This window comes from Coregonus clupeaformis, unplaced genomic scaffold (genome assembly GCF_020615455.1).
Source record: "Coregonus clupeaformis isolate EN_2021a unplaced genomic scaffold, ASM2061545v1 scaf0063, whole genome shotgun sequence".
Lineage (NCBI taxonomy): Eukaryota > Metazoa > Chordata > Actinopteri > Salmoniformes > Salmonidae > Coregonus > Coregonus clupeaformis.
Genome location: NW_025533518.1, coordinates 902,758 through 974,846, shown reverse-complemented (window position 1 = coordinate 974,846; position 72,089 = coordinate 902,758). Strand labels below are relative to the sequence as shown.

General features: G+C 47.3%; 3 protein-coding genes across 4 annotated transcripts in view; 2 read left to right on the top strand and 1 right to left on the bottom strand.

Moving 5' to 3' along the window:
- Positions 1-23,548: 23,548 nt before the first annotated feature.
- On the top strand, positions 23,549-26,748 carry LOC121539802. Its single transcript, XM_045212906.1, has 2 exons — positions 23,549-23,962; positions 26,190-26,748. Exons 1-2 carry the CDS (start codon positions 23,549-23,551, stop codon positions 26,586-26,588), a joined length of 813 nt encoding a protein of 270 aa, XP_045068841.1. The 3' UTR covers positions 26,589-26,748.
- A 4,048-nt stretch (positions 26,749-30,796) lies between these two features.
- Positions 30,797-47,108, top strand: LOC123483283 (piggyBac transposable element-derived protein 4-like). Its single transcript, XM_045212905.1, has 4 exons — positions 30,797-31,079; positions 31,288-31,380; positions 31,573-32,444; positions 47,103-47,108. Exons 1-4 carry the CDS (start codon positions 30,797-30,799, stop codon positions 47,106-47,108), a joined length of 1,254 nt encoding a protein of 417 aa, XP_045068840.1.
- Positions 47,109-58,412: 11,304 nt separating this feature from the next.
- The window catches only part of LOC121580081 (large neutral amino acids transporter small subunit 4), a 67,409-nt gene continuing 53,732 nt past the window's right edge, over positions 58,413-72,089 (bottom strand). For both annotated transcript variants that reach the window (XM_045212912.1, XM_045212913.1), the window contains 5 exons: positions 66,752-66,884; positions 64,024-64,156; positions 61,090-61,163; positions 60,024-60,147; positions 58,413-58,627 (listed from right to left, as the gene is read on the bottom strand). In XM_045212912.1, the coding sequence (XP_045068847.1) occupies positions 58,466-58,627; positions 60,024-60,147; positions 61,090-61,163; positions 64,024-64,156; positions 66,752-66,884 (626 nt within the window). In that variant the 3' untranslated portion in view covers positions 58,413-58,465. The remainder of the gene's footprint in view (positions 58,628-60,023; positions 60,148-61,089; positions 61,164-64,023; positions 64,157-66,751; positions 66,885-72,089) is intronic.

The window sequence follows — 72,089 nt, the reverse complement described above, 5'->3', positions numbered from 1 at the left end:
AACCCTAAATGCGTGTTTATTTCTTCCTACCTATCACCCCATGTTTCGAGTGCTTCGGCCTTAACCATCGTCCACAAACACCGCGTTCGCCTTTTGTTTTGTCTTCACGGAAGCACTACTTTCGCGGCGTGTTCGAATCCAGGATGCCTACCATGTAGTAGTTCTTTCTCTGTCGTGGATTATTGTTCATTTACTATCTTTAATAATGCGACCCTTTTCTGGAATTCTCCCTGGAGCTCAAACTTACTACTATCGACTATGTGGAATTTATCAGTAGCTGGTCTTCAACTCCTTGTTCTTAATTACCCACCACCGTTTTCCCGACACACTACCGTGTTACTCAAGCCTATGTTGTACTGAGGGTCCAAACGTTCTTTAACTGAAGGCTGGGTCCTTGCTGTCCATATTTTCCCTCTTTCCACCACCTAGTTGTCAACATCCCTCTTTGTCTGTCGAGCCTCTTGCAACAGTGCTGATATACTCCGCTGTCTGCTGTCTCTTCAGTCTCTCAGCCTGTGTTGCGTTACCCAATATCGCGTGTCGATCCTCGCTCTCGTCTGAAATCTCTTATTCATCCCCCCTCTCAAATGAATTGGTTACAGTGATATTTCACCATAGCGTCCCCTAGCCCACACAGTACACTGTACCCTAGCAGCACTTGGTGTTGAGGTTCTCTTCGCAATTTAACACAGTGTTGGTTTCCTGCCATTGCGACATTTGCCTGTGATGTCAACTATCTTTTTCGGCTATCTTCACCCCGTAAGTCAGTGAAAAATTACTTGTCCCCTCCCTTGCCTGCAGAGTCAAAGGTCGTGAACTCAGTGGAATTCTCTCTATCCCGGGCATCCCACATGTTCCCGGCCAGTGTCCTTCTCTTCACCAAACTAGGGTGTGATAAAGCGTCAACGCTCCCATGCGAAGTCTATAGCTCCAAGAGCTTGTGGGATCTGGGCAGCCTGAGGAAGGTTTCGGGCACCCCTCTGATCAGAGCAGAGGCGAGATCACACTCGCGACCCTTATGTTTGCACTCACGTTGTGCCTCAGTCAGTAGCGCATCAAGCATGACTAGTGTTAGTGTGTACCTCTCTCACTTGATTTTTTCGGAATCCTTGGGATGGATAGCAGGCACTCATCAAACCTTCTTGATCACATGTCCCCCTTCCCAGCCACTGTGTGGAATGTGGCAGCAACGTCGAGTCCACGAATGTTAATTATCCCTCTATCCACAGAGATTGTATAAAGTCCCTGATCTCTGTGTGGGTTTACTTCTTTAATCCTACAAACTCGTTCAATGAGGGCTGATGCGCACCGTCTCGAATTAGTTATACCCAGTGTCGGGGCTCTGGTGCCTATGCAGAACTCCACCTTCGACACAAACAGTTTTCCCCTAGATTTATGCCGAAGCAGAGTGCCCATGACTCACATGCGTCCCCGATCACTAGAGTGAGCACTGGCGTAAAGGGGTTTCGGATATTCAAGAGCGTCATCTGTCTCAGACCATTTTTGACGGAGTGCGATGTAGCGTCGATCCTTCAACTTAAAGCTGCGCACTGAGATCGGGTTCTCAGTCAGCCGCCCAGTCCTCCTTCTCGTTATGGGGCTTGGCGTGACAAATCGATATATCTTCTCAGCGGTGTTTTGCACAACTTGCATGGTCAAACTTAACCCTCCGGAACCTGCAAACAGAAGACTTGTCCCCCTCCTTACATGGGCACCAAATGCGCCTTCGACTACGTTCCCAATCACCAACTGGGTCTGGAAAGGGTCTCCATAGTAATCATCCCGGCGTGCGTGCACATTCGCTCAATGTGGTTGTAGTTGTCCACTCAAACAAACGCTGTTGCTCCTGCCCTGTTTTTCCAGTTTGTTTGATGCATGTACCGGCGGTATAGCGTACTTCGTTGTTTTTCTGCACTACAATGTGAGGAGGGCTATCCACGAGCCTCATGAGCAGATCGATGTACGGTGGGGTGGTAGCGACTCCATAATCTCTGGTCTCCATGGCAAAGGCCTCTACACACACTAACCAATTACCAGCAATTGGTTTACTATGATATGAGGAAGGGTGTATAGTAAGTTGTTATTTGGCAGAAAGATTTACAACAGAGATTTGTGAGAGACCCTTTAAGTTATCGGTGTCAACTTATATTTCATCAAAACCCTACATGTGGGCAGCGGGCCAATAACTGTTTAATGGCATCATTGTGAACCTTAGCCACATCCTGATCGAGGCCAACGGTCTACCCATGTGTGTTTGGATGCGGTTCAGAAGCTGCGTTACTCCTTCATTTGCTCATCAGGTCCGCCATGTTCTGTATCCTCTTTTCTCCCTCATGCCAGTGTACCAGATGGCTTCCTTGCTCCTCTGTGAATCCATTTGCTTAAAAAGTCCAGATGCCCTTCACCTCAAATGCACTTTATATCCAAAATGTTCCTTCTATTGACACAAGAAGACATTGTTCCCCTCATTTTAATGCACATCAGCTATGAGGGAGTGTCATACATTGAGTTCATGTGCAGCATCGGGTATTGTTTTTGTATGATTGTCAGTCTCACTCAGTGTTATTCTCCGCCCATGTTTCCATGTCCCGATCATGTTGCTCCCAGGCTCGGGCAACACTCATGGAATATAGGGTCTGCGGCCATGGCTCCTCTTTGAGTGTTTAGGGTTTGGGGTTCGATCCGTCTGAAGGCTCCATGTCTGATCCATGGTCTATGAGGCTCGAATCTTCCATCTTAATGAGAAAAGAGGTGATGGCATCTCTCCCCACACCCACCTCACCCGGCCTGGTTCTCTTACTGGGTTTGTTCTTTGGCGTTCTCACCCTCACCCTATTATTCTAGTCCCTCCCGCAAGCTAACTCCAAAACTTCACAGCGACCTTTGTAACCGGCGAAACAACCCCCATCGGCAAAAAAGCCCTCTTTCGCTCATCTACTCACTCATCTTCGACTAAAACCTTCTCGGCTGTGGCTGAATTAATATTCAGTGTCTGAGGATTTGCAATCGTGCTGCGGCGTACTTAGTATTTTTCCGTGTCATCTAATTCCAACACTAATTGCCATAGTGAACAGTAAACATTGTAAATGAACTACAAAGTTTACTCATGTCAAGAGGGTCATATCCTCGCCTTGTCTCCTCACTTATTTTTATCCATATATCTCCTCCCCACACTAATTTAATCTCCATTACCCACAAACACCTCCCTATTCACATGAACGCTGGCCCCACATCTCTATCCACTTTCTGAAATTATTCAGTTTACAAAGTTTTGTGCTGGGGAGACAATCTGATCTTCACACTGCAGGTGAACCGTTGTCTCCCCAGTAGGGTTCCATCTAAATATAGGCTACCCTTCTCGCTCTAGGTACTAAATCACTTGCAAGGATAAAGAATGGGTCGCGATGTCCTCAGCGGCGCTTCCCCTTGTTCAGTCGTGTTCTGCAAAAAAAACCAGTGTGCGTTTTGATTCATACATGCGCATACTAGTGACTATACTATACTTGGCGAGTGTCCAGGGGCTCTTCGGACAGTCTCTTTTGTCCACATCTTCTGCAAAAAGGTCCATCCGCACGCAATGCACGGCTGCTCAAACATTTAATCTATATACAGTTCCTCGTTCGGATGTTATGTTTATGTAGCCGTAGGTATACCCGATTGAAAAAAATTCATTGTGTCACATCACATGTGTGCTGCATGTCACCCCCACGTAAGGCTGTGTTCTCACACAATGTCAAGAAGGACTGTCGGTAGTCAAAGTGTTACTGGCACGTCCCACACAGCAGTCTCAATACCTATTTCTTACTGCAATCTACACCAATTGCGTGTTAAGCCGGTCATTGCCTTCAGTTTACACAGTGGAACATATGTTGAGTGCAGTTTATCTTTCCTGGGGCCAGACTTTTTCACCCTGGTGACAGAGTAAGGATCTGAGCCAACACGCCAGGATGGTTTTCCATGCTGAAGTACTCATCTCGACCTTCAGGCCTTGATCTGAAGGATAGCGCCCAGGAGTGGTCTGTGCCCAGACCGAAACTCTTGATATCTCGGCGAGACTCCAGGGGCAGAGTGTCACGCTGTTAATCCCGAGGGCTGGTGCCTAGACCACCCACATGAGTTCTGAGTGCTGAAAGGATATCTTCAGAGGCCATCAGGGTTCAGAATAGTGTACTAACTCAGAACTAATATCTTGATCCTGTCAGTATTCCTACTATAGATTTCCATGAAAACAAATATGGTTACCTCTACAAAGATACCATAACAACCTAAAAAATTTCCACAACCCTACATCGAAAATCATGTCTACTACTCAGACCAATATATCTATCATGTTCCATCACCTCTACACAACAATATCAGCAGTCTCACCCAGCCCCTACCAAATCTAGTTTAATGCAATTGCCTCATACTTCAACATCTTAGCCAAACTCCTTTCCCCAGCATCTGCGATCTCTCGCCATGGCACCAGGCAAGGGTTCTTGCTTTTTTAGGTGTATCAATCGTAGTGACAGAAAATTATTTCAATCCGGGACTCTGAGAGACGACTAGATTATAACAAGGGGAATTGAACAGGCAGCCTCGCATAAAATAAAAATATTCACTTTTCGATCAAAGGCCGAGCATAAGAGGCGTCATACTGAACCAGCGCAGCTCGGTGTCACCGGAGTCCTCGTCTATAGTATTCAATTATACTTGCAGACTTTGGCCAGAACACCTATCTCCAAAGCTAAGCCTAGGGCTGATCCGGATCAGGATATCTCTAATATGAGCAGACTACGGGGGTTACAATCCTCGGCGGTGAATTCAAGTGAGGACGCAAGTTCCGATTGACCCGGGCGGCTCGACCTAAATCCCACCCTCGGCGTCCAACAGCCGTCAGTCTCCCTCTTTGATGTTCCACTTTTTGTCCCTCCTTATTCCTTTTTTCATCTCGGTTTTCACAATTAACTTTGAGCCCATATGTTTACCCCATGCCAGGTTTAGTTTGTGCTCTGTTTACACACCTCTGTGATTGGTTTAATTATTATACTGTTTTATCTTACTTATCTCACCAATCCGTGTTCTAAATGTCTTTATTTCTTTACAATATCACATATACAATATTTACATTCATGATGGGGTGCTTGACCGGATGTGTTATGATGAGGAACACTGTTTGCGTACACACTATCAAACAACTAATGACACCGGACCAACGCTTACTACTAAATCTACCTCTCATCGCCTTTTAGTCCATCTGCCTATGCTCAGCATTTCGTTGCGCAAGGCTGATTGGACCCTTACGTAACCCGTGACCACGGCGAGTTGTGCTATCTGGGTTATATAGGGGGCAAATCTGAACAACCTAGCCCTTAATCTGTTCCCTCCCTCTCCTGATCCCTCCTCTCCTCCTCTTGGGGGATGTGTGTGTCAACTCATGCCTATCCTCATAAATCCTTTCTCTTCCATCTTACCTGTACAACGCATTACGTCGCCAAGGGGAGCTCTCTGATAGCCAGGAGGGCTGTCATAAACATCTCCCTGCACTGAATTACTCCCCGCAATCCCTATCCCCTTTGTCTCCGTGAAAATCGTCCGTTTCACGATATGAGTCAGCCTGCCCACCTCAACCCAGCGTCAGCGTCGCCGGCTGTGGTTTCCAGCGTGACCAGACTATCTCGCGATGTAGTCCCATTTGTGGTTGCGTGCTACACTCCTATTGTTCAACCCTTGTCAAAAGTTGTCTGGTGGGCGCCATCGCGTCACTCGGGCACTATCACCACACAGGTGAAGTGGAAATACTCGTTCCTGTGATCCCTATCCTGTGAAATTGTCCCTGATACAAATGAATTGGTGCCCGCCACCGGAAACAATGTCACCATTCTTGAAAAGCGGGTGCGAGCACTAGAGATTCTCATCTGGGTTGCTGTCGAAGAGGAATCCCACCACCTGAAAACACTAAACTCTACTTGTCCCTGCGAACACCTTCGGTCACGTTTTCGTGGCTCAATACTTATCTACCTGTTCAATAGGATCACTACAATCGGACAGGGCCTTCCAGGTTTCAACACTACCCTTCGGTACAATCGCGAACTACATCTGAATTGCCAACCACTGCTGTTTCTAACAAGTTTCGAGTTTTTGGTACACTTAAAAATAAACAAATTCTAACCCAGTTACCTCTTTCTCTACCTCTATCGACTTTACCCCATCCTACTTAGTCCTGTTCGCATCTCTACTTTCAACGTTCTCCTACCTCCCGTCGTGTGCCCAGCTCAATCGAACCTGTGTGCAACTGAAGCGTGTCAGGATTGTCTACACTTACTCCGGTTATCTCTCGCGTGCTAGTTTTCCCACTATCTTTTCACACTCAATCAGTTGTCGGAACTTGATTGCAGCACATGGGGTTTGCTGGGCACTTCCTGTGATCTCTGATTATGCATCACCTTGTAGGGGTTCCATTCTTTCCATCCTAGTCGGAGAGGGCTATCGCAGTATCTCCATCCCGTATCCAAATGTCGGCTGTACCATGTCCCAAAAAACTCCTCATGTTCATCTTCTTCATACCACCTCTTCTTATCAATTTTTCATCGAGGTCTCCTATCCAATCTCGACAGTCCTCTCTGCTCCCAATTCTGAACTGGACATTTGTTTATCTATTCTCTTTTCGTTAACTCATGCCATCTTAGTTCCCTTCTCTTCTGTTCCATAATCTACCTAGCATCTCGACCTGGCACAGGGGACCTAAGCGCAAGAACTCCACTCTGGCTTGTACTATTTTCTTGGTTCAGCTTGTAATCTGTACACATCCCTCCGTATCCACTGACTCACTCTACTTTCCGAGGAACCAGGCTTGGCTGCGGTGCTCAGCCCTCTCGCCCACGAGCAAGGGCGTGCTCTCTCTTTCCAGCGAGGCTCTCCCACGGGGCGAGGCTCGCTACAGCAGACAAGCTTTTGGACATACAGCAGATACCATTTTCACCCTCATACAAATACAACCCCCCGGTGTTTCTGGTTGTTGTCTCACTTTCATTCCCTCTCCCGCATCTTGCTATATTCCTTTTCTCGCCTCTATTCTTCGGTATCCCTCTCTGCTGTGCTTAACTATAACGGGCAATTATTTGCGTTACGCTGAACATATATAATTATATTTATTTTATTAAGCAAAGAACAACCCATTTCCCTAGGGCCCAAAAGGACATGGTGTACCCGGATCTTCTGGCGCGAGAGCCGTGAGCTCAAGTAACGTGAATCAAGCGTCACTGGAAAACATTTGAACAGTGTATTGCTTAATCCTATTATACTGGTCCTACTAATATCGGCCTGTGGTTCGCTAACTGTGTTTCCTTCCACCATTAGTTGAGTGAAGTGAGCGACTCAGAACCTTCCTAACATGGTCGTCTTGAGGAGGACAGCTGGTGGATGAGACCTTTTGAAGGACAAGCCCACTAGCGACACATCCAAGAATACCTTTTGGGAAATGACACCCCGATAGCTGGTCCTGCATCGACCTCGGACACTGAATATCCCCATTATCACTGGCGATCCATCCGAGGCATCGCCGGGCCGTGGGCCGGGCAATGGTGGATGACCATATCGTTTGGGGAAACAAAGTCTATTCTGCTACACACAGCCTTGTAACAAAGCTCTACGTCTGACAACCATTCACATCCCTTTTTTTTGCTGCTGCTGTAGTACTCTTCATATTTCTGCTGCTGCTGCTGCTGCTGTACTCCAAATCCGTTGTATTCAGTAGAGTCAAACCTTCGGTCATGAGCATCTACCATGCTAAGATGCTTTATGCTAAATTTGATAATGTAAACCCCAGCGCCTGCCAGCTCCTAAGGGATGCTGATAATCTCAAGTACATCAAAAGTGTAACAAAATTCCATTGGGATGATCGTCAGTTGAAAAAAAATCTGTTACCAATTGTGTTTTTATTTAGTGATCATCATGTGGTTTTACTATTGTAGTGTGTACTGTTATGGTGTGGGAGCGTGTCACAAAGGAATAAAGATGTATGGTAATTCCTTTTATCGTTTCTTTATTTGTTCATCTTTCTTCAATCCTTTATTATACTTACCCTTTACAAATGTATTGCCATCACCAAAATCAGCGTACAATGGGGTAGAGCCACTTGGAGATGGAGATACAAGATACAGTGGAACTTACTAACGTAGGCTGATTTCTATCTTTCTTGGTCTCCACTAAACCTCTCACAAAAGCCATCTGTTCATATTCAGCTGGCCCATAATCTTCACGGTCTTGATTGTGCTAATTATAACCTGCAGGCTCGTACCACCTGTCCTCCCTGCGAGCCTTCCCACTTTCCACTATGTTCTTTTCACCCGTTCTGAAAACCCTTTACTCTCACGATAAGCGTTGATGTTCCCAGCGTCAAATCCTGGTTGGCCAGCAGCAGCACTGTTTCTCATTACATCAGTGACCTGGTGATAACCACGTTGGCAACCAGAGTCATCATTGACTATACTCTGGGGGTGTAAGGGACGTGTTACACTCCCCGTCCTCCTGTTTAATAGCCTGTATCACCTCTTCCTCGGGTCTCCTCCTACTCACAATTCACTCTTCTTCCATCCTCCCCTCCCTTGTTCACAACATCTTTAACCTAATCACTCATCTGTTGCGCCTCTATCCTCTCGGTTGAGGACTCACTTCTCCCTGTTTCAGGGACTACCGTTCCGTGTTAATCATCAACTTTAGGTTGTTCTGTCGCAATGCCTGCTGATGGTGCAATTTGGGTTTCGTATCGGACTCGGAGCTCAGTCTGTTGGCAACTATTGTGCAGTCTTTGACAAAGTGGACAGGCCCGGGTAGGTAGTTCTTAGCTACTCGTGTTTGTTGCTCCCGTAAGACCTTCCGCTATCTTTTTTTTTCTCGGTGGATCGGCATACTACTTATAAATAGAGTCAGGTAGAGGCAGGGTTCTCTTTGCTAGACTGCTGGCAGCATTGCTAGTACAGAGTTGTCAGTCAGCTGCAAATGTCAATGCAGAATAACCTCTCTGCCTAGATGGATCCCGACAGGTTGATACGTTGGGATCTTGGGGCGGGCGTCCAGCTTATTTCCAGGGGGATAGCCTCTTCACTGTTGAGCCTACACCTGATCTGGGCATCTTAAGATCTCCGACGCCCCCAATTTCCGCTCCAAGGGCACCAGCTTCTTAGAATGATGTGCGAATTCAGATGTCTTGTGCACTAGCCTGGGGTGGTGTGAGACTCTTGTCAGGAGCACTCATAGACCCTTGCGTGTGGATGAACAGCGGTTCTTATCCTTCATCTCGTACTCTTCAGCTGAGTTCATTAGACTTGGATGGGTGGGCATATCAACTCCTCCAGTGTTAGCGTGTCCTTAGCACCCACTCATCTCCTCACCTTTACAGTATCTGTTCCTGTGTCGTACTTCAAATCCTGCTATACAGGGATATTTTATAGGTTATTTATTGGTGTGTCATGATTATTCATCTCCACCCTCTTCGATAGCTCACCTCTGTTTAAAATACTCCATTCGTTACGTTTTCATTTTATTTCCTCTTTTACACCACCCTGTGAGCTCAGCGTATCACTGAGGCTTTATTGGTGACATGGAGAAATCCTCGGCGGGTGGTAGACACTTACCCGTGCATGCAGCCTTGGCATCGATGCGTGTTCTTCGCCAACAGACAGGCCAGCGGGTGTGTTCACTGTCCAGTTCATGTAGGTCCACTTGGAAGGAGCCACCTTGTCCATGTCCTCTGATCCCCTTTCCTAAACTCGTTGACTGGCCCTCTACATTGAAAATGCCTTCTCTACACTTCCATGTCTAAAGGAGTTCTCTGTGCTGTTCATTTTTCCCGTAATGGCAGATGAACCATGTCTTTTTTTTTTCAACCTGTATACCCGTTGAAGTCCATGTGCCAGATCATTCGCACCTTGCCCCCTACCCACCTTGTCCACTTAGATACTCCCTTTCCGTGAGTGCGGATCCGTATTTTGGCCCTAAAAAATTTTGGGCAGTGTCTGGCGGCCCTCTTCACACTTTACCAAGCCTCTCCTTTGTAGCCCTGTTCCGAGACACACTGAAAACTTTTCCCCAATGCGGGCATGTTGCTCTCCTTGTCCATATCGCTGCTGTGTATCTAATCTGCTGTTCGTCCTGGTGAAATCCTTTTTTGTCTGGGTCCATCATTCCCTGCCCCCTTGTCTTGAAAATGCCCAGCTCTTCCGTGACCGTGTTGAACTGAAGGTACGTCCACTCCTCATATCTCCTTATGTCCCTGTTACAAGAGCGGAGCCTGATCTCTTTCAAATTTACCCCACGCTTTCATGCGAGAAGACTATGAAGACTTGTCCTATAACCCAGCACTCAACATCCTCTCAGTGCTCCACGTTCATCGCCTCTTCTACAATCCACGTTCACTCCCACGCTCCTCCATGGTCAGTTCCTTGGGGTTCTTAGACATCCTCGGCGCGCCAGATTTTACTACCTCAAACTCCGGTCTCAACTGTTACACGTTTCTGATCCCTTCGTCCTCGGCGGCAGCTGGTGGTGCAGTGTATTGAAGCGAGATATCACGTTCCAGTACACTTTGCAGTAATGCTGCTAAATTATCGGCACTTTTGTCCACATTCCTTCTTGAACCCCATCAACTTGTGTTGTGGTCAAGGTCGCGGTTCCTCGTTCCCCCTTTTGTCATAGCGCTCTCACACTGATTTCATGCTCCCTCAACTTCTTCTCCAGCAGTGATTCGTCCCGATTTCCGCGGCCCGGCGTCTCCGCTCCGCAGAGCCACTTTCACCCTTCGCCTCGAACATGTGCAGCTTGACCATTGTCCTCACCCAACATCCTGTCAGTATCTAACATGTCCAACATTGCTTCCGTTCTCAGGTCCTCCTCATCCTCCTCTTCCAGACACTGTTTTTTGCTGCCAGCCTCGCACACCACTCCATCTCTGTTCGCCTCGTTATGCTCATGTCCTTGGTTGACTATATCTCTGTGCCTATCTCTCTAGCAATATATATATTCTCCTACTACTCTGTCCTTGTAACGCTACAGAGCAGGTGAATCTTCGACCAAGGTGAATACCACACCCTTTTCAAAGGCCCTGCTAGGAACTTGTCCTTAAATGGACTTTTTCCTGTTACTCCGATGCCAGCTCTCTTTTCCTGACCCTCCAACCCCTCTTTCTGAACCAATACTCTCTAACAGGGGTCTTGGGTTCCTCTTCTACCTCTCCATTTGCCAACCCGCTGCTGATGTGAGGGGGGCTTATCCCTTCCATACGCGCGCAAGACCCTGTTTCTGACAGAGTGGGAACCTCGTTGCGTCGCTCTGATCAGCACCCAAGCCTCCATAAGAGGCCCGTAAGTCCCCACCTTCCGCTTCGCTTCCCTCTGACTCTCTATCTACAACACTCGTAGTTACCCTGTCTCTGAACAGTGTCACATCTTCATTCTTGCTCTGTACAGCAGATGCCTCTCACTCCTCCTTGCCCGTATGTTTAACTTTTGGAGCCCGGCGACATTCATCAGCTCGTAGCCCTTCTCGCGCGCCCCAAATCCTCTTTTTTCTTAATTTTATTTTTCCATGCCGTAGGCTCTACACACAAAGTGTTTGGCGTACCACTCGGGCTCCAGTTGAGATAGCATGATGTTCATATTCTCCACCATCAGACTAACCCGTTGCCATTTATAGCCTACCCTGATCTCAAACGCTTCTGTAACACCCCACGTTCCTCGGACTTTGAACATTCCTCCCGGACCCAAGTAATGTCTCCCTACCCAGTCTAGTGAGGGTGTGTCTTCTGTCTTGTGCGTTCCTTCATATTCCTTGGGTTCTGCATCCTTGCTAGGCTGGCGCTCTCTGATTTCCCTCTTCCTTCCTGCAGATATCTTGTGCCTCAGTTCCTTTGTACACAACTGAGTTCATATCGTGTTGTGTGTATCGCTCAAGTCAGTGCAGCTTTGTCCTATATTTCCTACCATAGCCCTCACCTACCAATCCTTTCTTTCTTCTGCTTGTTCTCCTTGCCATTTGGCGAGCCCCACATTTTCTCTCCTACCTCCATCCTTTTTCTCACATCCAGTGACTTCTTGAGTTGGATATTTCACGTTTCGTTCATCATTTTCTACATTTACCCTCAACTCTTCTTCCTCTTTCTGCACATGAGCTACCTGCGTGTGGAGGGCGTGATCTTACACACCCCAATCCTTACTTATAGTATTTATGTACATATCACCCTCATTTGTACTCCTAACACGATAACATACCACACACTCACCTTATAATTAATCATTGGGGAATCTTTATTGGTTCTACACATCACACAGGTTTTATTTAATAACAAGGACCTATATCAACACACAACTGGTCAGATATATGTTTGTCAAGAAAAACAAAAGTATGATTGTCTATGACACCGTCACTGTCAGTGTACACTCCCTTATTAGATCCGCTGTCTTCGTTAGTCGATGTTCCGACCATCTTCCTTTTCTCTTTGATCACGCCATTTGGTGTTGTTTAACCATACTCTGCATCCTTTACACCCATTATCCACTAACCCAGTCTTGATCTCATCTTAGGTCCATTGCTTTGTGGTTGCTAGGGACTCTGGAGTACCTCTGAGCTGTCGTCATCTTTCAATGCCCTTATGGTCTTCTTTGGTTCCCACAAACTGTGGTTAGCACTAGTTCGATTGATCTTCGCGGTCGTGATGTTCTGTGAGTTTTATTGTTCTCCATGCGTTATGCTTCTCCTGGGATTCGGTTGGGGAGTGGTGGTCCCGGCTGAGTAATCACTTCTTGACATGAATAACATGGATTTGTTAGCATCGGTCGGAGGCTCCATCCCGGCAGTAATACAATCAAATTTTCACATAGTCCTTGTATTCACTTCTCCAGCTTCCTCGATAGTATCAATGTCCTCTTGGATTATCTTTCTGTTCAGCATCATCTCGCCGGGGGTGTATCTGGTGTTGGGAGACATCCCGGCATACAACTTCTTACATGTTCAGTTCCACCAGTCGTTTGTTGTGAGTCCTGAGATGATCCTCCTGGGTGGGTTGATTGGTGCGTTCGATGAAGATGACATTATTGGTTTACAATCATTCATGACAGTTTCCTCTACAACCACAATTACTCCCCCTCCAATGTGTTCCCACCCCAAGTTCCAGTGTACATCCACGTATTCATTATTCTTGTCTATCTTCACACTGGTTCCTTGTTACTGACTATATCTGACGCATCCCATTCATCCAGCGCATTCATCGGCCGGGTTTGGGTGTCACAGTCGGTCTGACGTCTGACTAACTTTGTCTGATATGTAGGCCGAGATCGGATATCACATCTCTTCTCTTCTAGTTTGTATTTAACTACACTCATCACTCCCCATAGAGTTACCATTGTAGGTTCCAGTTGTGACGTTGGTTTTGTTGTGTTTACGTTCTAGCGTGTATATAAAGCTCAACAGCTCCTGCACGGCAGCATTCTGGCACTGTGTCCCGCTCTGTAAATGCATCACAACTCCCTTCAACTTGTCTATAGCACCACCCCTATGACAATTACTTTCCTATCACATTTTGCTGTGCATCATAACTTGTGTTGAGAGAGTTTTTTCTAACATATAACATACCTCCCTTGTGGTACAATGGGAAACCCTATCGCTCTATTCTTGCTCCCACTCCAGTCTTTCTATAAAACATAAAGCCTCCAAGGTAGTGAACACCTGCAGGCCTGCCACCTGTCCTCCTGCAAAAGCCTGTACACTTTCCAACCTTACTGATGAAGTCCAGGATGGACTGTCTTTCTCTGTGATAGGGCAAGTTATATAGGCAGGTTTGATGTCCTCTTTGTGAATGTCAATTTAGAATATACATGTTGAATACACACCCTTTATATACCCCACTTTTGACCATGTGTAGTGAGTGGAGATTTGGTATATCTATCCCTATGTAGTGTACTGTTGAGTATTGCATTGACATGTAAAGAATGAATTGAAATAATAAACTGCTCACAGTCACACCTCTGTGTAGACATCATTTTATTTTCACATATTGTCCACATTACAAGGACCCCGATCACACAGCACTCATATGCCTGAGAGCTGCGCTTCCCCTCAGTCAGCCAATATCAGGTCGTCATTGTAGTTGTTTCTGATCTCAACATGTTAGCTCTGTGCCCAGGGTATCCGCCTCGAACGTGAACGTTCTCTATGAGGGTGAGGTCGATGGGAGTGAGCTCTATGGCTACTGTGTCTGCCAGTGACCATGTTGGTACCAGTACACTCAGAGTGCTTGTTACCCATCCTGTGCACCGGTCTCAATCTGAATCCTCTCTCTGCGCCTCCAGTTGTTGGCTCTCCACGGGACCACCTCGGTCCCTTGCGGAGACATCGCGTCCTGTTGGGACAGTGGAACCCATGTCTGTGTCACCCGGGGGTGAAGAGTTGAAGAATATTCTCCCTGACGCCCAGTCGATCCTTGACCGATAGTCTCTTCATGGTCGACGCTAGACCCGCTGGGATCTGTGCCTGTACTTTTCCATGGCGTAGGTGTAACAGCGTCTGTCCGATCTACCAACAGTTTCTGCATCAGCGCTTTTCGTAGAGAGTATACATAAGGTTCGATGGTGTAGCGACATTCTCCGTGTTCAGCCATAACCTGTTTGTTTGGGATGGCTAGGAACCTATCGAATGTGACATCCCTTGAGTTTGTCACTCAGGTGACATTGATTCCATCTCTTTGAGGTATACGTGTACAGCCATGACTTGCAACTGTGGGTAGTCTACCATAAACCTAGGTCGAGATGTATAAAATGGTAAGTAACAGCATCTATGGGACCTCTAGACTTTGTCCACCTTCCACTTTGTCTCTCACACCATGCGGTAAGGTCTGGATGTATTACACAGAGGTTGGAGGACCTACATAACGAGTATAACAGGATCACATACAGTATTTACACAGTTGCATGTCCAGCTCTCTGAAGGCCAGAGCAGACACACAGAATGGAACTGACTCAGAGGTTCAAAATGGCCAACTACCTAATGAGACATAAAGATGTCTATGATAAGGTAGTGGCTAGCTACCTACAAGACCACAAAGGTCTTGGCCTAGATGGTAAACTGACAGACAGCATTGCCATGATGAAAAGGGAAGCTGAGGCCTGATATGAAACACCCGAGAGCTGATCCATATGATGGAGGCCTACCTGAACAATAATGTAGCCTGGGATGTTCTGGTCCACATACTCAAAAGCACAACCCTGACTTCAAAGTTTCGGATCTCGAGGCTCACGGCCTTGAGAAACTTGTGAAGTATGATATGCGTTGGAACCGGAGATAAAGACATTGTTTGAAGACACAATGTGGAACCTCAGTGATGCTACTGTGAAACGAAAGTGAAACTGTTGCTGACATGGGAAATCATCAAGGGGTATGAGCGTATTCTCTACGGACGTAGTGAGAGGCTAGACGTTTGTGACCTAGCAGACATGATTGTGTCCCATCACCATAAACGCACATTGGTTTGTGATGAGTCTGATCTTCACCTATCTCGAGGAAATTGACCTAGTTGTGGAACTAACCTCAGCTGCGGACAGATCAACACCACAGTGATCCCCGGGTGACTACACTGATTTTAATGGAGCTGCCGCGACACACGCACACTGTTTAAAACCATGGACAACACTGAAGGCTATTTGCTTGCAATGCGGTTCCAATGTACTGTCACGATGTATGTGCTACCTTTGTATATTAAAATGAAATAATTCTTTATATACTAATAGTGTGTGGCAGTGGTCATTGTCAAAGCGGACATAAAGAAACAACTGTCAGTGCAGGTGTGGGGTTGGCTAAACTACTAACAATCGGTGATTTAAAAAGAAATATTATTATATGTCTAGGGCATGATATTTGGATTCAAGTAAGCTACACAAAGCAGTGGGCTCTCAGCTCTTCACAATAGTTGACACAATGGTTGACTACTACGACTACTACAGTACTACGTCTTGGTGGAGTAACAACAAAGACGGGTGGCTCAAAATCAGCTTGATCGGGGCTCCATTGTTAATTGTTTTTGGGCTGGTGTTGATCACCTACTGGACCCGTAGCATACGGTCCCGTATTTATAAACCATGTTCGAGTCCACATTCACCTTCCTTACCCTGTATACGTTCCCCACACTTGTTCGTTTGGCGAGCGATACAGGTATGATGTGACAAACATGCAGGAGGACGTACATGTCATCTGCGCTACAGATTTGTCTGTGATCGGAGCTGTGGAAAGGGGTAAGGAAATCTTACGTTCGCGACATATATAAAAGCAGCAACTGTGACCAGTGGTGCGGTTACGGTTGTCTCACTCCCCACTCTGTGTGTCACTCTACAGAACCTGAAACGATCGTGTGACACCGGGGACCCGTGGTTAGGAAGACAGCCTTCGGCCTAACCCTTCTACACCCTGGGACTTTTCTTCTTCTTCTTCTTCTTCTTCTTCTTCTTCTTCTCACCAAGACAACTGTCGGATGTACATACAATACACTATACTACAACATATATCTGTAATCATCATGTCCTTGCTGTGTCTATATGTGTGAGACAAAATAAATGATGGAATACCTCACTACACATAATGTCTGTGGATGTTTATTAGCCGATGATGCATTGAGTAACCACAAACATTATACAAGTATGCAATTGGCAAAAGGTGCTGATATTTCAGCAGAGGTTGGGTACATCCAAGATCATGGCTCTTGTATCCAAACAGGGGTACCTCTACTAGACCATTCATCCAGACATGGGGTGTATATATATATGAAGGATTAACGCTTTACCACATATACATTCACAGTCACCCATATGAAGGAGTAACCCCTTTACCACATATACATTCACGGTCACAAACAACATCAGCCTGTATAATGGAGTATCGTAATACATTGGAGCGGTTCAAGGATGACATAGCAGAGAGGCATGTAGTGATCAGAGGTACCGTTGAACAAGTCCTCATGCGATTCCCGGATGGTGGGGATACACTCAGGTCATATGACAGTAAGACCAATAGGGTCACTGACGATGTACAAGTTAATCGACCACTGCCTCAAGACCGAGGAACGGGCATTTGGATTCCTCGAGGTTATACGTGAGAGAGATCCCTACCTATATGATGACCTGTTTATGTACGGACCAAGGGGAAAAGTCGGTGAGTGCAAACAACTGTACTGTGAAGTCAAGGCCTGGATATGTTGATCATGACTCCGCTCTTAACTTAAGGTACTCTATGTGTCTGTGTGTCTGTTTCAGTCAGGACGGATCCTCCCGAATATAACCTCACAACCCAGGTGCGACGCGCGCTCGTGGTAGAGTCAACGATTTACTGTCTATGCCTGCGATGTGTTCCTACATCCAGAGGATCACTCATATAATGCCCGCCCAATAGAAGTACTGATTGATCATGGTCAACTGCTTCCTGAAGAAGAATCAGAGTTCCGTGTAAACCACGAAGAGATCGAATGGCATTGATTAATACACTGGAACAACTGTTCAGGGGCAATACACCCCTTTCCCTACGGTCCCTGAGGCCAATAGAGTTTCATCTCCTTGGTAGTGTTTTCGTTTAACATGGCATGTGTTTGATATGCCAACAATGTCTATGGAAGATGTCTTTGTGTTATGTAGTTGCCTGACTAGTAGAGCTGAGTCCTTTACCAAACCAACCAACATCTGTGTACTACAAACGAAATAAACACCTGTGAGTGGAAAGAGTGAAACACCTGTGTCTCCTTGTTCATTTCAAGGCCAGAGGGTTACATAAGCATGGGTATGTGTGCACCTACTACACCATTCAGACCATTCAGAGAAGATGTTATTGCATGTGCACGTATACCTTAGCGAGTATAGTATATCCTATACATATTGTCATATGTATGTTATCGTATGTTGTCCTCATTACTGTCCACATTAGGGCACATGTGGTGCACATTGACAAGGGCCCGTGATGTTCCAGACCTTATCAAATGACAAGCTTTATAAGTAAGAGACTAGAGTAAGAGACTAGATGTATTTCAGTCAGATAGGTATGATAGACTTTATTGTATACAGCACAACACACTTTGTACAGACAGACCACAAACACCTCACATCCTCCGCTGTCCATATAGAACAGCATGTAAAAACATCATCATCACGGCCTCAAGGTTCCATTTCATTAGAGCGTCACAGTCAAAGCGGACTATGCCACCGCCGTCGTGTACAGAGAACCCATACTTGGGTCCGGGTCTAGGCCTCTCCAGGTTCCACAATTCCCAGACATATTTCATGGTCTTAGCCATTAATCCGCAATTCAACTCTGTCCAGTACCTAGACCGGGTCTTTGTTGGGATCTTTGTGAAATGAGCCAGCTTCATACCCATAGTGTGATAGTCACACTCCCGAGGAGATCCTGCTCCCCACAGTAGCATCTTCACCTCTTTGCACCAAGACGAAAATGACTGGTAGTTGGTCACCACTCCGGTCAGCAATCTCTTCATCCCTAGTCAATAGGAATGATGTTATAATCGGTCCCACATAGAATCATGAAAACCAGCTTTTCCGTTCGGTATGTCTCGGCTCTGAGTACATCTCCTTTCACGCGCATGTAAAAGTGGGGCCCTGATCGGTTCAACCTCAAGAAACGTCCGTAACTGCCCCTCGGTATCATCCCGTTCATGTCACGCTTACTCAACCGCTTGAGGCAATTCCATTACATGTGTCTGTTCTTCATCAGGACCACCCTTATATTCTGCGTCTTTGTCTAGGTAGAGGTCGGGGACTTGTTGTCCCTCGACACAGGAGATCGTCCTCTTCTTGCCGGTAGACGGGGGTTATCGATTCGGATCTCGATAGCGGACCCTCGTCAGATGTGGGGCACAGGGTTTCGAAGATATAACAGGCTGTTTCGTCACAGAGACGGCCATTGTTTACAGCCAGGGCCAAACCGTGCAATCTGTTCCGGCGGTTGACTCCAAAGAACCTATACAGAAAGGTGCAGTAGAGAGATCCCTGATCCGCCTAGGTAAAGGTACCTAGCTAGTTTCTCTTTAAAGTTGACATTGCCGTGATCATCCAGAATGACCTCCAAAGTGTCGTGTTGTTTTCGAGGCCCCGGAGCAGGTATTCTTCCTCGGCTGAGATGTCGGAAAGCACTCGGAACCTATCCTCGCTCCAAGCCAGCTCCCCAAACGCCATGTTTCTTTGGGTGCTGTGTTCGGGAATGGCAAACAGCAGCTCTCCAAAGGTTGACATGTGCATGTCTCGATCCTCGTGGTAGCTCTTGTTGTCTAGCCTCATGGTAATGCCCTCGCGGCCGCAAGCCGTCAGCACGGCCACCACATCTGAATCTCCGGTGCACACGGTCACACTACCCTTCAGAATGTTTGCCAACTCCACGAGCAGCGTGTCGGCCTCTGTGGTGGTACACCGTAAACACGCGTCCCGCAATACAGACACTTGTATAGTCTCGGGGTCCGCGAAGGTCGCCACAAAGACGCCCTCGAGTCCCTCGGGTCTGTCTATCGAGCCGTCTGCTGGGATCCACGGCGGAGAGTTGACACTCTGCGGGATTCAGACCTTCGAAACGGTCGAGCATGTTTGCAAATACCATGTCGTCCTGGCACTCCCGGTACTCCAGGTACTTCTGGTGGAAAGACACCAGGTTATCGACCAGGTTCCCTTTGGGAGCTCGCCCTCGGAGGAGTCTCCCCTTTGGCACCGGTCACTAGAAACAAGTCGTTTTTCCATACCATGTCGGCCAACAGCTTCATCATGGTGTATTCTATGGCGCACAGATTACGCTTACAGAACTCTATGTGAGGTACAGGGGTTCGGTTGAGTCTGAGCTCCCTCACGGATGGTTTCTGGGCCCCGGAGCCGTCCTTCTTACGAGCACTACACACAGGCTGGCTGCAGTCTCAGAGATGTAGCAAAGTGCCAGAGTTCTGGCCATGTTCACTATGGACGCCTGAGAATCACCCTCGATGTAGTCACTTTCCTTCACTTTGTGGATTACCATGAGATGGTCTATCAGAGTCCAATCCTGTCGCTTGCAGGGTCTGTCGATCAATTCGAACGGTGCCAGGTGAGGGTTTGCGAGCATTGCGTGGATAGCCTTGTGTTTCAACCCCATTTCGGTTCAAAGCGTTATCCGATCGAGTCAACAGCCAAATGGAGTAGGTCTGTAGTCTGTGCACACGGACAGTCTAACCTGGCCCACATTTAAGCCCAGTGCACACCTTGGTTGGATGTGGTTATGCACCCTTTGACAAATGCTCTAGGCTAGGGGCCCGGGTTGGTCAAATGAGCCCTAGTTGGACGTTAGTCCTGGTTCGGTAAGTGTTTTCCTTGGTGCTTGGTTGCTGCTGTGGTGTTGTGGCGTAGGGAGAGTCCTGCTAAAGGACTATACAAAGAGAACATGTAAAATGTACACCGCATGTACGTTTTTTATTCCTCTTAGCCGTGATCTTCCTTGTCGTGATCCTGGTCGATGTCAACACGAGAGACATCATCCGAAACCCAGGTCAATGGCCCATCTACAGTCTTCCTGTTTTTAATTTTTTCCTGGTTGAACATTATGTTCCTATAACACAGGTCTTTAGGGTCTACCCAGGATACCCGTCTACTTGCCGAGGAGGCCAGCTGAGTTTCGACTCTCATGTTCACACACATAGGGGCTAGACAATTAAGCACCTGGGTGCAGAAACAGTTGAGCCACGGGAACTTGCTGCGTATACTTTTAGATATCGTGGGCCTTAAACAACTCCGTATGGTAACCTGGTTGGTCCCCGGTCTGATTATCACAAGGTATGCGGCTGACCGCTCTGCCATGCTCGGGTACGTGAGCGAGAACATCACCCAGGTCAGCCACAGCTGAGTGTTGTACTCGCCACAGGGTAGTCTGGTCGATAATGTCGTTGTTCCTGGTCTTGAGCTCCAGCAGCGCTATGTTGTCATTTACTGTGTCGTGGGCAACAAGGTCCACCTCGGTGTAGGAGCCCCATGTGTCACGGATGGCCTTGCAGCCTCGCGTACAGCCGTTGTGGTACGTGTAGGATCCGGGTTCACCGAACATATCGGGCGTGGGCAAACCGGCAACCTTGAGGCTCTGCGCAAATGGGAGTCAGGCACAGGGCCTCGAGCTGTGTGAGAATGAGGCGAGACACGGGCCCCACGTCACTTATCTTCTTCTTTCCGTTGAACACGTCCTTGCACTGTGCGTCTACCGCAACGCCTATACCGGTGGACATACGGCTCCTGTCCCACAGGCGTCTGCAGGCATCTGGGGTCAGGGCTTTAGACCTCACCAGTTGCAGCAGGTCTTCCGTGAACTTGGTGCCCTTGGACTCGGGAGCATTCAGGTTTCTTACATACTCAGGCACCCACTGGAGCGAGCTCTCCGGGTTGGCGTTCAGGTCCTTTACAACCCTGGTGAACAGATCCATGCTTATCATGTTGTGACCGGATGGCCGCTTCCTGCAGTACACCATGGAGTGTATGGTTTTGGTGATACCCTGAACCTTGTACCAACGGTGGTCGCCTGTAGACTTCGCACATCGTTCACCTCCTGAGCCTAAGAACTCGATCACGGGGTCTTGGAGCTTCATTGTATTAAATGTTCAAGGATTGCTAGGCTGATACTATAACCGGATCCCATTGATAAACAAAACCACAGAAAAGAGGACCGTTCGGGTACTCCCAATCTTGCAACGTGAGTAAATAAGGAAGGACAAAGAGAACCCGGGTAACCTAGGAACCCAGGGAGGAGGCCAGCGATTCCCTAAAACAGATATGAATCGCAAGAAACCAAGCCTTGGAGGCTTCGAGACATTGATATCCAAGAGCAAAGATCTGTTTAACAGCAGAATGTCAGCGATACCTAACGGCCCCATGCTGAGCAAGGTCCGTTTCAGGGCAAGCTGGGAGGTGCCATTGCAGTCATCACCTCTCTCATCGTGGGATTTCTCACCATTCCCAACAACGTTCTCTACTTCATTGACAACAGGCACGTTACCAGGACCACGGGCCGGCTGGACTCAGCCGCAACGCAGTCGCCTCCTTCAGAAGGCAGACCCGAATACCAGCACGCTTACATCCACGCAGGGATAGCCCTCATCACGCTCGGTTGCCTGGCCATGGTGGTGAGCATAGTGCTCAGCTACTTCGCAGCCAAGAGCAAAAGGAAACTGGACGACTCCGAGGGCTCCTACGGGGGTCCGGAGTCTACCAATAGCACCAGGACCGTGCTGACGTGCCTGATCATGATGAACATTGAGCTGTTCATGGCTGTGATCGCAGGCTGCATGGAGTTGCTGTACCGACCTCTGATCAGCAACCAGCAGAGGTTGCATAACATGGAGTGCGCTATCGCCGTGTTCAATATCATAATCTACCTCATGTACGTGGTGACCATGGTGCTGACATCTACCATCCTAAAGGGGAAGCACGAAAGGATCCCGGTTGATTGTCAGAGAGACATCCCGGATGTGGTGACCATACCCTCCTCAGCTCGAGACTACATGAGCAGCAGAAACGTCCAACCCTTACAATTCGCAGTCCAGCTTCATGTAAGGACCTCCATCCATCGTCTCTGTAATTTCCACCTCTGTCTGAGCTGAGAACCGAGGGGATGGTAGCGCTAGACCTTACCCAGACCGTTTGGTATGGCTATAGTAGTGATATTTTCATGGAACCCAGAGTATGTTGAGTGTTGTGCACGGTGTTGTACGTTGTGTTTACAGCCCCAGTCCCCGGTGTAAAGATCTGCATCGCCCGAAACACAAAGCTGTCTACAAGACCCGGAGCTTCAGAAGGAATGCAAAACAATCTTGACACTGTCACTCATGGATAGACCCTAGGTCTCCTTACAATGTAAAATCAGTTGTGTAGCTTAACACATGTTGTCCCTATTGTGCCTTTGTTACTTGGTTGTTGGCGATGAACATTACGTGTCCCACTAGTGGACTACCCTCCCGTGTGCATTTCAACCTGAAATATATATGTGATTTTTGTGGTGTAAATGTGAGTAAATGACAGTGAATAAATGACAAGGAACAAATCGTCTTAGCCTCTGGTGTATCCTTTATTGACACAGGTTCATCACTTCAACATAACAATACTATGCATAGGAACATTGACAACATTCACAGGTGTAGGTAGGGATGATATGAAAGCGTACATGAGCTGGGTACATATTACCGACTCACGCCACTTCTTTATTCCAACCGGACAAGCGTGGCAGATAGGATAGTGGTAGACTGTGTAAAGACCTTCACTATAGGGCTATGCATGCAGTGTGTACGGACATATATATTTACATGCGAATGGCACACATTAATACATCTCACACCACACTACATTACCCATATACACACACACACACACACACACACACACACACACACACACACACACACACACACACACACACACACACACACACACACACACACACACACACACACACACACACACACCCACCCACGGATCCCATAGACGCTACAGTATAATAATCATAGAACCGAGTCATTAGGTTTCGAACAGCATACATGATGTCTCACGAGGCCAATATCGATACACACAGACCTAAACCCAGACCGATTACCAAGAAACGGTGCTTGGGGCACAACGATCACAACCTCTCTACCGAGACAGCCCAATCCTCCATGACATCCCAATGCAATGCCCTGTGTGACGTGCAAAACGAGTGCTCAAATCACGAAAGTCCTCCACGACGCAGACGCCGAAGCGGACGTTACCAGGTACCGGGCGAGGATGAAGTGGAGACAACCGTGAGTGAGAAGAACAACAAGAAGCAACAAGACCAACACCGCAGTGTACATTTCAGCAAGCCCATAGCCCAGGTACCGGGCGAGGATGAAGTGGAGACAACCGTGAATGAGAAGAACAACAAGAAGCAACAAGACCAACACCGCAGTGTACATTTCAGCAAGCCCATAGCCCAGGTACAGTTCGTGTCCATGTCGGAAGACTCCAGGGAGGCACGCTCATCATATTGGTGGCGGGTTGCAGTCAATACCAAACTGCTCCAAAGGAGGATACGTGAGTTAGAGCCGTCAATATCTAGATGTCTAGACGAAAATCACCGGGACCGCATGAGGAACTATATACGGGTTAGGCTCGAGAGCGATTGTCACTGAGCGCTCCTCTGGGGAAACCTTATCTGGGCACAGCAAACTCTGCCCAGTTGATCACTGTGACAACAACTCGCTCTGCGCTCTCATCAAACCCACCTCTGATAACCCAAGCAGGCCTTCCTATACACTCCTACATCGCCACCAGTAATCTACACCAGGATCACCCACCGAATCGACTAACGCAATGGCCTCGTGGTACAACTGTCTCCTGTTGAAGAACAGGACCCTGACAGATCACGAGAAGGAAACCCTGGACCGTGTCAATGTGAAATCCCTCAGCCGTGATGGAATCAATGCAATGATAGGACCCAAGGACAGTCCCTTCACAAGACCCATGTACCTAGAGTTGACACACTACCACCATCTCGACTCTCTGTTAGCCATGCTTGCGAGCTACGTCGACCCGTCAGTGAAAAGCTTGTCTGACTACCCCGTGAGACACGTGCAATTTGCAGCACCGCAACAACTCCTAGTCCAACCTTCACAAGACTCAAAGTAAATAAGATGACAGGGGCAACAGTCATCGTTGGAAACAACCAACACCACAAGATTTCCTGGACCCTGGATCTAGCACCAGCTGAGGCCGATCACTAATACCAACCCCAGTTCCATACCCTCCTCAGCTCGAGACTACATGAGCAGCAGAACCGTCAACCCTTACAATTCGCAGTCCAGCTTCATGTAAGGACCTCCATCCATCGTCTCTGTAATCTCCACCTCTGTCTGAGCTGAGAACCGAGGGGATTGGTAGCGCTAGACCTTACCCAGACCGTTTGGTATGGCTATAGTAGTGATATTTTCATGGAACCCAGAGTATGTTGAGCGTTGTGCACGGTGTTGTACGTTGTGTTTACAGCCCCAGTCCCCGGTGTAAAGATGTGCATCGCCCGAAACACAAAGCTGTCTACAAGACCCGGAGCTTCAGAAGGAATGCAAAACAATCTTGACACTGTCCCTCATGGATAGACCCTAGGTCTCCTTACAATGTAAAATCAGTTGTGTAGCTTAACACATGTTGTCCCTATTGTGCCTTTGTTACTTGGTTGTTGGCGATGAACATTACGTGTCCCACTAGTGGACTACCCTCCCGTGTGCATTTCAACCTGAAATATATATGTGATTTTTTGTGGTGTAAATGTGAGTAAATGACAGTGAATAAATGACAAGGAACAAATCGTCTTAGCCTCTGGTGTATCCTTTATTGACACAGGTTCATCACATCAACATAACAATACTATGCATAGGAACATAGACAACATTCACAGGTGTAGGTAGGGATGATATGAAAGCGTACATGAGCTGGGTACATATTACCGACTCACGCCACTTCTTTATTCCAACCGGACAAGCGTGGCAGATAGAATAGTGGTAGACTGTGTAAAGACCTTCACTATAGGGCTATGCGTGCAGTGTGTACGGACATATATATTTACATGCGAATGGCACACATTAATACATCTCACACCACACTACATTACCCATATACACACACACACACACACACACGGATCCCATAGACGCTACAGTATAATAATCATAGAACCGAGTCATTAGGTTTCGAACAGCATACATGATGTCTCACGAGGCGAATATCGATACACACAGACCTAAACCCAGACCGATTACCAAGAAACGGTACTTGGGGCTGCACGATCACAACCTCTCTACTGAGACAGCCCAATCCTCCATGACATCCCAATGCAATGCCCTGTGTGACGTGCTAAGCGGTGCTCAAATCACGAAACTCGTCCACGACGCAGACGCAGACGCAGAGGCGGAAGCAGACGCAGACGCAGAGGCGGAAGCAGACGCAGACGCAGACGTTACCCGGTACCGGGCGAGGATCACGTGGAGACAACCGTGAATGAGAAGAACAACAAGAAGCAACAAGACCAACACCGCAGTGTACATTTCAGCAAGCCCATAGCCCAGGTACCGGGCGAGGGATGAAGTGGAGACAACCGTGAATGAGAAGAACAACAAGAAGCAACAAGACCAACACCGCAGTGTACATTTCAGCAAGCCCATAGCCCAGGTACCGGGCGAGGATGAAGTGGAGACAACCGTGAATGAGAAGAACAACAAGAAGCAACAAGACCAACACCGCAGTGTACATTTCAGCAAGCCCATAGCCCAGGTACCGGGCGAGGATGAAGTGGAGACAACCGTGAATGAGAAGAACAACAAGAAGCAACAAGACCAACATCGCAGGGTACAGTTCAGCAACCCCATAGCCCAGGTACAGTTCGTGTCCATGTCGGAAGACTCCAGGGAGGCACGCTCATCATATTGGACGCGGGTTGCAGTTCATGCCAAACAGTTCCAAATGAGGTTACTTCAGGTAGAGCCGTCAATATGTAGATGTCTAGACGAAAATCACCGGGACCGCATGAGGAACTATATACGGGTTAGGCTCGAGAGCGATTGTCACTGAGCGCTCCTCTTGGGAAACCTTATCTGGGCACAGCAAACTCTGCCCAGTCGATCACTGTGACATCAACTCGCTCTGCGCTCTCATCAAACCCACCTCGGATAACCCAAGCAGGCCTCCTATACACTCCTACATCGCCACCAGTAATCTACACCAGGATCACCCACCGAATCGACTACCGCAATGGCCTCGTGGTACAACTGTCTCCCTGTTGAAGAACAGGACCCTGACAGATCACGAGAAGGAAACCCTGGACCGTGTCAATGTGGAATCCCTCAGCCATGACGGAGCACCAGCTGAGGCCGATCACTAATACCAACCCCAGTTCCCCGTACAGCATGTTGTATGTCAATGACACCGAATAAACGTAAACAACTAAACATGTCATTGAACACGTCTGTGTCTCTCATTTCATTGGTTATGTTTATTTATCCTTTAGATCTGTCTCTCCGTTATTGCTATCATATCCGAACTAGCATATTCATTACACTTGTATCAGATCATTGCAGCCGCTATTGCCTATGCATGAATAGGTAAGGACACTATAGGAACGCTATGGGGAGACGATGAGAATGCACACACAAGCACACTTAGATAAACGTGCTCACGATCATTGCAAGGCTCAGTGAAGCCTAATCTAGGTTCCATTCAACTGTCCAAGGACAGCGTGTTAGAAAAGCTATTAGTTAAGCATCGTTGCAGCCGCTATTGCCTATGCCTGAATAGGTAAAGACACTGTAGGAACGCTAGGGGGAGACAATGAGAATGCGCACACACACAAGCACACCTAGGTAAATGTGCTCATGATCATTGCAAGGCTCAGTGAAGCCTAATCTAGGTTCCACTCAACTGTCCAAGGACAGCGTGTTAGAAAAGCTATTAGTTATTAGAAAAGCACAGTCCACAAGCCGGTGAAGCCCCTCTGGCGGTTATGCGTTGTGTTTGCATGTGTTTTCGTTCACCCTGTATGTTGTATGACCACTAGATGTCGGCATTGTACCGCTGTAAAATGATAGGTCTTTGATAACCCTCCCGTTGTCCTGTCCGGGTCAAAAAGACCCAGGCTACGTGTTAGAGTGAGTGGCTGTGTAACCCCTAGCGTTGCCCTGTCTTGTCCGGGGTCAGACAGACCCAGGCTACGTGTCAGTGCCTATGTGTTAGAGGAGTGGCTGTATATCCCGTGCCGCTGTCCTGTCCTGTCCTGTCCTGTCCTGTCCTGTCCTGTCCTTTCTTGTCCGAGGTCAAAACGACCCAGCCTACGTGTCAGTGCCTATGTGTTAGAGCGTGTGGCTGTATATCTCCTCCCGCTGTCCTGTCCGGGTCAAACAAAAATAAATAAAAAAATAAAAATAAAAAGACCCAGGCTACGTGTCAGAGTGTTAGAGCGAGTGTGTGCTGTGCTGTGAACGGGACCCTTGCAAATGAAATTAAATCAACTTTTTATTGGTCACATTGTAGGTACAGACATTACAGTGAAATTTTTAACTTGGTAAAAGAATCTGGTGATTTCCTTGTAATATTGTAGGTGTGTGTGTGTGTGTCACTAGTCGAGGACAATGCTGGAAACCCAAGATAACCATTTCCTCGACAAGTGAATATATGTCATCTGCTCTTCGGCTTGCTGACAATTGAACATCTCCGCACGTGTTTCATTCTGACAGTCTGTCAACTTGTAGACTTGCGGTACAACATTTTGGGTTTTCGTGAAATCACAAGGTATGCCTAGGCTCGCAGGGATCCCCATCATGGCGTGTTGTTTGGGGCCAACAGAAAAGCCTTGAAATATCCAGGCGACTGTCTTCATCAGAAGTGTCTGTTCCTCATCTGAGAGATCTGTCATGTGGACACCGCTACACACGGATGAGATGTCGCATGGCATTTGCCGATATTTTGTCCGATAATATGTCAACAAATGGTCTCGGACGTGGCTGTGACGAACGTCCATGTCCCACATGTCGTAGTACAAAGCACAAGTACAAGACTCGCTGTCGTCGAACCCGGTCAACGTTGCAGCACAGGGACACCATCCCACAGCTTGACGGTGTATCTTCTGCACATGGTGGTCCCGGTGTGTCACCATGATGTGTGACACTGCACCGTGGTAAAACCACAAGAGCAGAGCCTGTCCTACGACCAGAACGAGCCACAGCTCATACCTCAACAGACTATATTTGGGTTCGACAAATAGTCTCACCTCCAGTTTGTTGTTGGGCATGACCGAGAGGCTTTTCACCGTGTAGCCGAGAAGTATGGGTATGTTGTTCACTACTCGATTGAACGCAGAATAGATGTCGTTGAAGTTGATGGTGCTCAGATTCAGTCGAGTCGACCCTCCGACGATGCCCAGACCGATCACGGTGGCGACGACGGTGGTGGTGGTGGTGGTGGTGGTGGTATTGTCGGTAGTAGTAGTTACGTGACTGGAGTCCGACGTGTGTATGTCAAACACTGCAGTGATGCAGCAAGAATCCCCCTTGACGTTTTCTGTGTTCTGGAAAGTCGACATAGCTTCGATGGATGGATGTTGTTTGTCTGTGAGACACGAACCTGTTATATTGTGGATTCAATGACCACTCCCATAAAAATAATAAATTATATTATATTCATTTATTTATTTATTTTCGGGGGTTAATGTTAGAGCCTAGGTGTTAGCGCGAGTGGCTCGCTGTATATCTCCTCCCGCTGTCCTGTCCTGTCCTGTCCGGGTCAAAAGGACCCAGGCTACGTGTTAGAGCCTATGTGTTTGAGCTAGTGGCTGTATATCCCCTCCCGCTGTCCTGACCGGGTCAAAAAGACCCAGGCTACGTGTCAGTGCCTAAGGTGTTAGAGCTAGTGGCTGTATAACCCCTCCCGCTGTCCTGACCGGGTCAAAAAGACCCAGGCTACGTGTCAGTGCCTAAGGTGTTAGAGCTAGTGGCTGTATAACCCCTAGCGTTGTCCTGTCCTGTCCTGTCCTGTCCGGGTCAAAAGGACCCAGGCTACGTGTTAGAGCCTAGGTGTTAGAGCGAGTGGCTGTATATCTCCTCCTGCTGTCCTGACCGGGTCAAAAAGACCCAGGCTACGTGTTAGAGCCTATGTGTTTGAGCTAGTGGCTGTATATCCCCTCCCGCTGTCCTGACCGGGTCAAAACGACCCAGGCTACATGTCAGAGTGTTAGAGCGAGTTGCTGTATAACCCCTAGCGTTGTCCTGTCCTGTCCTGTCCTGTCCTGTCTGGGTCAAAACGACCCAGGCTACACGTTAGAGGCATAAGCTCTGAGCCAGAGGTACTAGGTAAGCCGTAAACAAACACCAAAACCAACACCAACACCAATAACTACTACTACTACTACTACTACTACTACTACTACTACTACTACTACTACTACTACTACTACTACCACTACTACTACTACTACTACCACCACTACTACTACCACTACTACTACTACTACTACTACTACCACTACTACCCTACTACTACTACTACTACTACTACTACCACTACTACTACTACCACTACTACTACCACTACTACTACTACTACTACTACTACTACTACTACTACTACTGCCACTACTACTACTACTACTACTAATATTGCCTCCGTGGCATGTCCGGACACGTGCCGAAGAGAGAGGTCTTGGGGACTTCCCCAGCCTGGGTGCCGAAGCTATTATGAGTGCTGTGCGATTCACGGCCAAACAGGTCCTAGAACAGATATTTTCCAATGACTCTGACTGCGATGAGGAAGCGGGACGAGGAAGCGTCCGAAGAAGAAGACGGGGAGGAATACAACCCAGAGGACGAGGAGACCACAGAGGACGACGACGACGACGACTACGACGCCGCAGCCGCCGACGCCGCCGATGACGAGGACGATGTCCAAGTAGAAGAAGGTCAAGGCGTAGAAGACGAACGAGACGATGACGACGACTGACGACGACGACGACCAACAAGAAGAAGAAGAACAACAAGGGGAAGAACAAGGGGAAGGTGAAAGTGAGCGAGGAGAGCGAGGAGACCTCCGCCGCTTCCGCAGCCGCAGCAGCCGCCGCCGCCGCAGCATCAGCCCCAGAACACAACACGATATCCCTCGAGTGGAAAGAGAGACATTCGTGTCGAGAAACGGCCAAATCCAATGGTGCTCGGTGCCCTGTGACAACAATCGGGCGTCGGAGGGACGCGGCAGCGGCAAATAGTAACAGGCCGGTTGCTGAGGTGCCGGAGGACATGAGGCCCGGGCCTACTAGGCAGGCCGTAGGCCAAGCCCGCGACATCCTCTCCACGTTTCGCTTGTTTTTCACACCCGAGATAGAAGACATCATCCTGGAGATGACCAATCTGGAGGGCGTTCGAAAATACGGAGCCCGAGGCGACGGCGACGACGGCGACGACGACCACCGCCGCCACTACGCCGACGACCACGAAAACCACGAAAACCACGAAGACCGTGACCGCGGCGCGGCGCGGCGGCCGCTGGAAAGCGATGGACTCCACAGACCTGAGAGCCTACGTAGGGCTGCTCATCCTAGCCGGCGTGTACAGGTCCCGAGGCGAAGCGGCCTCTAGTCTCTGGGACGCCGAGAGCGGAAGGACCATTTTCCGCGCAACCATGCCGCTCAAAGTCTTTCACGCTTACTCGAGACTCCTTCGCCCGACGACCGTCAGACCAGAGCCGAGAGACGCGCAGCAGGCGGCGGTGACAAACTTGCGGCCGTGAGAGAGGGTCTGGGACAAGTGGGTCGAGAGGCTGCCGCTCCTCTACAACCCCGGGCCCGACGTGACGGTGGACGAGCAACTGGTCCCTTTCAGAGGTGTGCCGGGGCCAACAACACCGTACAAGAGCACAACAACAACACTGAACACAACACTGAACACAACACAACACAACACAACACGCTAAAGCTAATCTCTTGTCTTTCCTCTCCTCTCTCTCTCTCTCTCTCTCTCTCTCTCTCTCTCTCTCTCTCTCTCGCTCTCGCTCTCTCGCTCTCTCTCTCCTCCAGGCCGATGTCCTTTCCGCCAGTATATCCCAAGCAAGCCGGCCAAATACGGCATCAAGACATGGGTGGCCTGCGACTCCAAATCCAGCTACGCCTGGAAGATGCAGGTCTACACCGGCAAGGCCACATGCGGAGGCCCCGAGAAGAACCAGGGGATGAGGGTCGTGCTCGATTTGACGCAGGGACTCAGGGGTCACAACGTCACCTGCGACAATTTCTTCACCTCATACGAGCTCGCGCGCCAGCTCCTGACCAGGAACGTCACCGTGGTCGGCACAGTCAGAAAGAACAAGCCAGAGCTCCCGCAGGCGCTGCTCGCCTCAAAGGACAGGCTCCTCTTCTCCTCCAAGTTCGCCTTCACGTCCACCACCGCTCTAGTGTCCTACCTGGCAAAGAAAAACAAGAACGTCTTACTCCTGAGCACGCTGCACACCGAGGCTCACGTTAGCCGTCGCCAGGACAAGAAGCCGGCCATCGTCCTAGACTACAACAGCAACAAGGGAGGTGTGGACAACCTAGACAAGGTGATTGGAACCTACAGCTGCAGGAGGATGACCGCGCGCTGGCCCCTGGTCATCTTCCACAACATCCTTGACGTGTCCTCTTACAACGCTTTTGTCATATGGCGAGAGCTCAACCCCACTTGGATGCCTGGCAAGCGAAACAAGAGGAGGGTGTTCCTCGAGCAGCTGGGAAAGGCACTAGTGACTCCGTTCATACAAAGAAGGGCCCGTCTCCCTCGCACCGAAGCCTCTGCGGCGCTCGTCAAAGCTGTTCAGAGGGCTACGTATCGTGATCAGCCCCCGGCGGATCACGCCCCGCAGCACCGGACCACGCAGCACCACCGGCCCAAGCACCCAACCCCGCACAACCCAGTAAGAGGAAGAGGTGTCAGGTCTGCCCCACAAAGAAGGACTGTAAAACACACACGGTGTGCACCAGGTGTAACAAATACATCTGCAAAGGCTGCTCGCACCCATACTGTCCCACATGTTCCAACTGGGCCTTTAGTGAGAGGGGGACAGTTCGACCCGGAGGGCACGGCGTGTGTACAGAATACCAGGACAACGGGAGGGTTAATGAGGGGAATAAGTATTTGACCCCCTCTCAATCAGAAAGATTTCTGGCTCCCAGGTGTCTTTTATACAGGTAACGAGCTGAGATTAGGAGCACACTCTTAAAGGGAGCGCTCCTAATCTCAGTTTGTTACCTGTATAAAAGACACCTGTCCACAGAAGCAATCAATCAGATTCCAAACTCTCCACAAGGGCCAAGACCAAAGAGCTCTCCAAGGATGTCAGGGACAAGATTGTAGACCTACACAAGGCTGGAATGGGCTACAAGACCATCGCCAAGCAGCTTGGTGAGAAGGTGACAACAGTTGGTGCGATTATTCGCAAATGGAAGAAACACAAAAGAACTGTCAATCTCCATCGGCCTGGGGCTCCATGCAAGATTTACATTTTACATTTACGTCATTTAGCAGACGCTCTTATCCAGAGCGACTTACAAATTGGTGCATTCACCTTATAGCCAGTGGGATAACCACTTTACAATATGTATTTTTTTTATTTTTTGGGGGGGGTGGGGTAAGGGGGGGTAGAAGGATTACTTTATCCTATCCCAGGTATTCCTTAAAGAGGTGGGGTTTCAAGTGTCTCCGGAAGGTGGTGAGTGACTCCGCTGTCCTGGCGTCGTGAGGGAGCTTGTTCCACCATTGGGGTGCCAGAGCAGCGAACAGTTTTGACTGGGCTGAGCGGGAACTGTGCTTCCGCTGAGGTAGGGGGGCCAGCAGGCCAGAGGTGGATGAACGCAATGCCCTCGTTTGGGTGTAGGGACTGATCAGAGCCTGAAGGTACGGAGGTGCCGTTCCCCTCACAGCTCCGTAGGCAAGCACCGTGGTCTTGTAGCAGATGCGAGTGTGCGAGTGTGCGGAGGAGCGGGGTGACATGAGAGAACTTGGGAAGGTTGAACACCAGACGGGCTGCGGCATTCTGGATGAGTTGTAGGGGTTTAATGGCACAGGCAGGGAGCCCAGCCAACAGCGAGTTGCAGTAATCCAGACGGGAGATGACAAGTGCCTGGTTAGGACCTGTGCCGCTTCCTGTGTAAGGCAGGGTCGTACTCTCCGAATTTTGTAGAGCATGAACTTACAGGATCGGGTCACCACCTTGATGTTAGCGGAGAACGACAGGGTGTTGTCCAGGGTCACGCCAAGGCTCTTCGCACTCTGGGAGGAGGACACAACGGAGTTGTCAACCGTGATGGCGAGATCATGGAACGGGCAGTCCTTCCCCGGGAGGAAGAGCAGCTCCGTCTTGCCGAGGTTCAGCTTGAGGTGGTGATCCGTCATCTACACTGATATGTCTGCCAGACATGCAGAGATGCGATTCGCCACCTGGTTATCAGAAGGGGGAAAGGAGAAGATTAGTTGTGTGTCATCTGCGTAGCAATGATAGGAGAGGCCATGTGAGGATATGACAGAGCCAAGTGACTTGTTGTATAGCGAGAATAGGAGAGGGCCTAGAACTGAGCCCTGGGGGACACCAGTGGTGAGAGCACGTGGTGCGGAGACAGACCCTCGCTACGCCACTTGGTAGGAGCGACCGGTCAGGTAGGACGCAATCCAAGAGTGAGCCGCGCCGGAGATGCCCAACTCGGAGAGGGTGGAGAGGAGGATCTGATGGTTCACAGTATCAAAGGCAGCAGACAGGACTGGAAGGACAAGAGCAGAGGAGATAGAGTTAGCTTTAGCAGTGCGGAGAGCCTCCGTGACACAGAGAAGAGCAGTCTCAGTTGAATGACCAGTCTTGAAACCTGACTGGTTTGGATCAAGAAGGTAATTCTGAGAGAGATAGCAAGAGAGTTGGCTAAAGACGGCACGCTCAATAGTTTTGGAGAGAAAAGAAAGAAGGGATACTGGTCTGTAGTTGTTGACATCAGAGGGATCGAGTGTTGGTTTTTTGAGAAGGGGTGCAACTCTCGCTCTCTTGAAGACGGAAGGGACATAGCCAGCGGTCAAGGATGAGTTGATGAGCGAGGTGAGGTAAGGGAGAAGGTCACCGGAGATGGTCTGGAGAAGAGAGGAGGGGATAGGGTCAAGCGGGCAGGTTGTTGGGCGGCCGGCCATCACAAGTCGCAAGATTTCATCTGGAGAGAGAGGGGAGAAAGAAGTCAAAGCATAGGGTAGGGCAGTGTGAGCAGGACCAGCAGTGTCATTTGACTTAACAAACGAGGATCGGATGTCGTCAACCTTCTTTTCAAAATGGTTGACGAAGTCATCCACAGAGAGGGAGGGGGAGGGGGGGGAGGATTCAGCAGGGAGGAGAAGGTGGCAAAGAGCTTCCTAGGGTTAGAGGCAGATGCTTGGAATTTAGAGTGGTAGAAAGTGGCCTTAGCAGCAGAAACAGATGAAGAAAATGTAGAGACGAGGGAGTGAAAAGATGCCAGGTCCGCAGGGAGTCTAGTTTTCCTCCATTTCCGCTCGGCTGCCCGGAGCCCTGTTCTGTGAGCTCGCAATGAGTCGTCAAGCCACGGAGCTGGAGGGGAGGACCGAGCAGGCCGGGAGGATAGGGGACATAGAGTGTCAAAGGATGCAGAAAGGGAGGAGAGGAGGGTTGAGGAGGCAGAAACGTGGAGAATTGACGTGACTTCCGTCTCGCTTCCGCATTGTCTCCGTACTGCTGTGCTGTTTGTTGCTACTTGGCTACCTGCCAAACTATTCACGTTTTACTTTTAATAAACGTTTAATCAATCTTTGTGTTCAACAAATTTACCAACTTTTTAGTTTTGTCCTCACTCATCTTTTTTCGTTAAACTTTTTCACCCCGGACGTTTATCCCGAGACAGAAGAGTCATTTTCCTGTGCGTTTTAGCTGCCAACTTTACGTTATTTTCCTTTTTTCCATCGCAACTTTTTTCCCTTATTCAACTTTTTCACTCCGGACGCTTTATCTGGACATGGTTCATCAACATCTTCAACAGCCGAAGCTAAGTAGTAACATTAACATGATGTCTTCTAATTGCAGTCGCTGTACTCATAATATACAGGAGAACGATCGCCTTACGGGCAAAATAGCTGTGCTACAAGCCCAGCTTCAGACGCAATCGTTAGGCAAGGGTAATCTCAGTGTAGGAAAGGAAGAAACAGCGTCTGTGCCACCAGTAAGTACAGACAGTAACGTTAGTATAAATCCCCCCGCACAGTCCCCGCAGCCGGACAACTTTCTCATGGCTTCTGGAGGGAAATACTGTTGGAATGCTCAACCGGTGTCGCTCATTCAGCCGACAGAAACCTTCAACCGGTTTTCCCCATTATGTAGCGAGTCGGAGTCTGAGTCTGAGTCTTCTCTAGTCTCTACTCCTCCCGTTACGGGGTCTGAGACGCCGAAGGCTCCCACCATTAGCTCTGACAAATTGAAAACCCTAGTCATTGGCGACTCCATTACCCGCAGTATTAGACTTAAAACGAATCACCCAGCGATCATACACTGTTTACCAGGGGGCAGGGCTACCGACGTTAAGGCTAATCTAAAGATGGTGCTGGCTAAAGCTAAAACTGGCGAGTGTAGAGAGTATAGAGATATTGTTATCCACGCCGGCACCAACGATGTTAGGATGAAACAGTCAGAGGTCACCAAGTGCAACATAGCTTCAGCTTGTAAATCAGCTAGAAAGATGTGTCGGCATCGAGTAATTGTCTCTGGCCCCCTCCCAGTTAGGGGAAGTGACGAGCTCTACAGCAGAGTCTCAGCACTTAATCGCTGGTTGAAAACTGTTTTCTGCCCCTCCCAAAAGATAACATTTGTGGATAATTGGCCCTCTTTCTGGGACTCACCCACAAACAGGACCAAGCCTGACCTGCTGAGGAGTGACGGACTCCATCCTAGCTGGAGGGGTGCTCTCCTCTTATCTACCAACATAGATAGGGCTCTAACTCCTCTAGCCCCACAGTGAAATAGGGTGCAGGCCAGGCAGCAGGCTGTTAGCCAACCTGCCAGCTTAGTGGAGTCTGCCAATAGCACAGTCAGTGTAGTCAGCTCAGCCATACCCATTGAGACTGTGTCTGTGCCTCGACCTAGGTTGGGCAAAACTAAACATGGCGGTGTTCACCCCTAGCAATCTTATTAGGATAAAGACCTCCTCCATTCCTGCCATTATTGAAAGAGATCGTGATACCTCACATCTCAAAATAGGGTTACTTAATGTTAGATCCCTCACTTCAAAGGCAGTCATAGTCAATGAACTAATCACTGATCATAATCTCGATGTGATTGGCCTGACTGAAACATGGCTTAAGCCTGATGAATTTGCTGTGTTAAATGAGGCCTCACCTCCTGGTTACACTAGTGACCATATTCCCCGTGCATCCCGCAAAGGCGGAGGTGTTGCTAACATTTACGATAGCAAATTTCAATTCTACAAAAAAAAAATGGCGTTTTCATCTTTTGAGCTTCTAGTCATGAAATCTATGCAGCCTACTCAATCACTTTTTATAGCTACTGTTTACAGGCCTCCTGGGCCATATACAGCGTTCCTCTCTGAGTTTCCTGAATTCCTATCAGACCTTGTAGTCATAGCAGATCATATTCTAATTTTTGGTGATTTTAATATTCACATGGAGAAGTCCACAGACCCACTCCAAAAGTCTTTCGGAGCCATTATCGACTCAGTGGGTTTTGTCCAACATGTCTCTGGACCTACTCACTGCCACAGTCATACTCTGGACCTAGTTTTGTCCCATGGAATAAATGTTGTAGATCTTAATGTTTTTCCACAAAATCCTGGACTATCGGACCACCATTTTATTACATTTGCAATCGCAACAAATAATCTGCTCAGACCCCAACCAAGGAGCATCAAAAGTCGTGCTATAAATTCTCAAACAACACAAAAATTCATTGATGCCCTTCCAGACTCCTTCTGCCTACCCAAGGACGTCAGAGGACAAAAATCAGTTAACCACTTAACTGAGGAACTCAATTTAACCTTGCGCAATACCCCTAGATGCAGTTGCACCCTAAAAACGAAAAACATTTGTCATAAGAAACTAGCTCCCTGGTATACAGAAAATACCCGAGCTTTGAAGCAAGCTTCCAGGAAATTGGAACGGAAATGGCGCCACACCAAACTGGAAGTCTTCCGACTAGCTTGGAAAGACAGTACCGTGCAGTACCGAAGAGCCCTCACTGCTGCTCGATCATCCTACTTTTCCAACTTAATTGAGGAAAATAAGAACAATCCAAAATTTCTTTTTGATACTGTTGCAAAGCTAACTAAAAAGCAGCATTCCCCAAGAGAGGATGGCTTTCACTTCAGCAGTGATAAATTCATGAACTTCTTTGAGGAAAAGATCATGACCATTAGAAAGCAAATTACGGACTCCTCTTTGAATCTGTGTATTCCTCCAGGGCTTAGCTGTCCTGGATCTGCACAGCTCTGCGAGGGCCTGGGATCGGGAGAGACACTTAAGTGTTTTAGTACTATATCTCTTGACACAATGATGAAAATAATCATGGCCTCTAAACCTTCAAGCTGCATACTGGATCCTATTCCTACTAAACTGCTGAAGGAGCTGCTTCCTGTGCTTGGCCCTCCTATGTTGAACATAATAAACAGCTCTCTATCCACCGGATGTGTACCAAACTCACTAAAAGTGGCAGTGATAAAGCCTCTCTTGAAAAAGCCAAACCTTGACCCGGAAAAATATAAAAAACTATCGGCCTATATCGAATCTTCCATTCCTCTCAAAAATTTTAGAAAAAGCTGTTGCGCAGCAACTCACTGCCTTTCTGAAGACAAACAATGTATACGAAATGCTTCAGTCTGGTTTTAGACCCCATCATAGCACTGAGACTGCACTTGTGAAGGTGGTAAATGACCTTTTAATGGCGTCAGACCGAGGCTCTGCATCTGTCCTCGTGCTACTAGACCTTAGTGCTGCCTTTGACACCATCGATCACCACATTCTTTTGGAGAGACTGGAAACCCAAATTGGTCTACACGGACAAGTTCTGGCCTGGTTTAGATCCTACCTGTCGGAAAGATATCAGTTTGTCTCTGTGAATGGTCTGTCCTCCGACAAATCAACTGTACATTTCAGTGTTCCTCAAGGTTCCGTTTTAGGACCACTATTGTTTTCACTATATATTTTACCTCTTGGGGATGTTATTCGAAAACATAATGTTAACTTTCACTGCTATGCGGATGACACACAGCTGTACATTTCAATGAAACATGGTGAAGCCCCAAAATTGCCCTCGCTAGAAGCCTGTGTTTCAGACATAAGGAAGTGGATGGCTGAAAACGTTTTACTTTTAAACTCGGACAAAACAGAGATGCTTGTTCTAGGTCCCAAGAAACAAAGAGATCTTCTGTTAAATCTGACAATTCATCTAGATGGTTGTAAAGTCGTCTCAAATAAAACTGTGAAGGACCTCGGTGTTACTCTTGACCCTGATCTCTCCTTTTGACGAACATATCAAGACTGTTTCAAGGACAGCTTTTTTCCATCTACGTAACATTGCAAAAATCAGAAATTTTCTGTCCAAAATGATGCAGAAAAATTAATCCATGCATTTGTTACTTCTAGGTTAGACTACTGCAATGCTCTATTTTCCGGCTACCCGGATAAAGCACTAAATAAACTTCAGTTAGTGCTAAATACGGCTGCTAGAATCCTGACTAGAACCAAGAAATTTGATCATATTACTCCAGTGCTAGCTTCCCTACACTGGCTTCCTGTTAAGGCAAGGGCTGATTTCAAGGTTTTACTGTTAACCTATAAAGCGTTACATGGGCTTGCTCCTACCTATCTTTCCGAGTTGGTCCTGCCGTACATACCAATACGCACGCTACGGTCACAAGACGCAGGCCTCCTAATTGTCCCTAGAATTTCTAAGCAAACAGCGGGAGGCAGGGCTTTCTCCTATAGATCTCCATTTTTATGGAACAGTCTGCCTACCCATGTGAGAGACGCAGACTCGGTCTCAACCTTTAAGTCTTTACTGAAGACTTATCTCTTCAGTAGGTCATATGATTGAGTGTAGTCTGGCCCAGGAGTGTGAAGGTGAACGGAAAGGCTGGAGCAACGAACAGCCCTTGCTGTCTCTGCCGGGCCGGTTCCCCTCTCCACTGGGGTTCTCTGCCTCTAACCCTGTTGCAGGGGCTGAGTCACTGGCTTGCTGGTGCTCTTTCATGCCGTCCCTGGGAGGGGTGCGTCACTTGAGTGGGTTGAGTTACTGACGTGATCTTCCTGTCTGGCTGGCGCCCCCCTTGGTTTGTGCTGTGGTGAGACCTCTGTGGGCTATACTCGGCCTTGTCTCAGGATTGTAAGTTGGTGGTTGGGGATATCCCTCTAGTGGTGCGGGGGCTGTGCTTTGGCGGAGTGGGTGGGGTTATATCCTTCCTGTTTGGCCCTGTCCGGGGTTTCTTCGGATGGGGCCACAGTGTCTCCGGACCGCTCCTGTCTCAGCCTCCAGTATTTATGCTGCAGTAGTTTATGTGTCGGGGGGCTGGGGTTAGTTGGTTATACCTGGAGTACTTCTCCTGTCTTATCCAGTGTCCTGTGTGAATTTAAGTATGCTCTCTCTAATTCTCTCTGCGTCTCTCTTTCTCTCTGAGAACCTGAGCCCTAGGACCATACGTCAGGACTACCGGGCATGATGACACCTTGCTGTCCCCAGTCCGCCTGGCCTTGCTGCTATTCCAGTTTCAACTGTTCTGCCTGCGGCTACGAAACCCCCTACCTGTCCCAGACCTGCTGTTTTCAACTCTTTAATGATCGGCTATGAAAAGCCAACTGAGAGACCTGAGCCCTAGGACCATACGTCGGGACTACCGGCCGTGGTGACTCCTTGCTGTCCCCAGTCCGCCTGGCCTTGCTGCTATTCCAGTTTCAACTGTTCTGCCTGCGGTTATGGAACCCCTACCTGTCCCAGACCTGCTGTTTTCAACTCTTAATGATCGGCTATGAAAAGCCAACTGAGATTTATTCCTGATTATTATTTGACCATGCTTGTCACTTATGAACATTTTTGAACATCTTGGCATGGTTCTGTTATAATCTCCACCCGGCACAGCCAGAAGAGGACTGGCCACCCCTCATAGCCTGGTTCCTCTCTAGGTTTCTTCCTAGGCTTTCGCCTTTCTAGGGAGTTTTTCCTAGCCACCGTGCTTCTACACCTGCATTACTAGCTGTTTGGGGTTTTAGGCTGGGTTTCTGTACAGCACTTCGAGATATTAGCTGATGTAAGAAGGGCTATATAAAATAAAATTGAAATTGATTGAATCAGGAGATTGGAGGGAGAAGGTTTGAGCAGAGGGAAGAGATGATAGGATGGAAGAGGAGAGAGTAGCGGGAGAGAGAGCGAAGGTTGTGACGGCGCATTACCATCTGAGTAGGGGCAGAGTGAGTAGTGTTGGAGGAGAGCGAGAGAGAAAAGGATACAAAGTAGTGGTCGGAGACATGGAGGGGAGTTGCAGTGAGATTAGTAGAAGAACAGCATCTAGTAAAGATGAGGTCAAGCGTATTGCCTGCCTTGTGAGTAGGGGGGGGCGGTGAGAGGGTGAGGTCAAAAGAGGAGAGGAGTGGAAAGAAGGAGGCAGAGAGAAATGAGTCAAAGGTAGACGTAGGGAGGTTGAAGTCACCCAGAACTGTGAGGGGTGAGCCATCCTCAGGAAAGGAACTTATCAAGGCGTCAAGCTCATTGATGAACTCTCCAAGGGAACCTGGAGGGCGATAAATGACAAGGATGTTGAGCTTGAATGGGCTAGTGACTGTGACAGTATGGAATTCAAATGAGGAGATAGACAGATGGGTCAGGGGAAAAAGAGAGAATGTCCACTTGGGAGAGATGAGGATTCCTGTGCCACCACCCCGCTGACCAGATGCTCTCAGGGTATGCGAGAACACATGGTCAGACGAGGAGAGAGCAGTAGGAGTAGCAGTGTTTTCAGTGGTAATCCATGTTTCCGTCAGCGCCAAGAAGTCGAGGGACTGCAGGGTAGCATAGGCTGAGATTAACTCTGCCTTGTTGGCCGCAGAACGGCAGTTCCAGAGGCTGCCGGAGACCTGGAACTCCACGTGGGTCGTGCGTGCAGGGACCACCAGGTTAGAGAGGCAGCAGCCACGCGGTGTGAGGCGTTTGTATAGCCTGTGCGGAGAGGAGAGAACAGGAATAGACAGAGGCATAGTTGACAGGCTACAGAAAATGGCTACAATAATGCAAAGAAGATCGTACGATCTCACCTCGCGGAGTTGCAATGATCATGAGAACGGTGAGGAATCAGCCCAGAACTACATGGGAGGATCTTGTCAATGATCTCAAGGCAGCTGGGACCATAGTCACCAAGAAAACAATTAGTAACACATTACGCCGTAAAGGACTGAAATCCTGCAGCGCCCGCAAGGTCCCCCTGCTCAAGAAAGCACATATACAGGGCCGTCTGAAGTTTGCCAATGAACATCTGAATGATTCAGAGGAGAACAGGGTGAAAGTGTTGTGGTCAGATGAGACCAAAATCGAGCTCTTTGGCATCAACTCAACTCGCCGTGTTTGGAGGAGGAGGAATGCTGCCTATGACCCCAAGATCACCATCCCCACCGTCAAACATGGAGGTGGAAACATTATGCTTTGGGGTGTTTTTCTGCTAAGGGGACAGGACAACTTCACCGCATCAAAGGGACGATGGACGGGGCCATGTACCGTCAAATCTTGGGTGAGAACCTCCTTCCCTCAGCCAGGGCATTGAAAATGGGTCGTGGATGGGTATTCCAGCATGGCAATGACCCAACACACACGGCCAAGGCAACAAAATAGTGGCTCAAGAAGAAGCACATTAAGGTCCTGGAGTGGCCTAGCCAGTATCCAGACCTTAATCCCATAGAAAATCTGTGGAGGGAGCTGAAGGTTCGAGTTGCCAAACGTCAGCCTCGAAACCTTAATGACGTGGAGAAGATCTGCAAAGAGGAGTGGGACAAAATCCCTCCTGAGACGTATGCAAACCTGGTGGTCAACTACAAGAAACGTCTGACCTCTGTGATTGCCAACAAGGGTTTTGCCACCATGTACTAAGTCATGTTTTGCAGAGGGGTCAAATACTTATTTCCCTCATTAAAATACAAATAAATTTATAACATTTTTGACATACATTTTTCTGGATATTTTTGTTGTTATTCTGTCTCTCACTGTTCAAATAAACCTACCATTAAAATTATAGACTGATCATGTCTTTGTCAGTGGGCAAACGTACAAAATCAGCAGGGGTTCAAATACTATTTTCCCTCACTGTATATACCTTTTACCATATCATATCATATATACCATATCATATATACCTTATACCATATCACACATACCTCATACCATATCATATAGCCCTTATACCATATCATATACAGTGGGGGAAAAAATTATTTAGTCAGCCACCAATTGTGCAAGTTCTCCCACTTAAAAAGATGAGAGAGGCCTGTAATTTTCATCATAGGTACACATCAACTATGACAGACAAAATGAGAAAAAAAATCCAGATAATCACATTGTAAGATTTTTTATGAATTTATTTGCAAATTATGGTGGAAAATAAGTTTTTGGTCAATAACAAAAGTTTCTCAATACTTTGTTATATATCCTTTGTTGGCAATGACACAGGTCAAACGTTTTCTGTAAGTCTTCACAAGGTTTTCACACACTGTTGCTGGTATTTTGGCCCATTGCTCCATGCAGATCTCCTCTAGAGCAGTGATGTTTTGGGGCTGTCGCTGGGCAACACGGACTTTCAACTCCCTCCAAAGATTTTCTATGGGGTTGAGATCTGGAGACTGGCTAGGCCACTCCAGGACCTTGAAATGCTTCTTACGAAGCCACTCCTTCGTTGTGTTTGGGATCATTGTCATGCTGAAAGACCCAGCCACGTTTCATCTTCAATGCCCTTGCTGATGGAAGGAGGTTTTCACTCAAAATCTCACGATACATGGCCCCATTCATTCTTTCCTTTACACGGATCAGTCGTCCTGGTCCCTTTGCAGAAAAACAGCCCCAAAGCATGATGTTTCCACCCCCATGCTTCACAGTAGGTATGGTGTTCTTTGGATGCAACTCAGCATTCTTTGTCCTCCAAACACGACGAGTTGAGTTTTTACCAAAAAGTTCTATTTTGGTTTCATCTGACCATATGACATTCTCCCAATCCTCTTCTGGATCATCCAAATGCACTCTAGCAAACTTCAGACGGGCCTGGACATGTACTGGCTTAAGCAGGGGGACACGTCTGCACTGCAGGATTTGAGTCCCTGGCGGCGTAGTGTGTTACTGATGGTAGGCTTTGTTACTTTGGTCCCAGCTCTCTGCAGGTCATTCACTAGGTCCCCCCGTGTGGTTCTGGGATTTTTGCTCACCGTTCTTGTGATCATTTTGACCCCACGGGGTGAGATCTTGTGGAGCCCCAGATCGAGGCAGATTATCAGTGGTCTTGTATGTCTTCCATTTCCTAATAATTGCTCCCACAGTTGATTTCTTCAAACCAAGCTGCTTACCTATTGCAGATTCAGTCTTCCCAGCCTGGTGCAGGTCTACAATTTTGTTTCTGGTGTCCTTTGACAGCTCTTTGGTCTTGGCAATAGTGGAGTTTGGAGTGTGACTGTTTGAGGTTGTGGACAGGTGTCTTTTATACTGATAACAAGTTCAAACAGGTGCCATTAATACAGGTAACGAGTGGAGGACAGAGGAGCCTCTTAAAGAAGAAGTTACAGGTCTGTGAGAGCCAGAAATCTTGCTTGTTTGTAGGTGACCAAATACTTATTTTCCACCATAATTTGCAAATAAATTCATTAAAAATCCTACAATGTGATTTTCTGGAATTTTTTTTCTCAATTTGTCTGTCATAGTTGACATGTACCTATGATGAAAATGACAGGCCTCTCTCATCTTTTTAAGTGGGAGAACTTGCACAATTGGTGGCTGACTAAATACTTTTTTTCCCCACTGTATACCTTATACCATATCATATATACCTTATACCATATCATATAGCCCTTATACCATATCATATATACCTTATACCATATCATATAGCCCTTATACCATATCATATATACCTTATACCATATCATATATACCTTATACCATATCATATATACCTTATACCATATCATATAGCCCTTATACCATATCATATATACCTTATACCATATCATATATACCTTATACCATATCATATATACCTTATACCATATCATATAGCCCTTATACCATATCATATATACCTTATACCATATCATATAGCCCTTATACCATATCATATATACCTTATACCATATCATATATACCTTATACCATATCATATATACCTTATACCATATCATATAGCCCTTATACCATATCATATATACCTTATACCATATCATATAGCCCTTATACCATATCATATCTACCTTATACCATATCATATATACCTTATACCATATCATATAGCCCTTATACCATATCATATATACCTTATACCATATCATATATACCTTATACCATATCATATATACCTTATACCATATCATATAGCCCTTATACCATATCATATAGCCCTTATACCATATCATATATACATTATACCATATCATATATCATATATACCTTATACCATATCATATAGCCCTTATACCATATCATATATACCTTATACCATATCATATAGCCCTTATACCATATCATATATACCTTATACCATATCATATAGCCCTTATACCATATCATATAGCCCTTATACCATATCATATATACCTTATACCATATCATATAGCCCTTATACCATATCATATATACCTTATACCATATCATATAGCCCTTATACCATATCATATATACCTTATACCATATCATATAGCCCTTATACCATATCATATATACCTTATACCATATCATATATACCTTATACCATATCATATATACCTTATACCATATCATATAGCCCTTATACCATATCATATATACCTTATACCATATCATATAGCCCTTATACCATATCATATATACCTTATACCATATCATATATACCTTATACCATATCATATATACCATATACCATATAATATATACCTTATACCATATCATATAGCCCTTATACCATATCATATATACCTTATACCATATCATATATAACTTATACCATATCATATATACCTTATACCATATCATATAGCCCTTATACCATATCATATATACCTTATACCATATCATATAGCCCTTATACCATATCATATATACCTTATACCATATCATATAGCCCTTATACCATATCATATAGCCCTTATACCACATCATATATACCTTATACCATATCATATAGCCCTTATACCATATCATATATACCTTATACCATATCATATAGCCCTTATACCATATCATATCTACCTTATACCATATCATATATACCTTATACCATATCATATAGCCCTTATACCATATCATATATACCTTATACCATATCATATATACCTTATACCATATCATATATACCTTATACCATATCATATAGCCCTTATACCATATCATATAGCCCTTATACCATATCATATATACATTATACCATATCATATATCATATATACCTTATACCATATCATATAGCCCTTATACCATATCATATATACCTTATACCATATCATATATCATATATACCTTATACCATATCATATAGCCCTTATGCCATATCATATATACCTTATACCATATCATATAGCCCTTATACCATATCATATAGCCCTTATACCATATCATATAGCCCTTATACCATATCATATAGCCCTTATACCATATCATATCTACCTTATACCATATCATATAGCCCTTATACCATATCATATATCATATATACCTTATACCATATCATATATACCTTATACCATATCATATATACCTTATACCATATCATATAGCCCTTATACCATATCATATCATATATACCTTATACCATATCATACATCATATATACCTTATACCATATCATATAGCCCTTATACCATATCATATCTACCTTATACCATATCATATATCATATATACCTTATACCATATCATATATACCTTATACCATATCATATCTACCTTATACCATATCATATAGCCCTTATACCATATCATATCTACCTTATAACATATCATATAGCCCTTATACCATATCATATATACCTTATACCATATCATATATACCTTATACCATATCATATATCATATATACCATATCATATAGCCCTTATACCATATCATATATCATATATACCATATCATATCTACCTTATACCATACCATATAGCCCTTATACCATATCATATAATTGTTATACCATATCATATAGCCCTTATACCATATCATATAATTGTTATACCATATCATATATACCTTATACCATATCATATCTACCTTATACCATATCATATATACCTTATACCATATCATATCTACCTTATACCATATCATATATACCTTATACCATATCATATAGCCCTTATACCATATCATATAATTGTTATACCATATTGAAGCAATAAGGCACCTTAGGGGTTAGATGGTAGATGGCCAATACACCACGAACCCCAGAGGTGTCTTATTGCTTTTATAAACCTTTTGCCAGTAAGGCGAGGAACTACACATCAGTAAATACATTCCGCCAGAGAAAGTAGTCCGGACTAAAGTCTCGTTGCTATGCAACAACCCCAGAGCTTCTAGAGTGACTAACACTTGCCAATTATCTATTAATGTTGATCTGAATGTTGCCATTTATTGTGCATGAATGAAAAAATGGTCCCATGTTATCGTTTGTTGTTGGCTTGCCCATGTTGTTGTTTTAGCTGGGGGAGGAGCTGCTGTGTTGTTTTAGCTGGGGGAGGAGCTGCTGTGTTGTTGTTTTAGCTGGGGGAGGAGCTGCTGTGTTGTTTTAGCTGGGGGAGGAGCTGCTGTGTTGTTGTTTTAGCTGGGGGAGGAGCTGCTGTGTTGTTTTAGCTGGGGGAGGAGCTGCTGTGTTGTTTTAGCTGGGGGGAGGAGCTGCTGTGTTGTTTTAGCTGGGGGAGGAGCTGCTGTGTTGTTTTAGCTGGGGGAGGAGCTGCTGTGTTGTTTTAGCTGGGGGAGGAGCTGCTGTGTTGTTGTTTTAGCTGGGGGAGGAGCTGTGTTGTTGTTTTAGCTGGGGGAGGAGCTGCTGTGTTGTTTTAGCTGGGGGAGGAGCTGCTGTGTTGTTTTAGCTGGGGGAGGAGCTGATGTGTTGTTTTAGCTGGTGGAGGAGCTGCTGTGTTGTTTTAGCTGGGGGAGGAGCTGCTGTGTTGTTTTAGCTGGGGGAGGAGCTGCTGTGTTGTTTTAGCTGGGGGAGGAGCTGCTGTGTTGTTTTAGCTGGGGGAGGAGCTGCTGTGTTGTTGTTTTAGCTGGGGGAGGAGCTGATGTGTTGTTTTAGCTGGGGGAGGAGCTGCTGTGTTGTTGTTTTAGCTGGGGGAGGAGCTGATGTGTTGTTTTAGCTGGGGGAGGAGCTGTGTTGTTGTTTTAGCTGGGGGAGGAGCTGCTGTGTTGTTGTTTTAGCTGGGGGAGGAGCTGATGTGTTGTTTTAGCTGGGGGAGGAGCTGCTGTGTTGTTTTAGCTGGGGGAGGAGCTGATGTGTTGTTTTAGCTGGGGGAGGTGCTGTGTTGTTGTTTTAGCTGGGGGAGGAGCTGCTGTGTTGTTTTAGTTGGGGGAGGAGCTGCTGTGTTGTTGTTGTTTTAGCTGGGGAGGCGCTGCTGTGTTGTTTTAGCTGGGGGAGGAGCTGCTGTGTTGTTGTTATAGCTGGGGGAGGAGCTGCTGTGTTGTTTTAGCTGGGGGAGGAGCTGCTGTGTTGTTGTTTTAGCTGGGGGAGGAGCTGCTGTGTTGTTGTTTTAGCTGGGGGAGGAGCTGCTGTGTTGTTGTTGTTTTAGCTGGGGGAGGAGCTGCTGTGTTGTTTTAGCTGGGGGAGGAGCTGCTGTGTTGTTTTAGCTGGGGGAGGAGCTGCTGTGTTGTTGTTGTTTTAGCTGGGGGAGGAGCGGCTGTGTTGTTGTTTTAGCTGGGGGAGGAGCTGCTGTGTTGTTTTAGCTGGGGGAGGAGCTGCTGTGTTGTTGTTTTAGCTGGGGGAGGAGCTGCTGTGTTGTTGTTTTAGCTGGGGGAGGCACTGCTGTGTTGTTTTAGCTGGGGGAGGAGCTGCTGTGTTGTTTTAGCTGGGGGAGGAGCTGATGTGTTGTTTTAGCTGGGGGAGGAGCTGCTGTGTTGTTGTTTTAGCTGGGGGAGGAGCTGATGTGTTGTTGTTTTAGCTGGGGGAGGAGCTGATGTGTTGTTGTTTTAGCTGGGGGAGGAGCTGCTGTGTTGTTTTAGCTGGGGGAGGCGCTGCTGTGTTGTTTTAGCTGGGGGAGGAGCTGCTGTGTTGTTTTAGCTGGGGGAGGAGCTGCTGTGTTGTTTTAGCTGGGGGAGGAGCTGCTGTGTTGTTGTTTTAGCTGGGGGAGGAGCTGCTGTGTTGTTTTAGCTGGGGAGGAGCTGCTGTGTTGTTGTTTTAGCTGGGGGAGAAGCTGCTTTGTTGTTGTTGTTTTAGCTGGGGGAGGAGCTGCTGTGTTGTTTTAGCTGGGGGAGGAGCTGCTGTGTTGTTTTAGCTGGGGGGGAGCTGCTGTGTTGTTGTTTTAGCTGGGGGAGGAGCTGTGTTGTTGTTTTAGCTGGGGGAGGAGCTGCTGTGTTGTTTTAGCTGGGGGAGGAGCTGATGTGTTGTTTTAGCTGGGGGAGGAGCTGATGTGTTGTTTTAGCTGGGGGAGGAGCTGCTGTGTTGTTTTAGCTGGGGGAGGAGCTGTGTTGTTGTTTTAGCTGGGGGAGGAGCTGCTGTGTTGTTTTTGCTGGGGGAGGAGCTGTGTTGTTGTTTTAGCTGGGGGAGGAGCTGCTGTGTTGTTTTAGCTGGGGGAGGAGCTGTGTTGTTGTTTTAGCTGGGGAGGAGCTGATGTGTTGTTTTAGCTGGGGGAGGAGCTGCTGTGTTGTTTTAGCTGGGGGAGGAGCTGATGTGTTGTTTTAGCTGGGGGAGGAGCTGTGTTGTTGTTTTAGCTGGGGGAGGAGCTGCTGTGTTGTTGTTTTAGCTGGGGGAGGAGCTGCTGTGTTGTTTTAGCTGGGGGAGGAGCTGCTGTGTTGTTTTAGCTGGGGGGAGCTGCTGTGTTGTTGTTTTAGCTGGGGGAGGAGCTGTGTTGTTGTTTTAGCTGGGGGAGGAGCTGCTGTGTTGTTTTAGCTGGGGGAGGAGCTGATGTGTTGTTTTAGCTGGGGGAGGAGCTGATGTGTTGTTTTAGCTGGGGGAGGAGCTGCTGTGTTGTTTTAGCTGGGGGAGGAGCTGTGTTGTTGTTTTAGCTGGGGGAGGAGCTGCTGTGTTGTTTTTGCTGGGGGAGGAGCTGCTGTGTTGTTGTTTTAGCTGGGGGAGGAGCTGATGTGTTGTTTTAGCTGGGGGAGGAGCTGTGTTGTTGTTTTAGCTGGGGGAGGAGCTGCTGTGTTGTTTTAGCTGGGGGAGGAGCTGTGTTGTTGTTTTAGCTGGGGGAGGAGCTGCTGTGTTGTTTTTGCTGGGGGAGGAGCTGCTGTGTTGTTGTTTTAGCTGGGGGAGGAGCTGATGTGTTGTTTTTGCTGGGGGAGGAGCTGCTGTGTTGTTGTTTTAGCTGGGGAGGAGCTGCTGTGTTGTTGTTTTAGCTGGGGGAGGAGCTGATGTGTTGTTTTAGCTGGGGGAGGAGCTGTGTTGTTTTAGCTGGGGGAGGAGCTGATGTGTTGTTTTAGCTGGGGGAGGAGCTGATGTGTTGTTTTAGCTGGGGGAGGAGCTGCTGTGTTGTTGTTTTAGCTGGGGGAGGAGCTGCTGTGTTGTTGTTTTAGCTGGGGGAGGAGCTGCTGTGTTGTTTTAGCTGGGGGAGGAGCTGCTGTGTTGTTGTTGTTTTAGCTGGGGGAGGAGGAGCTGTGTTGTTGTTTTAGCTGGGGGAGGAGCTGCTGTGTTGTTGTTTTAGCTGGGGGAGGAGCTGCTGTTTTGTTGTTTTAGCTGGGGGAGGAGCTGCTGTGTTGTTGTTGTTTTAGCTGGGGGAGGAGCTGCTGTGTTGTTGTTTTAGCTGGGGGAGGAGCTGCTGTGTTGTCAGAGAGCATAGCGCTACACTACTTCCTCGCTTCCAGATCTGGCCTCCAGTAACTTTGAAGAAGGTTTCGAATCTGTGTCCTCTGACAGACAGTATTTCTCGTGCCTCTGTCATCCAACAGTTTCTGGATCATGGTGGTTCGGGGGCAGTGGATCATGGTGGTTCGGGGGCAGTGGATCATGGTGGTTCGGGGGCAGTGGATCATGGTGGTTCGGAGGCAGTGGATCATGGTGGTTCGGGGGCAGTGGATCATGGTGGTTCGGAGGCAGTGGATCATGGTGGTTCGGGGGCAGTGGATCATGGTGGTTCGGAGGCAGTGGATCATGGTGGTTCGGAGGCAGTGGATCATGGTGGTTCGGGGGCAGTGGATCATGGTGGTTCGGGGGCAGTGGATCATGGTGGTTCGGAGGCAGTGGATCATGGTGGTTCGGGGGCAGTGGATCATGGTGGTTCGGGGGCAGTGGATCATGGTGGTTCGGGGGCAGTGGATCATGGCGGTTCGGAGGCAGTGGATCATGGCGGTTCGGAGGCAGTGGATCATGGCGGTTCGGAGGCAGTGGATCATGGCGGTTCGGAGGCAGTGGATCATGGTGGTTCGGGGGCAGTGGATCATGGTGGTTCGGGGGCAGTGGATCATGGCGGTTCGGAGGCAGTGGATCATGGCGGTTCGGAGGCAGTGGATCATGGCGGTTCGGAGGCAGCGGTTTGTGTAAATCTGTGATGGGACAGCTATTTTGCAGATCTTTGGCAGCATTGTTGCGAGGGTGTTCACTCCCATCAGCTCTAGTGTACATGAAACATATAAGACAAAATAACGTTAGCTAATAGTTAGTCCTACACAGCTACCGGTTATGTTGTCAGGGTACATTAGAATGATTTAGCTAGCTAACGGTTACATACCATATGTAGCCATTCACTGGTGTGAGCAGCTTTATTTGTTTCACAATGTTCTTTTCGATTTGGTTTCTCTTATGTTCATCTAAACGCTTATTTTCTACACCGGCATGTGGAACTATTGTTGACGTAGCCATTTTATTGAGGTGAAAAGGCTAAACATCATAGTCATGGTGTACGGTCTCACATACACACAGCTAAATGCTGTTTTAACCAATCAGCATCCAGTATCCATACCCGGTTTATAACCATATCATAACTTATAACATACCATATCATACATACCTTATACCATATCATATATACCATATCATATACACCTTTTACCATATCATATATACCATATCATATATACCTTTTACCATATTATATATACCATATCATATATACCTTTTACCATATCATATATACCATATCATTTATACCATATCATATACAGTGGGGAAAAAAAGTATTTAGTCAGCCACCAATTGTGCAAGTTCTCCCACTTAAAAAGATGAGAGAGGCCTGTAATTTTCATCATAGGTACACGTCAACTATGACAGACAAAATGAGAAAAAAAATATCCAGAAAATCACATTGTAGGATTTTTAATGAATTTATTTGCAAATTATGGTGGAAAATAAGTATTTGGTCACCTACAAACAAGCAAGATTTCTGGCTCTCACAGACTTGTAACTTCTTCTTTAAGAGGCTCCTCTGTCCTCCACTCGTTACCTGTATTAATGGCACCTGTTTGAACTTGTTATCAGTATAAAAGACACCTGTCCACAACCTCAAACAGTCACACTCCAAACTCCACTATGGCCAAGACCAAAGAGCTGTCAAAGGACACCAGAAACATCATGCTTTGGGGCTGTTTTTCTGCAAAGGGACCAGGACGACTGATCCGTGTAAAGGAAAGAATGAATGGGGCCATGTATCGTGAGATTTTGAGTGAAAACCTCCTTCCATCAGCAAGGGCATTGAAGATGTAACGTGGCTGGGTCTTTCAGCATGACAATGATCCCAAACACACCGCCCGGGCAACGAAGGAGTGGCTTCGTAAGAAGCATTTCAAGGTCCTGGAGTGGCCTAGCCAGTCTCCAGATCTCAACCCCATAGAAAATCTTTGGAGGGAGTTGAAAGTCCGTGTTGCCCAGCGACAGCCCCAAAACATCACTGCTCTAGAGGAGATCTGCATGGAGGAATGGGCCAAAATACCAGCAACAGTGTGTGAAAACCTTGTGAGGACTTACAGAAAACGTTTGACCTGTGTCATTGCCAACAAAGGCTATATAACAAAGTATTGAGAAACTTTTGTTATTGACCAAATACTTATTTTCCACCATAATTTGCAAATAAATGCATTAAAAATCCTACAATGTGATTTTCTGGATTTTTTTTTCTCAATTTGTCTGTCATAGTTGACGTGTACCTATAATGAAAATTACAGGCCTCTCTCATCTTTTTAAGTGGGAGAACTTGCACAATTGGTGGCTGACTAAATACTTTTTTCCCCCACTGTATACCATATCATATATACCATATCATATATACCATTTACCATTTCATATATACCTTTTACCATATCATATACACTCAGTGGCCAGTTTTAGGTACACCACCCCGTTCACTAAAATGTTTCGCTCCTACAGACAGTGAGTCACGTGGCTTGCTATATAAAGCAGGCAGACAGGCATCGAGGCATTCAGTTACTGTTCGATTGAACGTTAAAATGGGTAAAACGAGTGACCTAAGCGACTTTGAGCGTGGTATGATCGTCGGTGGCAGGCGCGTCGGATCCAGTGTCTGAGAAATGGCCGGCCTCCTGGGCTTTTCACGCACGACAGTGTCTAGGGTTTACCGAGAATGGTGCGACAAACAAAAAAATCCAGTCAGCGGCAGTCCTGTGATTCGAAAACAGCTTGTTGATGAGAGAGGTCGAAGGAGAATGGCAAGAATCATGTAAGCTAACAGGCGGGCCACAAACAGGCAAATAAAGGCACATTACAACAGTGGTGTGCAGAACTGCATCTCAGAACGCACAACTCGTCGGTCCTTGTCATGGATGGGGTATTGTAGCAGACAACCACACCGGGTTCCACTCCTATCAGCTAAAAACAGCTGGTGTCAACGGTACAGGCTGGTGGTGTAATGGTGTGGGCAATGTTTTCCTGGCACACGTTAGGGCCCTTGATATAAATTGAGCAACGTTTGAAAGCCACACCTTGTAGAATCCATGCCCCAAAGAATTCAGGCTGTTCTGGTGGCAAAGGGGAGTCCGACCCGGTACTAGATGGGTGTACCTAATAAACTGGCCACTGAGTGTCTATATCTTATACCATATCATATTCATCCAGCCGGAAAAGTCGTGTTTAAAACATATTTAATACAGAAGAATAATCACAAAATAAATAAACCAAGAAAAATCATCGGAATCTTTAAAAAAAAAATGTGAAACAAAAAAAGGTGTTTAGTAGTTAAGGATGAATCATCATCATCATTACATATCAAGCCTATGATGTGACATAGTGTTTAATTAAAAAACTAGACAAGGAGAACATATAACATATTTTCTTCAGAAAGTCTTGAAGTCCATGATCAGATTAGATTGAAGAGGTTGATCACCACAAAGATATAGAGAAACCTAAAGCAGAAGACCTGATGAGATATTCAGGATGATGCCTTACAGGGTCTAGAGGTCAGAGGTTAAACGTCAGGGGTTGAAAGTGCTGAATTTCTCTGTGTGCTCCAGACTGATCCCAACATTGTAACTATAAATCAATACAAGTATCAGTACTGCCACCTTTATGTCTGTCAATAATGGTATGACTATTATTTACAACAACACGTAAATATAAATATCTATCTCTATGTAAAATAACAGACAGCAGCATAGAAGCGGCATGACAGAACAGAACAGAAGACACCTGTGGTCGTTCCACACTCAAGCCCTCCACTCCATTGGTGCTGCGTCCCAATTCAAACCCTCCACTCCATTGGTGCTGCGTCCCAATTCAAACCCTCCACTCCATTGGTGCTGCGTCCCAATTCAAACCCTCCACTCCATTGGTGCTGCGTCCCAATTCAAACCCTCCACTCCATTGGTGCTGCGTCCCAATTCAAACCCTCCACTCCATTGGTGCTGCGTCCCAATTCAAACCCTCCACTCCATTGGTGCTGCGTCCCAATTCACAGCCTATTCTCTACAGTGCACAACTTTAAGTAGTGTAGAGGAAAACAGCTGCCATTTTGGGGGACACACACCAGATGTAGTACCATTATTTTATGAACAGAGCTCATTGCATAATATCAGACCTAATCATAGCTCTCACATATTAAACCATATCTTTATGAAACCTTATCATAGCTCTCACATATTAAACCATATCTTTATGAAACCTAATCATAGCTCTCACATATTATACCATATCTTTATGAAACCTTATCATAGCTCTCACATATTAAACCATATCTTTATGAAACCTAATCATAGCTCTCACATATTAAACCATATCTTTATGAAACCTTATCATAGCTCTCACATATTAAACCATATCTTTATGAAACCTAATCATAGCTCTCACATATTAAACCATATCTTTATGAAACCTAATCATAGCTCTCACATATTATACCATATCTTTATGAAACCTAATCATAGCTCTCACATATTAAACCATATCTTTATGAAACCTAATCATAGCTCTCACATATTAAACCATATCTTTATGAAACCTTATCATAGCTCTCACATATTAAACCATATCTTTATGAAACCTAATCATAGCTCTCACATATTAACCATATCTTTATGAAACCTAATCATAGCTCTCACATATTAAACCATATCTTTATGAAACCTAATCATAGCTCTCACATATTAAACCATATCTTTATGAAACCTAATCATAGCTCTCACATATTAAACCATATCTTTATGAAACCTAATCATAGCTCTCACATATTAAACCATATCTTTCTGAAACCTTATCATAGCTCTCACATATTAAACCATATCTTTATGAGGCTCAGCTGGTTGATCAGGTGAAAATAAAAAAGGAAAAGAACTGGAGAACAAATAGCAGTGATGGGTGGATAGATGTCTGGTGATGGATGGATAGATGTCTGGTGGTAGTTGGTCTCCATGGTGTCTGATGATGGATGGATAGATGTCTGGTGGTAGTTGGTCTCCATGGTGGCTGGTGGTGGATGGATAGATGTCTGGTGGTGGGTGGATAGATGTCTGGTGATGGATAGATAGATGTCTGGTGATGGATGGATAGATGTCTGGTGGTAGTTGGTCTCCATGGTGTCTGATGATGGATGGATAGATGTATGGTGGTAGTTGGTCGCCATGGTGGCTGGTGGTGGATGGATAGATGTCTGGTGGTGGATGGATAGATGTCTGGTGGTGGATGGATAGATGTCTGGTGGTGGATGGATAGATGTCTGGTGATGGATGGATAGATGTCTGGTGGTGGATGGATAGATGTCTGGTGATGGATGGATAGATGTATGGTGGTAGTTGGTCTCCATGGTGGCTGGTGGTGGATGGATAAATGTCTGGCGGTGGATGGATAGATGTCTGGCGGTGGATGGATAGATGTCTGGTGATGGATGGATAGATGTCTGGTGGTAGTTGGTCTCCATGGTGTCTGGTGGTGGATGGATAGATGTCTGGTGGTGGATGGATAGATGTCTGGTGGTGGATGGATAGATTTCTGGTGGTAGTTGGTCTCCATGGTGGCTGGTGGTGGATGGATAGATGTCTGGTGATGGATGATTAGATGTCTGGTGGTGGATGGATAGATGTCTGGTGGTGGATGGATAGATGTCTGGTGGTGGATGGATAGATTTCTGGTGGTAGTTGGTCTCCATGGTGGCTGGTGGTGGATGGATAGATGTCTGGTGATGGATGATTAGATGTCTGGTGGTGGATGGATAGATGTCTGGTGATGGATGGATAGATGTCTGGTGGTAGTTGGTCTCCATGGTGGCTGGTGGTGGATGGATAGATGTCTGGTGGTGGATGGATAGATGGCTGGTGGTGGATGGATAGATGTCTGGTGATGGATGATTAGATGTCTGGTGGTGGATGATTAGATGTCTGGTGGTGGATGGATAGATGTCTGGTGGTGGATGGATAGATGTCTGGTGGTGGATGGATAGATTTCTGGTGGTAGTTGGTCTCCATGGTGGCTGGTGGTGGATGGATAGATGTCTGGTGGTGGATGGATAGATGTCTGGTGGTGGATGGATAGATGTCTGGTGATGGATGGATAGATGTCTGGTGGTGGATGAGGTGTGTTTGTGTCAGGTAGTTACCAACTCTAGACCACCTCCCACCATATCTGTCACCATGGTTACCAACCCTAGAACACCTCCCCCATTGTCTGTCACCATGGTTAACAACCCTAGAACACCTCCCCCATTGTCTGTCACCATGGTTATCAACTCTAGAATACCTCCCAACCTGTCTTTCACCATTGTTACCAAACCTATAACACCTCCCACCCTGTCTGTCACCATGGTTACCAACTGTAGAACACCACCCATCCTGTCTGTCACCATGGTTACCAGCCCTGAACTCCTCCCAGAGCATCATCTACAAACCAAGTAGTCATGTCTGTCATGATTAGATAATAAATGGTTAGTGAGAACCATATTGTAGGTTAGATGGATATTCTGTCATGATTAGATAATAAATGGTTAGTGAGAACCATATTGTAGGTTAGATAGATATTCTGTCATGATTAGATAATAAATGGTTAGTGAGAACCATATTTTAGGTTAGATAGATATTCTTTCATGATTAGATAATAAATGGTTACGTTTACATTTGACGTTTTAGTCAGTTAGCAGACACTCTTATCCAGAGCAACTTACAGTTAGTGCATTCATCTTAAGATGGCTAGGTGGGACAACCACATATCACAGGAAGTAATGTTTTCCTCAATAACATAGCTATCAGTAGAGTCCGAGCTGGAAGGGGGGTCGGGGTTAGTGAGCACCGTATGTTCTGTTATCACAACTCTGAACAGAGTTGATTATATTCAGAACTCTGACAGAGGAAGGTGATTGGAGAATTGTAAGGACGTCTGCAGAAAGAAAGGATGCTATTGGCTATTGGAGTGGTGCTGATGACATTGTCAAGGAGAAATGCTGTGATTGGCTACTAGGGTTGAGCCCTCCTTCCTTATTGACAAGGGTAAAGTCTTACAGCATAGTGAAAAGGAGAGAGAGAGGAGGAGAGAAGAGGAGAGGAGAGGAGAGGAGAGGAGAGGAGAGGAGAGGAGAGGAGAGGAGAGGAGAGGAGAGGAGAGGAGAGGAGAGGAGAGGAGAGGAGAGGAGAGGAGAGGAGGAGAGGAGAGGAGGAGAGGAGTGGAGTAGACGATAGGAGGAGAGGAGGAGAAGAAGTGGGGAGGGGCTGATTACTCTTTCCTTTCACAGTCTATAACTACCATAATCATTCATGCTAAAACCCAGGCACCTTTGGGTTGTAGACAACCTCTATGGATTATTAACATGGAATTGTTATTTATTAAACTGGCTAATAATCTGTTGTCTCTCTCTCTCGCTCGCTCTTCTTCTTGTTCTTATTCAGTCCTTAGTGTCCGTCCAAGTGTCCATCCGCCAAAGCTAGTATGTTTAATGACAAGAGGATAAGTTCTTACTTGGGTCTCTTCAAAAGTGTGTATGTGTACATATGTTTGAGTGTGGGCATGTGTAGAAATTCTGCGTGTATGTGTGTTCCCTCAGACTGCAGATTCAAAGTAGAGCAACACTCCTCTCCCCTCTCCTCCCTCCCTCCCTCCCTCTCTCCTCTCCACTCCCTCTCCTCCCTCCCTCTCCCCTCTCCTCCCTCCCTCCCTCCCTCTCTCCTCTCCACTCCCTCTCTCCCCTCTCTAGACGAAGGCTTCAGGTTTGCTGGACCCGTTGATCTTGAGGTATATCTTGGAGTCCTGGTCTCGTTCCTGTATCCGGCGGTGCAGCGTGCGTCTGAAACAGACCAGGTACAGAGGCAGCAGGAAGCCCAGCATACTGACCCCCAGCAGGCCTACATTCACCTAGAGCACCATGGGAAATAGAGTTCACATTAGTTACATTAAGACTATCGGACCACCATCTTATTACATTCGCTAAAGCAACAAATAATCTGCTCAGACCCCAACCAAAGATTATCAAAAGCTGCGCTATAAATTCTTGGACAACCCAAAGATTCCTAGATGCCCTTCCAGACTCCCTCCACCTACCCAAAAATCTATTAACCATCCTAACCGAGGATCTAAACTTAACCTTGCATAATACCCTAGATGCAGTCGCACCTCTAAAAATTGTCACAAGAAACGAGCTCCCTGGTACACAGAAAATACCCTGAAGCAAGCTTCCAGAAAATACCCGAGCCCTGAAGCAAGCTTCCAGAAAATACCTGAGCCCTGAAGCAAGCTTCCAGAAACTACCCGAGCCCTGAAGCAAGCTTCCAGAAACTACCCGAGCCCTGAAGCAAGCTTCCAGAAAATAATCCTGAATCCTAGGACCATGCCTCAGGACTACCTGGCCTGACGACTCCTGGCTGTCCCTGTCCCCAGTCCACCTGACGACTCCTGGCTGTCCCCGTCCCCAGTCCACCTGACGACTCCTGGCTGTCCCTGTCCCCAGTCCACCTGACGACTCCTGGCTGTCCCCGTCCCCAGTCCACCTGACGACTCCTGGCTGTCCCCGTCCCCAGTCCACCTGACGACTCCTGGCTGTCCCCGTCCCCAGTCCACCTGACGACTCCTGGCTGTCCCCGTCTCCAGTCCACCTGACGACTCCTGGCTGTCCCCGTCCCCAGTCCACCTGACGACTCCTGGCTGTCCCCGTCCCCAGTCCACCTGACGACTCCTGGCTGTCCCCGTCCCCAGTCCACCTGACGACTCCTGGCTGTCTCCAGTCCACCTTGTCATGTTGCTGATCCAGATTCTGCTGTTCCGCCTGCGGCTATGGAATCCTGACCTGTTCCCTGGTCGTGCTACCTTGTCTCAGACCTGCTGTCTCGACCTCAATGCTCGGCTATGAAAAGCCAACTGACATCTACTCCTGAGGTACTGACCTGTTGCACCCTCTACAACCACTGTGATTATTATTTGACGCTGCTGGTCATCTATGAACGTTTGAACATCTTGAAGAACGATCTGGCCTTAATGGCCATGTACTGTTACAATCTCCACCCGGCACAGCCAGAAGAGGACTGGCCACCCCTCAGAGCCTGGTTCCTCTCTAGGTTTCTTCCTAGGTTCCTGCCTTTTCTAAGGAGTTTTTCCTAGCCACCGTGCTTCAACATCTCCATTACTTGCTCTTTGGGGTTTTAGGCTGGGTTTCTGTTAAGCACTTTGTGACTTCTGCTGATGTAAAAAGGGCTTCATAAAGACATTGATTGATTGATTGATTGATTGATTGATTGTGCGCTGTGTGTGTCCTCACCCAGAGTGGGTCTCCCTCCAGAGGGCCCATCATGGCCATGAAGAGCGGCTGCTGGAGCAGAGCGAACAGAGCAGACACCAGAGACTGCATCCCTGTCAGACTGCCAAACTGAGACGACGGGTATCTAGTGAGAGGCAAAGACACAGAATACAATCCATTTACAGTTTTCATGTAATACCAGGTACACTCTTACACACCCCCCCTCCTCCCAGGGTGATGCCAGTCCTCACACACCCCCCCTCCTCCCAGGGTGATGCCAGTCCTCACCCCTCCTCCCAGGGTGATGCCAGTCCTCACACACCCCCCCTCCTCCCAGGGTGATGCCAGTCCTCACCCCCTCCTCCTCCCAGGGTGATGCCAGTCCTCACCCCCTCCTCCTCCCAGGGTGATGCCAGTCCTCACACACCCCCTCCTCCCAGGGTGATGCCAGTCCTCACCCCCCCCCTCCTCCCAGGGTGATGCCAGTCCTCACCCCCCCCTCCTCCTCCCAGGGTGATGCCAGTCCTCACACACCCCCTCCCAGGGTGATGCCAGTCCTCACCCCCCTCCTCCTCCCAGGGTGATGCCAGTACACACACACCCCCCTCCTCCCAGGGTGATGCCAGTCCTCACACACCCCCCCTCCTCCCAGGGTGATGCCAGTCCTCACACACCCCCTCCTCCCAGGGTGATGCCAGTCCTCACACCCCCTCCTCCCAGGGTGATGCCAGTCCTCACCCCCCCTCCTCCCAGGGTGATGCCAGTCCTCACACACCCCCCCTCCTCCCAGGGTGATGCCAGTACTCACACACCCCCTCCTCCCAGGGTGATGCCAGTCCTCACACCCCCCTCCTCCCAGGGTGATGCCAGTCCTCACACACCCCCCCTCCTCCCAGGGTGATGCCAGTCCTCACACACCCCCTCCTCCAAGGGTGATGCCAGTCTCACACACCCCTCCTCCCAGGGTGATGCCAGTTCTACCCCCCTCCTCCCAGGGTGATGCCAGTATTCACACACCCCCCCTCCTCCCAGGGTGATGCCAGTCCTCACACACCCCCCCTCCTCCCAGGGTGATGCCAGTACTCACACAGCAGCATAGAGACCTCCGGTAGCAGAGTGGATGAACCCTCTCACAACAGTGTGGAGGACAAACGACAGGATCTGAGGAGAAACACATCACATGACAAGTCAGTCAGTCACCAGCTCTGCAGGAGAGGTCACCTAAACATAATGTTGGTGTATCCCTGAATATCATTCAACTATAAGGCTTGTTGTTGTAGACCTGAATATCATTCATAAGGCTTGTTGTTGTAGCCCTGAATATCATTCAACTATAAGGCTTGTTGTTGTAGACCTGAATATAGGGTATAAGGTACTAGGGTATAAGGTACTAGGGGATAAGGTACTAGGGGATAAGGTGCTAGGGTATAAGGTGCTAGGGTATAAGGTGCTAGGGTATAAGGTGCTAGGGTATAAGGTACTAGGGTATAAGGTGCTAGGGTATAAGGTGCTAGGGTATAAGGTACTAGGGTATAAGGTACTAGGGTATAAGGTGCTAGGGGATAAGGTGCTAGGGTATAAGGTGCTAGGGTATAAGGTGCTAGGGTATATAAGGTGCTAGGGTATAAGGTGCTAGGGTATAAGGTGCTAGGGTATAAGGTACTAGGGTATAAGGTACTAGGGTATAAGGTGCTAGGGGATAAGGTGCTAGGGTATAAGGTGCTAGGGTATAAGGTGCTAGGGTATAAGGTGCTAGGGTATAAGGTGCTAGGGTATAAGGTGCTAGGGTATAAGGTACTAGGGTATAAGGTGCTAGGGTATAAGGGGCTAGGGTATAAGGTGCTAGGGTATAAGGTGCTAGGGTATAAGGTGCTAGGGTATAAGGTGCTAGGGTATAAGGTGCTAGGGTATAAGGTGCTAGGGTATAAGGTGCTAGGGTATAAGGTGCTAGGGTATAAGGTACTAGGGTATAAGGTGCTAGGGTATAAGGTGCTAGGGGATAAGGTGCTAGGGTATAAGGTACTAGGGTATAAGGTGCTAGGGGATAAGGTGCTAGGGTATAAGGTGCTAGGGTATAAGGTACTAGGGCATAAGGTGCTAGGGTATAAGGGGCTAGGGTATAAGGTGCTAGGGTATAAGGTGCTAGGGTATAAGGTGCTAGGGTATAAGGTGCTAGGGTATAAGGTGCTAGGGTATAAGGTGCCAGGGCATAAGGGGCTAGGGTATAAGGTGCTAGGGTATAAGGTGCTAGGGTATAAGGTGCTAGGGTATAAGGTGCTAGGGTATAAGGTGCTAGGGTATAAGGTGCTAGGGTAGAAGGTGCTAGGGTATAAGGTGCTAGGGTATAAGGTGCTAGGGTAGAAGGGGCTAGGGTATAAGGTGCTAGGGTAGAAGGGGCTAGGGTATAAGGTGCTAGGGTATAAGGTACTAGGGTATAAGGTGCTAGGGTAGAAGGTGCTAGGGTATAAGGTGCTAGGGTATAAGGTGCTAGGGTATAAGGTGCTAGGGTATAAGGTGCTAGGGTATAAGGTGCTAGGGTATAAGGTGCTAGGGTATAAGGTGCTAGGGTATAAGGTGCTAGGGTATAAGGTGCTAGGGTATAAGGTGCTAGGGTATAAGGTGCTAGGGTATAAGGTGCTAGGGTATAAGGTGCTAGGGTATAAGGTGCTAGGGTATAAGGTGCTAGGGTATAAGGTGCTAGGGTATAAGGTGCTAGGGTATAAGGTGCTAGGGTATAAGGTGGCGCGATCGGCTAAGATGCTTGAGGAGGGCGGTCACATGTGTTTGTAAGACAGAGGTCCTGAGTTTGCGCCAAGTATGGGCCGAATCGGTGGTATTCACTAAGCAAGCAGGGTGACGTCCTTTACACTAGGGTGTAGGGGCTAGGGTGTAGGGGCTAGGGGCTAGGGGGCTGGGGGTAGGGGGTAGGGGCTAGGGTGTAGGGCTAGGGGGTAGGGGTAGGGGCTAGGGGTAGGGGCTAGGGTGTAGGGGCTAGGGGCTAGGGGTAGGGGCTAGGGTGTAGGGCTAGGGGCTAGGGACTAAGGGCTAGGGGCTAAGGGCTAGGGGCTAGGGGCTAGGGGGTAGGGGTAGGGGGTAGGGGCTAGGGGCTAGGGGCTAGGGGCTAGGGGCTAGGGGTAGGGGTAGGGGCTAGGGGCTAGGGGGTAGGGGGTATGGGCTAGGGGTAGGGGCTAGGAGCTAGGGGCTAGGGGCTGGGGGCTAGGGGTAGGGCTAGGGGCTAGGGGCTAGGGGGTAGGGGGTAGGGGCTAGGGGGTAGGGGGGTAGGGGCTAGGGGCTAGGGGCTAGGGGGTAGGGGCTAGGGGCTAGGGGGTAGGGGGTAGGGGCTAGGGGCTAGGGGGTAGGGGCTAGGGGCTAGAGGGTAGGGGGTAGGGGGTAGGGGGTAGGGCGGCAGGTGGCTTAGTGGGTAAGAGCGTTGTGCCAGTAACCGAAAGGTCGCTGGTTCTAATCCCCAAGCCGACTAGGTGAAAAATCTGTCGATGTGCCCTTGAGCAAGGCACTTAACCCTAATTGCTCCTGTAAGTCGCTCTGGATAAGAGCGTCTGCTAAATGACAAAAAATTTAAAAATGTAAATAGTAGGGGCTAGGGGGTAGGGAATACCTGGGATAGGATAAAGTAATCCTTCTACCCCCCTTACCCCACCCCAAAGAAAAAAAAAAAAAAACATATTGTAAAGTGGTTATCCCACTGGTTATAAGGTGAATGCACCTATTTGTAAGTCGCTCTGGATAAGAGCGTCTGCTAAATGACGTAAATGTAAAATGTAAATGTGTAGGGGCTAGGGTGTAAGGTGCTAGGGTGTGATGCTGTCTACTATAGGGAGTAGCGGTGGTGTCTAGCTGTAGTTCCACTGTAAATCCTATAGGTGGCGACAGAGCACCGCTCACATCTCATTCCTACATCAGCTGTCACCAACCCTGGTCCTGGACAGCTCTACTGCTGATTGGCCAGGAGGAGGTGAGGAGGCGGGGACTAGTTTGAGTGACAGCTGGACGGAGCACTTACCTGCAGGGGGAGGTTGGGCACCAGGCAGGTGATGCCGAATCCCACCAATAGGACGTTGGTCAGGATGAACGCTCGCATTGCATTGGTCACCTTCTGGATCTGTTTGTCTCTGGGCTTGGCCTTGGGCTGGTCCCTGAGGGGGTTAGGGTTAGAGAGGGGAGAGGGGAGAGGAAAGGAGGTCAGATCCTATTTCCAACATCCACCATGGGATCAAGGGATCACCCCTCATCAACCCCTAGGCACTCTTATCCAAACCACTCAGATCTCCATAGAGGGTAAGGGCTACTCTTATCCAAACCACTCAGATCTCCATAGAGGGTAAGGGCTACTCTTATCCAAACCACTCAGATCTCCATAGAGGGTAAGGGCTACTCTTATCCAAACCACTCAGATCTCCATAGAGGGTAAGGGCTACTCTTATCCAAACCACTCAGATCTCCATGAGGGTAAGGGCTACTCTTATCCAAACCACTCAGATCTCCATAGAGGGTAAGGGCTACTCTTATCCAAACCACTCAGATCTCCATAGAGGGTAAGGGCTACTCTTATCCAAACCACTCAGATCTCCATAGAGGGTAAGGGCTACTTGCTAGTGATTTTATTTACTATGCTGGCCGGCTATACTACAGCATTTGTTTGACCATTTAAATGAAATGAAAGCACTTTATGTATCTACTCCCCCCACTTGAAGGTGTCATAAGTATTTGAACAAATTCACTTATAGTTTAATTGGTAGAGCATGGCGCTTGTAACGCCAGGGTAGTGGGTTCGATCCCCGGGGCCACCCATACGTTAACATGTATGCACACATGACTGTGGCTAAAAGTGTCTGCTAAATGGCATATTAAGTAGTCAAACGTTTTGTCATTGGTCCCACATTCCTAGCACGCAATGACTACATCAAGCGTGTTGCTGGATGCATTTGCAATTTGTTTTGGTTGTGTTTCAGATTATGTTGTGCCCAATGGTGAATAGTCTATTCTGTCATTTTGGAGTCACTTTTATTGTAAATAAGAATGTTTTGGGGGTAATCATGACTGCGTGGCCAAGCACGCCTCCAACTCAATCATCAAGTTTGCAGACGACACAACAGTAGTCTGCTTGATTACCAACAATGACGAGACAGCCTACAGGGAGGAGGTGTGGGCTCTGGGAGTGTGGTGCCAGGAAAATAACCTCTCACTCAACATCAACAAAACAAAGGAGATGATCGTGGACTTCAGGAAACAGCAGAGGGTGCACCCCCCTATCCACATTGACGGTACCGCAGTGGAGAAGGTGGAAAGCTTCAAGTTCCTTGGCGTACACATCACTGACAAACTGAAATGTTCCACCCACGCAGACAGTGTGATGAAGAAGGCGCAACAGAGCCTCTTCAACCTCAGGAGGCTGAAGAAATTTGGCTTGGCACCTAAAACCCTCAAAAACCTTTACAGATGCACAATTGAGAGCATCCTGTCGAGCTGTATTACCGCCTGGTACGGCAACTGCACCGCCCGCAACCAAAGGGCTCTCCAGAGGGTGGTGCGGTCTGCCCAACGCATTAACAGGGGCAAACTACCCGCCCTCCAGGATACCTACAGCACCCGATGTCACAGGAAGGCCAAAAAGTTCATCAAGGACATCAACCACCCGAGCCACTGCCTGTTCACCCCGCTATCATCCAGAAGGCGAGGTCAGTACAGGTGCATCAAAGCTGGGACCTAACCTCTAGGGGTCTAGGGGTTTGGGGTCTAGGGGTCTAGGGGTTAGGGGTCTTAGGGTTAGGGTTAGGGGTCTAGGGGTCTAGGGGTTAGGGGGTTAGGGGTCTAGGGTTCTAGGGTTAGGGGATAGGGGTCTAGGGGTTAGGGGTCTAGGGGTCTAGGGGTCTAGGGGTTAGGGGGTCCAGGGGTCTAGGGTTAGGCCCAGGGGCTAGGGGTCTAGGGTTGGGTCCAGGTAGGGCCCAGGGGTCTAGGGCCCAGGGTCTAGGGCCCAGGGTCTAGGGGTCCGTAGGGCCCAGGGCTCCGGCGTCTAGGGTTTAGGGGCCCAGGGGGTCTAGGGTTAGGGTCTAGGGTCTAGGGTCTAGGGTTTGGGTCTCAGGGGTCTAGGGGTAGGGTCCAGGGGTCTAGGGGTTAGGGCTCAGGGTTAGGGGTCTAGGGTTAGGGGTCTAGGGGTTAGGGGTTAGGGTCTAGGGATAGGGGTCTGGGGTTAGGGATAGGGGTCTAGGGGTTAGGGGTCTAGGGGTCTAGGGGTCTAGGGGTTAGGGGTCTAGGGGTTAGGGGTCTAGGGGTTAGGGATAGGGGTCTAGGGGGTTAGGGATAGGGGTCTAGGGGTTAGGGGTCTAGGGTTAGGGGTCTAGGGTCTAGGGTCTAGGGTCTAGGGTGGCAGGGGTTAGGGTCTAGGGGTTAGGGCAGGGTTAGGCCCAGGGGTTAGGCCCAGGGTTAGGGGTCTAGGGCCAGGGTCAGGGTTAGGAGGGTCTAGGGAGGGTCTAGGGGTTAGGGGTCAGGGTTGGGGTTAGGGTTAGGTCAGAGTTAGGGGTTAGGGGTTGGGGTCTAGGGCTTGGGGTTAGGGTTAGGGGTCTAGGGGTTTGGGGGTTAGGTTAGGGGTCTAGGGTCTAGGGTGTTAGGGTTAGGGTCTAGGGTCTAGGGTTAGAGGTTAGGGTCTAGGGGTCTAGGGGTTAGGGGTCTAGGGGTTAGGGGTTAGGGGTTAGGGGTCTAGGGGTCTAGGGGTCTAGGGTATAGTAACTTACTTGCTGCCCGGTACCTTCTCCTCCTCTCCATCTTCACAGTCCTTCAGCTTCCAGTCCATAATCTGACCAATCACTGGAGTCGTCATCAGACACAGTAGCTGCAGCATGCCGAAAATTGAGGAGTACAAACTGACTGTGGAGGAGAGGAGGGAGGAGAGAGGGAGGAGAGAGGAGGGAGGGAGGAGGTAGGAGGGAGGGAGGAAGTAGAGGAGGGAGGAGAGGAGGTAGGAGGGAGGGAGGAGGAGGGAGGGAGGGAGGGAGAGGAGGGAGGGAGGAGGGAGAGAGAGAGAGAGGAGGGAGAGAGGAGGAGGAGGAGGAGGAGGGAGAGAGGAGAGGAGGGAGGAGGGAGCGGAGGGAGTAGAGGAGGAGGAGGAGAGGAGGGAGGAGGAGGAGGGAGGAGGAGGAGGGAGAGAGGAGAGAGGAGAGGAGGAGGGAGGAGGGAGCGGAGGAGAGGAGGAGGAGGAAAAGGAAGAGGAGAGGAGGGAGGAGAGGAGAGGAGGGAGGAGAGGAGAGGAGGGAGGAGAGGAGAGGAGGAGGGAGGAGTGAGGAGGAGGGAGGGAGGAGGAGGAGGGCGGAGAGGAGAGAGGAGAGGAGGAGGGAGGGAGGGAGTCAGGAGGAGGAAAAGAGAGAGAGAGAGGACAGAGAGAGAGAGAGAGAAAAACAGATTATTAGCCAGTCTAATAAATAACAATTCCATGTTAATAATCCATAAAAGTGCCTGGGTTTTAGCGTTAATGACTACGGTAGTCAGTTAATGAGTAGTAGATCTAACAGCTGATGATAGGCTAGTAGCTACCTAGTACTGGTTTAGCTCAGGGCAGGGACAGTCAAGGACTGGGCAAGGTTGGGGGAGAACATAGAGAAGGATAGAGGTCTTTAGTGGCCAAAAGGACATGTTAGCATGGCCAGCACCATTGAGGGCTTCCACCATTTTAATGTCGTCAACTGGGTGGGACTTCCAACTTCATTGGCTGATCCCTCCTGGTGACCCTGTTGGAGTCATGTCCAACCGGGTCCTCAAGAGCGAACAGTCAATCGTGAAGAAGAAAATTGACTTTTTCAAAATGGAGATCGCCTCAATAGCACTGGCCATGCTGTCACAGACGCTGTGATGGCACAGATACAAAGAGGAGTCCTCTATCTATCTCTATGGGGGAGAAGGCCAACAACAACACAGTTAACACAGAGGCTAAGGTTAATGCTAATACGGTCGCATTATACACAGCTATGGTAATGGCTATAATGATAAACGTAACTATCACAGTCATCACAAAACCAGTGTGAAATGCTAATAACATTTGCTATAGCTATAGAATTTCCGATTGAGCTGACATATGCAGCGTTGACCTTGAAAGCAGTCTCGGGCCGATGCGAGAACATTGCCTTTAAATTTCAATTGGGCTTTAGAGCTGAGCTTCCGTGACTGAATAGAGCCCTAAGGTTTAGCATCGCATCAGGTTAACTGGTAACACCCAAGGCAAGGGTTTAATGCTAGCACTACCTAACCCATTAAGCTAAGGTTAAAGCAGAGGTAGCCAACCCTCCTTGTGGAGAGCTACCCCCCGTGCAGGGTTTTGCTCCAGCCCTGCTGTAACACACCCGATTCAGCTGATAGAGGTCAGCAGCTGATGAGTAGAATCAGGTGTGTTAGAGCAGGGCTGGAACAAAACCCTGCACGGGGGGTAGCTCTCCAGGAAGATGGTTGGCCACTCCTGCACTAGTACATGTTAACAGTCTATACAACCGAGACAGTAACTAACAACACAGAGGCTAGTAGTAGACGTTATATCTACCAGTCTTGTCCAATAGTGTTAGACGTTATATCTACCAGTCTTGTCCAATAGTGTTAGACGTTATATCTACCAGTCTTGTCCAATAGTGTTAGACGTTATATCTACCAGTCTTGTCCAATAGTAGTAGACGTTATATCTACCAGTCTTGTCCAATAGTGGTAGACGTTATATCTACCAGTCTTGTCCAATAGGGTTAGACGTTATATCTACCAGTCTTGTCCAATAGGGTTAGACGTTATATCTACCAGTCTTGTCCAATAGTAGTAGACGTTATATCTACCAGTCTTGTCCAATAGTGGTAGACGTTATATCTACCAGTCTTGTCCAATAGGGTTAGACGTTATATCTACCAGTCTTGTCCAATAGGGTTAGACGTTATATCTACCAGTCTTGTCCAATAGTAGTAGACGTTATATCTACCAGTCTTGTCCAATAGTGGTAGACGTTATATCTACCAGTCTTGTCCAATAGGGTTAGACGTTATATCTACCAGTCTTGTCCAATAGTAGTAGACGTTATATCTACCAGTCTTGTCCAATAGTGGTAGACGTTATATCTACCAGTCTTGTCCAATAGGGTTAGACGTTATATCTACCAGTCTTGTCCAATAGGGTTAGACGTTATATCTACCAGTCTTGTCCAATAGTAGTAGACGTTATATCTACCAGTCTTGTCCAATAGTGGTAGACGTTATATCTACCAGTCTTGTCCAATAGGGTTAGACGTTATATCTACCAGTCTTGTCCAATAGGGTTAGACGTTATATCTACCAGTCTTGTCCAATAGTGTTAGATGTTATATCTACCAGTCTTGTCCAATAGTGGTAGACGTTATATCTACCAGTCTTGTCCAATAGTGGTAGACGTTATATCTACCAGTCTTGTCCAATAGTAGTAGACGTTATATCTACCAGTCTTGTCCAATAGGGTTAGGCGTTATATCTACCAGTCTTGTCCAATAGTGTTAGATGTTATATCTACCAGTCTTGTCCAATAGTGGTAGACGTTATATCTACCAGTCTTGTCCAATAGTGGTAGACGTTATATCTACCAGTCTTGTCCAATAGTAGTAGAGCGTTATATCTACCAGTCTTGTCCAATAGGGTTAGACGTTATATCTACCAGTCTTGTCCAATAGGGTTAGACGTTATATCTACCAGTCTTGTCCAATAGGGTTAGACGTTATATCTACCAGTCTTGTCCAATAGTGGTAGACGTTATATCTACGAGTCTTGTCCAATAGGGTTAGACGTTATATCTACCAGTCTTGTCCAATAGGGTTAGATGTTATATCTACCAGTCTTGTCCAATAGGGTTAGACGTTATATCTACCAGTCTTGTCCAATAGGGTTAGATGTTATATCTACCAGTCTTGTCCAATAGGGTTAGATGTTATATCTACCAGTCTTGTCCAATAGGGTTAGATGTTATATCTACCAGTCTTGTCCAATAGGGTTAGATGTTATATCTACCAGTCTTGTCCAATAGTAGTAGACGTTATATCTACCAGTCTTGTCCAATAGTGGTAGACGTTATATCTACCAGTCTTGTCCAATAGTAGTAGACGTTATATCTACCAGTCTTGTCCAATAGTAGTAGACGTTATATCTACCAGTCTTGTCCAATAGTAGTAGACGTTATATCTACCAGTCTTGTCCAATAGTGGTAGACGTTATATCTACCAGTCTTGTCCAATAGTGGTAGACGTTATATCTACCAGTCTTGTCCAATAGGGTTAGACGTTATATCTACCAGTCTTGTCCAATAGTGGTAGACGTTATATCTACCAGTCTTGTCCAATAGTGGTAGACGTTATATCTACCAGTCTTGTCCAATAGTAGTAGACGTTATATCTACCAGTCTTGTCCAATAGTGGTAGCACGTTATATCTACCAGTCTTGTCCAATAGTAGTAGACGTTATATCTACCAGTCTTGTCCAATAGTGGTAGACGTTATGATCTACCAGTCTTGTCCAATAGTAGTAGACGTTATATCTACCAGTCTTGTCCAATAGTGGTAGACGTTATATCTACCAGTCTTGTCCAATAGTGGTAGACGTTATATCTACCAGTCTTGTAAAAATAGGGTTAGACGTTATATCTACCAGTCTTGTCCAATAGTAGTAGACGTTATATCTACCAGACTTGTCCAATAGTAGTAGACGTTATATCTACCAGTCTTGTCCAATAGTAGTAGACGTTATATCTACCAGTCTTGTCCAATAGTAGTAGACGTTATATCTAGCAGTCTTGTCCAATAGTAGTAGACGTTATATCTACCAGTCTTGTCCAATAGGGTTAGACGTTATATCTACCAGTCTTGTCCAATAGTGGTAGACGTTATATCTACCAGTCTTGTCCAATAGTAGTAGACGTTATATCTACCAGTCTTGTCCAATAGGGTTAGAGCGTTATATCTACCAGTCTTGTCCAATAGGGTTAGACGTTATATCTACCAGTCTTGTCCAATAGGGTTAGACGTTATATCTACCAGTCTTGTCCAATAGTAGTAGACGTTATATCTACCAGTCTTGTCCAATAGGGTTAGACGTTATATCTACCAGTCTTGTCCAATAGTGTTAGATGTTATATCTACCAGTCTTGTCCAATAGGGTTAGACGTTATATCTACCAGTCTTGTCCAATAGTGGTAGACGTTATATCTACCAGTCTTGTCCAATAGGTTTAGACGTTATATCTACCAGTCTTGTCCAATAGTGGTAGACATTATATCTACCAGTCTTGTCCAATAGTGGTAGACGTTATATCTACCAGTCTTGTCCAATAGTAGTAGACGTTATATCTACCAGTCTTGTCCAATAGGGTTAGACGTTATATCTACCAGTCTTGTCCAATAGGGTTAGACGTTATATCTACCAGTCTTGTCCAATAGTAGTAGACGTTATATCTACCAGTCTTGTCCAATAGTAGTAGACGTTATATCTACCAGTCTTGTCCAATAGTGGTAGACGTTATATCTACCAGTCTTGTCCAATAGGGTTAGACGTTATATCTACCAGTCTTGTCCAATAGTAGTAGACGTTATCATCTACCAGTCTTGTCCAATAGGGTTGGGACGTTATATCTACCAGTCTTGTCCAATAGTGTTAGATGTTATATCTACCAGTCTTGTCCAATAGGGTTAGACGTTATATCTACCAGTCTTGTCCAATAGTGGTAGACGTTATATCTACCAGTCTTGTCCAATAGGGTTAGACGTTATATCTACCAGTCTTGTCCAATAGTAGTAGACGTTATATCTACCAGTCTTGTCCAATAGTGGTAGACGTTATATCTACCAGTCTTGTCCAATAGTAGTAGACGTTATATCTACCAGTCTTGTCCAATAGTAGTAGACGTTATATCTACCAGTCTTGTCCAATAGTAGTAGACGTTATATCTACCAGTCTTGTCCAATAGTGGTAGACGTTATATCTACCAGTCTTGTCCAATAGTGGTAGACGTTATATCTACCAGTCTTGTCCAATAGGGTTAGACGTTATATCTTACCAGTCTTGTCCAATAGTGGTAGACGTTATATCTACCA

Bases quoted from the DNA above. Each gene is read 5' to 3' on its own strand.
- LOC121539802 (XM_045212906.1), top strand. From the start codon at position 23,549: ATGTCTCACGAGGCCAATATCGATACACACAGACCTAAACCCAGACCG. The intron at 23,963-26,189 runs GTACAGTTCGTG...CCCATAGCCCAG, and splicing joins TCAGCAAGCCCATAGCCCAG to GTACCGGGCGAGGATGAAGT.
- LOC123483283 (XM_045212905.1), top strand. From the start codon at position 30,797: ATGAGGCCCGGGCCTACTAGGCAGGCCGTAGGCCAAGCCCGCGACATC. The intron at 31,080-31,287 runs GTAGGGCTGCTC...TGCGGCCGTGAG, and splicing joins CCACAGACCTGAGAGCCTAC to AGAGGGTCTGGGACAAGTGG. The intron at 31,381-31,572 runs GTGTGCCGGGGC...TCTCTCCTCCAG, and splicing joins GCAACTGGTCCCTTTCAGAG to GCCGATGTCCTTTCCGCCAG.